The sequence below is a fragment of the Schistocerca serialis genome, chromosome 5, assembly GCF_023864345.2.
Source record: "Schistocerca serialis cubense isolate TAMUIC-IGC-003099 chromosome 5, iqSchSeri2.2, whole genome shotgun sequence".
NCBI classification, from domain to species: domain Eukaryota; kingdom Metazoa; phylum Arthropoda; class Insecta; order Orthoptera; family Acrididae; genus Schistocerca; species Schistocerca serialis.
In genome coordinates, this window is record NC_064642.1 from 292,840,961 (window position 1) to 292,913,049 (window position 72,089).

Consider the following 72,089-nt stretch of genomic DNA (forward strand, 5'->3'; position numbering starts at 1 on the left):
AGCGGCAAGGCGAAGAAATGTACACTGCTGTTACATACACTAACCCCCAGGGCAGGTAACTGGGGCGCTAGCGGCCACCAGGCAGGAAAAATACCGCTGGTTGGACTTACCAAATTGTAACAAAAAAATGGCTCTGAGCACTATGGGACTTTTGTCCGTTCAAGCAGCATTATATTGCATGTCTATTGAGGTCTCAGTTATACAAGCGAGTTGACTACTGTATTTGATGCTTTTCACGAAGGCTGAGAACTATCCATCTATAAACTTACGCATCTGCAGTCAGGTGACATAGCCTGCGCTCGACTCGCATACAGCCACGTGTTCTGTATATGATTTAAGGCACGGTCTACTCGCGATCGTTAACTGTAAACCTCTCCTGCATCAGATAACTTCCACCTCATGTGTAATGAAACGTGCCGGCCGCGGTGGCCGTGCGGTTCTGGCGCTGCAGTCCGGAACCGCGGGACTGCTACGGTCGCAGGTTCGAATCCTGCCTCAGGCATGGGTGTGTGTGATGTCCTTAGGTTAGTTAGGTTTAAGTAGTTCTAAGTTCTAGGGAACTTATGACCTAAGATGTTGAGTCCCATAGTGCTCAGAGCCATTTTGTAATGAAACGTGTCACTTTCCTGCAAACTAACCACGATTCATGTGATGACCTCCACCGCCACCCCCCCCCCCCCTGTCACAACGTGGGTGTTTACCGAGACTTGATCTTCATAAATAAGTTAGCGATAGGTGATTGTGAGGTACTGCAACCCCCTGTGTACACATTTGCCTGCAAGATGTGCTATTTATAGAGTTAGTGGTAGAATGACTTCTAATTTTCGCATGTCTGGGCTGCTGCTATGCGTTTATCTGTTTCCTGGTAAGAGGCTTTCCTCATTAGTAACGGTCATTATATATAGGGTTGATGCACGTGTAGTATGATTTCTGAACCGTGATCGGATATAAACAGTGGTCGCTATACATCACTGGAAAGCTATATTGTGTTCATGTCATACAGAGCAAATGTTTTAAGAAAATAGTTTTTTTTTTCCGTTTTACAGTTCGATAACATAGTTTGTCCAAGAGAAACTGGGAAGAAGGATGTATGTCACGCGCTTGAAATATATTTCTTACATCGGAATATTAACAGGGCTTCATTCCATATGAGTGATAGGCTAGAAACTTAAGCGACCTAGCATTATAGCCCATGTTAAGTGAGGAACGTTGTAGCCTTAGGACTGCGTGAGTTTATTTTCTCTCTCTTAACAGTACCGTCCAGCTACTGATTCTAGACTCTTAAATAGTAATTTAAGATTGTTAGCTTGGTTTATTTACGTAAAAATGCCTCGAACGTCTTCCGTCTGAAGCTCCATCGTCTAAAAAAAATCACCCTTTTCTAGTTCTTCTTCTTACCGGTCTGCTATTAGATCACAACACTTTCAAATCTGTTACTGTACATCGATAATGAGTGCTAACCTCCTCGAAATGGACACATCTTGAGAAATCATGTACACTTGGATGGGCGAGGACTCAGCGAGCTCCATACATTCACGAGACGTGAAGTGTAGTGGACTACTTCTGGTCTTTGCAGATGAAATAGGTACTAGTGCCGCAAGGCGGGTTGGTCGATGACAGCATAAGGCTGTGCGAATGCTCTGTGACTCCCATCAGCATAGACATGGATCGTAAATTAAGCAATATGCTGTAGGTGTTAGAAATCTGTAGAGCGCTGTCTAATATACTTTGATGATGTATGTGTTCGAGAATTAACATTGAATGAACGTACTGCACAGTCATCTATCCAGATTTGCAAAGTGGAGATGGGATGGTTTAGCTATGATACTGAAATGGGGAAACATTGTCTCATTGATCGGAGTAGAAATTACTTCAGAATTGGTAAAATTGTTCATATAATCAATTGTAATGCTTATTATTTCAATAGATCGGCGGTGTCATCTCCGTGGTTACAAGGTACTGATTGACTGACAACGTTTGTCCGAGTTCGAAAAACAGTTCTGTTTAGGGGCGACACCTTCTGGGGGATGCTAGCACCGAAACAGTGATCGCGTACATGACTGAAATATGAGGAATCAGTCGAAACGGAACGCATAGCAATCAGATTCGACCGCTAGTTTGGAAACCCACGCGAACGCGGCAAAGCTATTCCAGTTTCGTTGTCCTATAAGTGAATTTTATTTAAAGTCAACAAGTGTGTGTTATAATAAGAGCAGTATCAAAATTATTTATACCATGCGAAGTCTAAAGGTGTCCCAATTGACCTATCCCACCTCCAAAAATCAAACTTCCCAAGAAGGGGGGCTTGGCAGGGAGGCGTGGCACTGTCCCCCGAACTTTGGTAGTGGTACTCGCGTCATCAGCTGACGTCAATCGCGTCACCGTGCGAGGTCTAGTTTTTCTGCGAGAGGCCCTGTTAATATCAGTTTAGAACCTGACACAGAGCTCCAAGTCGTGGTGGGGAAAAAAATAAAAAAAATGGCTCTGAGCACTATGGGACTTAACAGCTATGGTCATCAGTCCCCTAGAACTTAGAACTATTTAAACCTAACTAACCTAAGGACGTCACACAATACCCAGCCATCACGAGGCAGAGAAAATCCCTGACCCCGCCGGGAATCTAACCCGGGAACCCGGGCGTGGGAAGCGAGAACGCTACCGCACGACCACGAGATGCGGGCGAAAAAAATAAATAAAATGTTTGAAGTATACAAAGCATGTTGGAGAAGAAAAATTAATGCTTCAAACAACGAGACAATGTCACATGGCTCGTCTCTTGCAACTTACAGTATAGTCCTCGGGATAATATCATTGTCCTACGGTACAGGTGATGAAACTTTTAACTAAGGTGTGCAGTTGATCAAAACGTGTATATTTAATACGGTCGTCATTCGTGCTCGATGCCTGCACAAATGTAGTATTTCTATTCTTTTTGGTGTGTGGTAGGAGAGAGGTGCGATGAAAATCTTATTGAGTTGTCTATCGGATGAAGTTAGTGGAGCATTTATAGTTGGTAATATTCCTCTGTTGGATGGTACAGAATAACGAAGATAGATGTGGCTGGACGCGGATCTGTAGTACTTGTACGTAGTTTGGGGGCGCACCACAGTACGGTACAAAAATAATAGTCCTTCCAGCAGATCCGTTTTCTATCGAATGGTCAAAACACAGTCCTGTCCCAGTAGCGCAGCTTACTATGTTTCTACATGGGTTGCAGAAGGTGGTAGATATATTTTCCTCCGACCCCTACTCAGTTAAATTGGAACGAACAGATTCGTAAAGCTGGAGAAATGCCAGCAGTTGCATGGGAGATAACTAAAACGTGGTTGGAATTTTGTTGTAGCAGATCGGCTCGAAAGATGTGAATCGTTTCGAGATATGAGAGTGCTTGAAATATGATTCATTAGTGGCTGTAATAAATGACTTCTCCATAAGATCCTACGCAGGTATGTGTTTGAATGCGAAGACTAGATTCAAAATCGGATACTGCAGTTCTAGCGGATAGCGTAGCACTAGAGACCCGAAAAGCTAGTGTCCATTTCTTACGACATCTTTCACTGTTAGTGCTCCTACTCAATCGAGCATCACCTATAGCCCAGTCGATACATCACGGAACCTTTGATATGGCATAGAGAGAGAATGCTTTGCAAATACTGGATAAATATCTAACCAAATAATAATCGAACACCGAACGATGACTCTCGATCGTCCCTGCTCGAGTGTACTACATGACGTAAAAAAGTGTGTGAACGCGAGGCGTTGTGGCGCTGTGACAGCCGTGCTTCGTAGCGATTAGGGCCTGTATACTTTTAGATGAGCAGGATGCATTTGGAGGGAATGCGGGACTGTCTCGGCGAGGCATGTGTCAAATGGCCCTGAGCACTATGGGACTTAACATCTATGGTCATCAGTCCCCTAGAACTTAGAACTACTTAAACCGAACTAACCTAAGGACATCACACAACACCCAGTCATCACGAGACAGAGAAAATCCCTGATCCCGCCAGGAATCGAACCCGGGAATCCGGGTGCGGGAAGCGAGAACGCTACCGCACGACCACGAGCGGCGGACAGGCAGGTGTCGCGAGACTGTTGGCGTAGTAGCTCGATCTCGTAGTTTGTGATTATATATGGATGAGAAGGCAGTCTTTTAGGACGAGGATTTCCCCTGGTTTCGGTTAGGGGGATTTTTTTTGTAGGCCTGTATTGTGAACTCTGACGTCAAACAGGGATAGATGGTATATGCTTGGAGCTAATAGATTTTCTTAAACTCATATCTGTCCGACAGTAGGATATAGTGAGTTGCAAGTTTTTGCCCCTAGCTTTTTGGTGTAGGCTAGCGTTTGAGTGTTTCTTTCGCTGGTTACGAGTGGTATAATTTTTTCCCCCAAAGACGATTACATGAGTTGTCAGTTTTTGCCGAGTAGTGCAGTTCTTGTGTAGTGCTATGCAAATAGTTGTGTAATTAAACCAGGGTAGGGTGAGTTGTATAGTTAGTTTTTGCGATTTCAAGCCATCCTTATGCAACGCTATGCCTATAGTTGTGTAATTAGGGCCGATCTTTGTGATTAATTATGTAATTAGGATGGATATTTGTGTCAGTTTCCCGAGCAAAATAAATAATGTACACCAACCTGACCTTCCTCTTCTGCATCTGGAGAGATTCCATGCGTTAGAGGGGTTGGACTTAGGCTTTCCATCCAGTAGAATCAGGGTTTGAGTGGTTGATAAATTGGAATTTTTATTTGCAGCGGGTGCTTGTGCATTGAATTATTTTCGGGTGACTAAGCGTTGTGAGCGTGCTTGGATTTCGGTGATGAACGAGTAATCTTCACGTCTGCATGGTATACTGGGTAGTTTGTGGGAGGAGACCAGACAGCGAGGTCATCGGTCTCATCAGATGGGGCCGAATGCGGGATTGAACCGTCGTCCTTCCGAATGCGAGTCCAGTGTGCTAGCTACTGCGCGAATTCGTAATTTACAAGTTGTTTGCATCTCTGCATATCAGTGTAATGTACTATTATTATTTAGGAGTAGTTTCGAGGTCTGTAAACCGTGTACTGCGACTCTAAGCACGTTACGGTGAGTGTTTTACATCAGCGTAATAAATAAATTAAGTGAAATCCGAAGCTAAATAAACTGTTAAAAAAAATAAAAATAGTGTATTACCTCCTCTCTCCAGCAGCCCAGAACAGGCTGATTTCTTTTTTCACACAAATTTTATTCCCTCCAGACCGCAATCAGAGTGAGTGTTTTGCATCAGCGTAGTAAATAAACTAGGTGAGATACGTCTCTCGACGTTTGTAGAAAATATGGTTGGGTAGCCTTGAAAAGTAGTAGTTGAAAGCGTAGCGAACCCCTTTTCGTACCTATATGAGTGTTTTGCATGAGCTTAGTAATTAAATTAGGTGAAATCCGTAGCTAAATAAATAGTCCAAAAAATAAATGAAGTATACTCCTTCCTCTCTCTAGCAGCCCAGAACATGTTGATTCGTTTTCATACCTATTTTCCCTCCCTCCAGACCGCCAGCAGATTCAAATGGTTCAAATGGCTCTGATCACTATGGGACTTAACATCCGAGGTCATCAGTCCCCTAGAACGTAGAACTACTTAAACCTAACAAACCTAAGGACATCACACACATCCATGCCCGAGGCAGGATTCGAACCTGCGATCGTAGCGGTCGCGCGGTTCCAGACTGAAGCGCTCAGCCACTCCGGCCGGCCCGCCAGCAGAAAGAGTGTTTTGTATCAGGGTAATGAAATAGGTGACATACGCCCCTCGATGTATGTAGGGAATGTGGTTGGATGACCATGACAAGTAGTTTAAACTAGGCAGTTAAGAGCGTACTGAACCACTTTTCTTACCTATGTAAAGCTTTGTGGGACTTCGGCCGCACATAGGGCTGGCCCAGGCGGAACTGAGAGAAAGTTGGAATGTTTGTGATTGGCTGACGTCAGAGGGTGTGAATGTACCCTAGTCTGTTGCCGATCGATTTGTCAGCTCGCGGCACACACATACTGCCTGACGACAACGTGACATGTCTCGAAGGGCAGCCTCTTGTGGCGGTAACACGAAACTACTGATGTAAATAATACATTATAGTCGAATTGAATGTAAGCTCTTAGAGCAAAATTAGCGTCCATTTTCCAAGAAGGTGGTGACCACATTTGATGGTGTCACTGCGTATAGTTGTCTAATTACAGACTTATGTCCAGTGCATGTAATACAGCTATCGATATCTCACCCTGTTGTGCTGGTAACACGAAACTAATTCTGTGCGTAGATAATAACTTTAGAGAAATTTACATGGATTTAAAGAAATTTATAAAAATTACATTTAAATTGAGTGTAAGCTATTAGACCAAAAAAAGAAAAAATTCAAAATTCGAGGAGGATGGCGAACACACTTGATGACTGTACTGTTTGCAATTGTTAAAATAATGATTTATGTCCAGTTCCTAGGAAGAGGTGACATGTTGGTAGAGGTAGCCCAGTTGACCTACCTCCCCACCAAAATTCAAACTTCTGGCCTGTTCCTAGGACTATGCGACATAGGTTAGTGGAGGTAGCCCTTTCTTTCCCGCATTTTTCTTAGGTTAGTATAGGTAGCTCAACTGACATATCTCCCTGCCAAAATTGAAACTTCTCGCGAGTTCGTAGGATAGGGAGACTTAGGTTAGTGGAGGTAGCATAAATTACCTATCTTCCAGCTATTTTTGGATAACGGTAATCACGTCATCAGCTGATGTGACGTGACGCCGGCCCTTGGGTTGACGGCCGCCATCTTGGGTTTGGGGTGACACCGCCTTCGGGTGACGGCGGCCCTTGGGGTGATCTACTTTGTGGTGACGCCCCTGTTGCCCTACTACTCCGAAGTCACTGGAGATGTAACAATGGTGGAAGTTTCTCTACCTGAATTGAAATTCACTCATCTTAAGGCCTGCTGGATTTGGTTTACGACGAGGTCGTGCACCCTCGTGACCACAGCCCTTCCATCGGGCAGTCCATGCGCGCCGCCAGTGGTCCTGATGTGTTCTCGCACTGTACGGTCCTGGCTCGTCCTGAGTCCCCAACCGAACTGCCACACTCACGCGACACAGAAGAACCACGACGTCGCCGCAAAGATAGCGAAACAGTTTCCACATATCGATAATCGATAACAGCCGCTGCTGCCACTAGCGGACAAGCAAGGCTTGCGAAACGAGTGACACCAGTGAAGACGAGCCAACTAAAGGATACGGTTTGGCCTCCACAGAATGCGGAAACCTACAAACAGCACTAACGTGAGCCGCAGCACGGCTAAGTCAAGTAACACTTTTCACCAAAGAATAACTCATCTGCACTTAAATCGTAAAAAAATTGTTGTAGTACCGCAGGTCTAAGTTCAGGACTAAATATGTCCACATTCAAGTAAGAAAGCTAAAGGCTTGAACCAATTTATTACCAGATCTATACAGCTGATTACTTTCAAATGATCCTTAACTGTCCATGTACGTGACAATGGATTTAAACAAGGTGGTCCATAGATCGTGACCGGGCCAAATATCTCACGTAATAAGCGTAAAACGAAAAAACTACAAATAACGAAACTTGTCCAGCTTGAGGGGGGAAACCAGATGGCGCTATGGTTGGCCCGCTAGATGGCGCTGGCATAGGTCAAAGGGACATCAACTGCGTTTTTAAAATAGGAACCATCATTTTTTATTACATATTCGTGTAGTGCGTAAAGAAATATGAATGTTTTAGTTGGACCACTTTTTTCGCTTTGTGATAGATGGCGCTGTAATAGTCACAAACATATGGCTCACAATTTTAGACGAACAGTTGGTAACAGGTAGGTTTTTAAAATTAAAATACAGAACGTTGGTACGTTTGAACATTTTATTTCAACTGTTCCACTGTAATACATATACCTTTGTGAACTTATCATTTCTGAGAACGCATGCTGTTACAGTGTGATTACCTGTAAATACCACATTAATGCAATAAATGCTCAAAATGATGTCCGTCAACCTCGATGCATTTGGCAATACATGTAACGCCATTCCTCTCAACAGCGAGTAGTTCGCCTTCGGTAATGTTCGCACATGCTTTGACAATGAGCGGACGCATGTTGTCAGGCGCTGTCGGTGGATCATGATAGCAACTTTCCCCACAGAAAGAAATCCGGGGACGTCAGATCCGGTGAACGTGCGGTGAACGTGCTTCGACAACCAATCCACCTGTCGTGAAATATGCTATTCAGTACCACTTCAACCGCAAGCGAGCTATGTGCCGGACATCCATCATGTTGGCAGTACATCACCATTCTGTCATGCAGTGAAACATCTTATAGTATCATCGGTAGAACATGACGTAGGAAATCAGCATACATTGCACCATTTCGATTGTCATCGGTAAAATGGGGGCCAATTATCCTTCCTCCCATAATGCCGCACCATACACTAACCCGCCAAGGTCTCTGATGTTCCACTTGTCGCAGCCATCGTGGATTTTCCGTTGCCCTATAGTACGTATTTTGCCGGTTTACGTTACCGCAATTAGTGAATGACGCTTCGTTGATACATAGAACGCGGGCAAAAAATCTGTCATCGTCCCGTAATTTCTTTTGTGCTCAGTAGTAGAACTGTACACTACGTTCAAAGTCGTCGCCATGCAATTCCTGGTGCATAGAAATATGGTACGGGTGCAATCGATGTTGCTGTAGCATTCTCAGCACTGAGGTTTTTGAGATTCCCGATTCTCGCGCAATTTGTCTGCAACTGATGTCAGTTAGACTGTCAGCGAGAGCGCATCGCTAGTTCTTGCTACTACTAAGGTGAGTACACCGTTCGGTTTTTACATATTTTTACGAGCTTCAAACAAGAGCGATTGATTTTCAGTTACCTGTGTAGTTACTAGTTTCTTTTTGTAATTTCTTGCGTGTTCGAGTGTTTACTAGGCACAACCTGTTATTTCAATAACAGTGTAGTGTACAGTACCGCCGTTGCTACCGACCGTTGTATCGACTCTCGTAACGTGCAGGCTTTTCTTTGTTTCGGTGGAACAGCTCAGCGTCTATCAGACCGTCAGCGAGAGAGCACCGCTAGTTCCTGCTACTACTTAGGCGAGTACAGCGTTCGCTTGTTACATATTTTTACGAGCAGAAGGAGTGCATTAATGGATAGTAACTGTGATAGTTACGTCCCACGTGTCCTCCGATCGGTACACTACTGTGACCTTCCCGGCTACGGCCTTCACTCAGGTTGACCCCTCCCCGTGGACGAGTGGGAGATCATTCCAAAGTCTGGCAGGCAGCGAAAAATTTTCCCTGGGGCCGATCGTAGGGCCTCCCCAGTTCGTTTGACGAACAAGTTTCAAGCGTTATCTGTGGCTGACGATGTCTCTGAGCCAGGAGCAGTCGTCCACCCCTTTCCATAGGAAGCTTCTCGGCCCGCAAGGTCTGGGCATTCACAGAGGGTGGGTTTGCTGGTAGTTGGGAGCTCCAACGTTAGGCGCGTAATGGGGCCCCTTAGGTACATGGCTGCCAAGGAGGGGAAGGAAGCTAGTGTGCACTCTGTGTGCACTCTGGGGGGAGTCGTTCCGGATGTGGAAAGGGTGCTTATGGATGCTATGAAGAGTACAGAGTGCAGCCAACTACAGGTGGTGGCTCATGTCAGTATTAATGACGTGTGTCGCTTTGGATCGTAGCAGATTCTGTCTGGTTTCGGGCGGCTAGCGGAAATGGTAAATACTGCTAGTCTTGCTTCCGAGATTAAGGCGGAGCTAACCATCTGCAGCATCGTCGATAGAACTGACTGTGGTCCTTTGGTGCAGAGCCCAGTGGAGGGTCTGAATCAGAGGCTCAGGCGGTTCTGTGACCGTGTAGGCTGCAGATTCCTTGAATTGCGCCATCGGGTGGTGGGTTTCCGGATTTCTCTTGTCAGGAGTCCATTACACACAGGAGGCGGCTACACGGGTAGCGGGGGCTGTGTGGAAGGGACTGGGCGGTTTTTTACGTTAGAGGGGCTCAGGGAACCACAGAAGGGACGTCTCTCAGAAAGTGGGCAGGTAAAACACAATAAGGTAGTTGCAGAAACGATTGGTATTGTAGTTGTAAATTGTCGTAGCTGTGTTGGGAAAGAACCAGAGCTCCAAGCCCTAATAGAAAGCACTGAAGCTTAAATATTTGTAGGTACAGAGAGCTGGCTAAAGCCGGAAATAAGTTCAGCCGAAATTTTTTCAAACGATCTAATAGTGTTCAGAAAGGATAGATTAAATACAGTTGGTGGTGGAGTATTTATTGCTGTCAGAGGTAGTTTGCCTTGTAGCGAAATTGAAGTAGATAGTTTAAGTAAAATAGTATGAGTAGAGGTTATACCTGACAATCGGACTAAACTATTAATTGGATCATTTTACCGACCCCCTACGCAGAAGACACAGTTGCTGAACAGTTCAAAGGAAACTTTAGTCTCATGTTAAATAAGTACCCCGCTCATACAATTATAGTCGGTGGTGACTTCAATCTACCCTCCATATGCTGGAAAAATTATAGCTTTAAAGCCGGCGGCAGGCATAAAACAGCATCCGATATTGTACTGAATGCTTTCTCAGAGAATTATTTTGATCAATTAGTTCATGAGCCCACTCAAAGCGTAAATGGTTGCGAAAGCATACTTGACCTTTTAGCAGCAAACAATCATGGACAGATAGGGAGTGTTGTGACGAATACTGGGATTAGCCACCACAAGGCAGTTGCTGCTGGGCTGAATACCGTAACACCTACAACCATAAAAAAGAAACGCAAATTATATCTAATTAAAAAAGCTGAAATAAATGCTCTTAACGCCTTTTTAAGAGACAGTCTTCAGTCCCTCCGATCTGATCATGTAAGTGTAGAAAAGTTGTGGAATGTTTTCAAATAGATAGTATCAACAGTAATTGAGAGATATGTTGTTGTGGTCTTCAGTCCTGAGACTGGTTTCATGCAGCTCTCCATGCTGTTCTATCCCGTGCAAGCTCTTCATCGCCCAGTACTTACTGCAACTTACATCCTTCTGAAACTGCTTAGTGTATTAATCTCTTGGTCTCCCTCTGCGACTTTTGCCTTCCACGCTGCCCTCCAATGCTAAATTTGTGATCTCTTTATGGCTCAGAACATGTCCTACCAACCGGTCCCTTCTTCTTGTCAAGTCCTCTTCTCCCCAATTCTATTCAATACTTCCTAATTAGTTGAGTGATCTACCCATCCAATCCTCAGCATTCTTCTGTAGCACCACATTTCAAAGGCTTCTATTCTCATCTTGTCCAAACTATTTATCGTCCATGTTTCACTTCCATACATGGCTACACTCCATACAAATACTTTCAACAACGACTTCCTGACACTTAAATCTATACTCGATGTTAACAAATTTCTCTTCTTCAGAAACGCTTTCCTTGCCATTGCCAGTCTACATTTTATATCCTCTTTACTTCGACCATCATCAGTTACTTTGCTCCCCAAATAGTGAAACTCGTTTACTACTTTAAGTTTCTCATTTCCTAACCTAATCCCCTGAGCATCACCCGACGTAATTCGGCTACATTTTCACTAACCTCATTTTGTTTCTGTTGATGTTCATCTTATATCCCCCTTTCGAGACACTGTCCGTTCCGTTCAACTGCTCTTCCAAGTCCTTTGCTGTCTCTGATAGAATTGCAATGTCATCGGCGAACCTCAAAGTTTTTATTTTTCCCTCCATGGATTTTAATACCTACTCCGAATTTTTCTTTTGTTTCCATTACTGCTTGATCAATATACGGATTGAATAACATCGGGGAGAGGCTATAACCCTGTCTCACTCCCTTTCCAACCACTGCTTCCCTTACATGCCCCTCGACTCTTAGAACTGCCATCTGGTTTCTGTACAAATTGTAAACAACCATTCGCTCCATGTATTTTACCCCTGCCACCTTTAGAATTTGAAGGGGGTATTCCAGTCAACGTTGTCAAAAGCTTTCTCTAAGTCTACAAATGCTAGAAACATAGGTTTGCCTTTCCTTAATCTTTCTTCTAAGATAAGTCGTAAGGTCAGTATTGCCTCAAGTGTTATAACATTTCTACGGAATCCAAACTGATCTTCCCCGAGTTCGGCTTCTACCAGTTTTCCATTCGTATGTAAAGAATTCCCGTTCGTATTTTGAAGCTGTGACTTATTAAACTGATAGTTCGGTAATTTTCACATCTGTCAACGCCTGCTTTCTTTGGGCTTGGAATTATTATTTTCTTCTTGAAGTCTGAGGGTATTTCGCCTGTCTCATACATCTTGCTCACCAGATGGTAGAGTTTTGTCGAGACTGGCTCTCCCAAGGCCGTCAGTACTTCTAATGTAATGTTGTCTACTCTAGGGGCCTTGTTTCGACTCAGGTCTTTCAGTGCTCTGTCAAACTCTTCACGCAGTATCGTATCTCCCATTTCATCTTCATCTACATCCTCTTCCATTTCCATAATATTGTCCTCAAGTACATCGCCCTTGTATAGACCCTCTATACACTCCTTCCACTTTTCTGCTTTCCCTTCTTTGCTTAGAATTGGGTTTCCATCTGAGCTCTTGATATTCATACAAGTGGCTCTTTTTTCTCCAAAGGTCTCTTTAATTTTCCTGTAGGCAGTATGTATCTTACCCCTAGTGTAATAAGTCTCTACATCCTTACATTTGTCCTCTAGTCATGCCTGCTTAGTCATTTTGCACTTCCCGTCGTTCTCATTTTTGAGACGTTTGTATTCCTTTTTGCCTTCTTCATTTACTTCATTTACTGCATTTTTATATTTTCTCCTTTCATCAATTAAATTCAATATTTCATCCGTTACCCAAGGGTTTCTACTAGTCCTCATATTTTTACCTACTTGATCCTCTCTTGCCTTCACTACTTCATCCTTCAGAGCTACCCATTCTTCTTCTACTGTATTTCTTTCCCCCCTTCGTGTCAATTGTTCCCTTATGCTCTCCATGAATTTCTGTAGAACCTCTGGTTTAGTCAGTTTATCCAGGTCCCATCTCCTTAAATTCCCACTTTTTTACAGTTTCTTCAGTTTTAATCTACAGTTCATAACCAACAGATTGTGGTCAGAGTCCACATCTGCCCCTGGAAATGTCTTACAATTTAAAACCTGGTCCCTAAATCTCTGTCTTATCATTATATAACCTATCTGATACCTTCTAATATCTCCAGGGTTCTTCCATGAATACAACCTTCTTTTATGATTGTTGAACCAAGTGTTAGCTACGATTAAGTTATGCTCTGTGCAAAATTCTACCAGACCGCTTCCCCTTTCATTTCTTACCCCCAATCCATATGCACCTACTATGTTTCCTTCTCTCTCTTTTCCTGCTCTCGTGTTCCAGTCACCCATGACTATTAAATTTTCGTCTCTATTCACTACCTGAATAATTTCTATCGTCTCATCATACATTTCATCAATTTCTCCATCATCTACAGAGCTAGTTGGCATATAATCTTGTACTACATTAGTAGGCATGGGCTTCGTGTCTATCTTGGCCACAGTAATGCGTTCACTATGCTGTTTGTAGAAGCTTACCCGCACTCCTATGTTTTTACTCATTATTAAACCTACTCCTGCATTACACCTATTTGATTTTGTATTTATAACCCTTTATTCACCTGACCAAAAGTCTTGTTCCTCCTGCCACCGAACTTCACTAATTCCCACTATATATAACTTTAACCTACCTGCCCGATTAATGGATCTGACTTTCCACAATCCGATCCGTAGAACGCCATTTTTCTTTCTCCTGATAACGACGCCCTCCTGAGTAGTCCCCGCCCGGAGATCCGAATGGGGGACTATTTTACCTCCGGAATATTATACCTAAGAGGACGCCATCATCATTTAACCATACTGTACAACTGCATGCCGTCGGGAAAAATTACGACTGTAGTTTCCCTTGCTTCAGCCGTTCGCAGTAGCAGCACAGCAAGACCGTTTTGGTTAGTGTTAGAAGGCCAGATCCGTCAATAATCCACACTGCAACTACTGAAAATGCTGCTGCCCCTCTTCAGGAACCACACTTTTTTCTGGCCTCTCAACAGATACCCCTCCGTTGTGGTTGCACCTACGGTACGGCCATCTGTATCGCTGAGGCACGCAAGCCTCTCGACCAACGGCAAGGTCCATGGTTCATTTGTGGTTGAGAGATATTTACCACAGAAATTAATAAGTGATGGTACTGATCCCCATGGTACACAAAACGGGTCAGATCGTTGTTGCAGAAGCAACGAAAAAAACATGCCACATTTAAAACAACACAAAATCCCCAAGATTATCGAAGTTTTAGAGAAGTTCGAAACATGGCGCGTACTTCAATGCCAGATGCTTTTAATAATTTCCACAACGAAATTCTGTCTCGGCATCTGGCAGAAAACCCAACGAGATTCTGGTCATACATAAAGCACACCAGTGGCAAGACACAATCAATACCTACACTGCGCGATAACGACGGTGAAGTCACTGGCGACAGTGCCACTAAAGCAGAGTTACTAATCACGGTTTTCCGAAACTTCTTCACCAAGGAATACGAAGTAAATATTCCTGAATTCCAATCAAGAACAACTGCCAAGATGAGAAACATGGAAGTAGATATCCTCGGTGCAGCAAACTAGCTTAAATCACTTAATAAAGGCATGGCCTCCAGATGGTCAGATTCCTCTCAGAGTATGCTGATAAAATAGCTCCATATTTAGCAATTATATACAACCACTCGCTCACTGGAAGATACGTACCTAAAGTCTGGAAAATTGTGCAAGTCACACCAATACCCAAAAAGGGAAGTAGTAGTAATCCACTGAATTACAGGCCTATATCACTAACGTCGATTTGCAGTAATGTTGTAGAACATATACTGTATTCGAACATTATGAAGTGTCTCGAAGAAAACGATTTATAGACATACAATCGGCATGAATTCAGAAAATATCGTTCTTGTGAAACACAACTACTTCATTATACTCATGAAGCAATCAGTGCTATCGACAGCGGATGTCAAATTTATTCCATATTTTTAGATTTCCAGAAGGTTTTCGACGACGTTCCTCACAAGTGTCTTCTAATCAAACTGCGTGCCTACGGAGTATCGCCTCAGATGTGCGACTGGATTCGTGATTTTCTGTCAGATAGGTTACAGTTCGTAGTAACATTCGGAAAGTCATCGAGTAAAACAGAAGCAATATCCGGCGTTCCCCAAGGAAGTGTTATAGGCCCTCTATTGTTCCTGATCTATATTAACGACATAGGAGACAATCTGAGTAGCCGTCTTAGATTGTTTGCAGATGATGCTGTCATTTACCGTCTTGTGAAGTCATCAGGTGATAAAACGACTTGCAAAGTGCTTTAGGTAAAATATCTGTATTGTGCGAAAAGTGGCAATTGACCACGAATAAAGAAAAGTGCGAAGTTATTCACATGAGTACTAAAAGAAATCAGCTAAATTTCGATTACACGGTAAGTCACACAAATCTGAGGGCTGTAAATTCAACTAAATACTCAGGGATTACAACTACAAATAACCTAAACTGGAACGATCACATATATAATATTGCGGGTAGAGCAAACCAAAGACTGCAGTTCATTGGCAGAACACTTAGAAGGTGCAACAGGTATATCAAAGAGACTGCTTACACTACGCTTGTCCGTCCTATTCTGGAGTACTGCTGTGCGGTGTGGGATCCGCATCAGGTGGGACTGACGGATGACATCGAAAAAGTACAAAGAAGGGCAGCTCGTCTTGTATTATCGCGAAATAGGGGAGATAGTGACATAGACATGATACGTGAATTGGAGTAGCAATCATTAAAACAAAGGCGTTTTTCGTTGCGACGGGAACTTCTGATGAAAATCCAATCACCAGTTTTCTCCTCCGATTGCGAAAACATTCTGTTGGCACCCACCTACATAGGGAGAAATGATCATCACGATAAAATAATATAAATCAAGGCTCGCATGGAAAAATTTAAGTGCTCGTTTTTCCAGCGTGCAGTTCGAGAGTGGAAAGGTAGCGAGACTACATTAAGGTGGTTCACTGAACCCTCTGCCAGGCACATTATTGTGAATAGCAGAGTAATCATGTAGATGTATATGTAGATGTCGATGTGCGAATTAGCCGCGACAGCAGCTACAACACCTACTTGGGCATCACCATTTTTTGCAGGTCGTGGTTGACGTTTCACATGTGGGTAAGAACTTCCTGTTTCCTTAAGTAACGTAACCATCCGGCGAACGGTCCGGACACTTGGATGATGTCATCCAGGATACCGAGCAGCATACAGAGCACACGCCAGGTAGCATTTTGATCACAATAGCCATACATCAACACGATATCTACCTTTTCCGCAATTGGTAAACGGTCCATTTTAACACGGGTAATGTATCACGAAGCAAATACCGTCCGCACTGGCGGAATGTTACGTGATACCACGTACTTATACGTTTGTGACTATTACATAGCCATCTATCACAAAGCGAAAAAAATGGTCCAACTAAAACATTCATATTTCTTTACGAACTACACGAATATGTAATAAAAAATGGGGGTTCCTAGTTAAAAGAAACGCAGTTGATATCCGTTTGACCCATAGCAGCGCCATCTAGCGGGCCTACCATAATGCCATCAGGTTTAACGCTTCAAGCTTGACAAGTTTCGATCTTTGTAGTTTTTTCATTTGACGCTTGTTTAGTGAGATATTTGGCCCGGTCACGATCAATGTACTACCTTGTATATATATGTAAAGAGGTGGATCCCTCTCTTCCAAAATATTTTTGTTTCTCTTATTTCACGATTACGCGCTCGAAGCTGGAAACGCTGTTTGTTGCGTCTGTGCTAATCGGCGACTGGAACAAGGGGAACGAGGGCGGGGTGGGGAGGGCGACTGTAATTCAGTATCAGATACAGAGACTAGGTCCCACAGTACCACAGGTGGGCGGTGCGTCTCCTATGAATCAACTGCAACGGAAACTAATGGTAAGTCTTTTCCAGTCACCACACGTTCGGCTGGCACACTAGGGTCGATCTGATTCTGATTAGCAGCGACTTGTGGCATGCTAGGATGGGAATGCGTTACAACTCAGAGATTTAAGGCAAGTTCGTAGATATAATACGAAGTTCCTCATGTGATTCTGAAGAGGCGGTCTCGGTCTCGGTTATCAGGTCGGAGACAGTGCTGGATGCTTTGGAATTTTGAGCAGAAAGCGACATGCTATCATCCGGTCTAAATTGAGAGAGGGGAGAAGCGAAGAGGTATCCACTGACTCCTCACCATCTTGCGTCCGTCTACGCTTCTTTTGAATTGGTGTTGGCGGCGGGACGAAAGCTACACTTGCGATGCCTGTACGCATAGTTAACGGCGGGAATGCGCTAGGACAATAACGCAATGGTTCTCGTCTCCACTCAGCGCCTTAGTTAAACACATAGGTCGTCACTTGGGGAACCACTAAAATTAGCCTTCTACGTTGTTCATAAGTGGATTTTAAGACAGTGACACGATGCGAGAAACTTGTCTTACTATATATAAAACAGGTCCCTTCTTGTCCTATCTAAATTACACGTACCTGGTACCCATAGACATGCAAATGAGAGGGGATATTCCGTTTCCCCGACAGAACGAACAGCGCTATAAACTTGTGGGCCAGCGTCTCGCCGTATGTTCCGTATTTCTCCAAACAGAAGCAGGACAGTCTTGAGGAAACAGTCATCAACTTCGGGCGGATGGATAAACACCCTAATATTCGTATATTCTACCTCCGTGTCCGCCAGAACAACCATAATATTAGAGCCATCGCTATGAGTGAAAGAGACTTGTTGCCCGTGCCGCAAAGGAATCTGACAGCCAGAAACGGTTATAGAAACTTGCCATAATACTCATACTATTCAGAATTGAAGCAAGCTTTGCGCACCTGCTCTGAAGTGGCCATGACCGTATCTGCAAGCCAATCATAATTTTCTGAAAAACTTGGGCGCAAATGACGCATGGACCTGTAAAATCTAAAACTGATGGTAGCTGTACGTGGGACCTTCCTGGGAACCATGAACGATATCATCGCGCAAAAGAGAGCTGCTTCCAAACGGAATCGCTAACACGAGACGCCGAGACACACACAACGATGTGAAGCACACAACTACCCGCATGACACTGAGGATAAACAAGGAAAGTGCTGCAATGGAAGCTGGAGCAGGCGGGAATAGGGCTAGACCACGGCCACAGCAGACAAAACTCACTGTAAATGGTGGCAAGACTTCCATCGAGTAGCAACATGCAGTGTTGCCAGGTCTGAATCAGAATATTTATCTGTATGGCTAGGTTGTTTATCCCAATTCGCGATGGGCATAGACTTAGACTCTGCAGCGGTCGGTTGCCGGCGACGTTTAATTTGAAAGGGCGTACATTATCCGAGGGATGTGTTTGTATGAACAAGGAGGTCCGGTTTAATGGTGAAACATGACAATCCTAAGCTTACGTTTCCAGAGAAAGCGTTTTGAGGCATATGGTGTCTCAAGGTGGAATTAGAATTGGCCCCGTATCGAAATAAGGCAATATGTAAATATCTACCAAAGAGGAATCCTAAGGAAGCTTCAAGTTTTATTGGCATGGCTAACTATACAGGAAATTCATTGCCATTTCTGTGCAGGAATCATTTCCTGTGAATGAACTGCGAGAAAAGGACTGAAATAAAACGGATGGACTCTCAGAAAGATTCCATGTATGGAGGAGGTCATGGTAGTCTTTGCGTATGCTCCTTCTTCATCGCGTGTCCTGATAAGCAATTTACTGTCCAGACAAGTTCTTCGTCGGTGATGAGAAGATGAGGATGGCAGGTGACCTGTTGAGATCTTGAGATTTATTACCACTTAAGGGAAAGTTTTGTGTGCATGCACTGGAGGTATTAGCTACTTTATTTGTCCCTGACAAGTTACATTTTTACTTGGATTGAAACTGATGATCTTGCTGATGGATTTTGCCACCTACCCCTGCCCCCAAAATACTGTTAATACAACAAGATGGGCTACTCAGATAACAGTATTGAAGTTGGTAGTATGTAAGAGGCATGGAACACGTGACTGCTACTGAAGTAAGAGGTTGTTTCAGGATGATACTGAGGAAGATGGAATCTACAGAATAATAGAACGGCTCCCGAATAATATTTTAGTTAATTCGATTTTTGAGTCAATACCAGCACTGTTTAAACGTCTCAGTACGTATCATGAACAGAATGGAATCCCAAGGGAGATATGAGACAAATTGGCAAGAGAGGAAGAGACAAAGCCATATTTGTGGAAGAACAGGTCCTTTACTGGAAATTCAGTATTGACCGGTGCCACTTGCAGGTCTGCCTTGGCTAATCCAGAAGTTCTTTGTTTTCCATCACCATTGATCTACTGGCTGCCACTTGGGCGGGCAAAATGCTCATCCAGATATTCTTGAGAAGGTTATTTGTAAGAGTATGGATTAAGGCCAGAGGCATATTCTTATAGAACATGCTGTATTAGTAAACCCCTTGCAGTATACCAAAGAGGATATGTTGGCTTCACAGTGAAGGAACAGTTAGAAAGGTTTGTGGGGCCGTTTCCTCTCTCACGTTTGGGAAATATATGTTCATTGGTTACCATGATGCACTTTAGCAATCTCTTGACTTTTTCCCGCCCACACACTCCTCGTGAAGCACCTATATATATTTGAAGCACTTATTTGTTACCTTTGAACCATCCCCAAATTTAGCTTCTGGACAATGTCATCGCTTTCACATGCAGAGGGTGTCACACGTGTTTTTTTTTTTTTTTTTTTTAGAGGGCATTGACCGAAACATTGGGAATTTTGGGAATTTGTGGTATGTTCTTATGGGACCAATCTTCTGAGGTCATCAGTCCCTAGATTCTAGATTTACACACTACTTTATCTAACTTTAACTTACTTGAAGGGCAACACACACTCCCATCACTGAGGGAAGACTCGTGCGTGCCTACGATGGCGGAAGCTACGCGAACCGTGCCACGCAAGGCTCCTTGGACCGAGTGGCTACAGCATGCGGCAATGGCCGAAGAAGACAATTGGAAACTGGCAGCCGAGTGGGCGTACAACAAACAAATAGTGGTGCCGATTGCAGGAAGTGTTGACTGAGTTGTCCTGGTACCTGACAAGTCCGTTCTTGGAGTGCATGAGCACCGACTGCCCTTCATCATTGTGTGTACCGAATATGGGACTCACCAAGTGAAACTTTACTCAGCTACCCAGACAGTGAATTACCGTTACTCTCATGTATATCACCTCATGGGTGCAGTTATGAACACGTTGATTTGATTTTTTTTTAGGATTTTGGAAAGTTAAAGCTAGAACTCAGGTAGGCTATGGGTTACTCTTTGACGTGTGTTTGAAGTCTGATTTAATTCTGTTGTGAATTGTATTACATATATTGACTGTTCACACATTTTGCCCTTTTCACCTGAGAATTTAATTAAAAGGGGATCACTCATGTTTTATATGTTTCTTTTATTTGTATTTTATGGTATGCTTGGTTTCATTCAAATCAGTATGGACCTTTTTCTATTTGACAATTTTGCCTCAAATGTGCATCCTCGCATCACGCCACTTTCTAGACTTAAGAGTGGTACGTCTACCATGGATAGATTCCGCTTGGCTGGTTAATAACCAAAGCCTAGGTGTCAGCCAGCCTCAATGTGATTTTTAGTTGGGTTCCCACAGCCGACTACGTGAGTACAGAATTGGTCCCACGTCCTGCTTCTGGTACTGGCTTCACAAACGTATGTAAACTTTTACGCACTTTCACATGGCCTAAACATTAAATGTAGACTGATGGGGTTCATGAATTACATCTGGGAGTGGGAACGGGTCGCAACAGGAAGGACATCCTTCCATCTTTCACCAATAACAATGCCAAATCCGAAATGACAAGCCGATCTCATAAAGATTTTCCAGCCAATCTCTGCTTACAAATCATTGTATCTTAGACAAAAGCACAAGCTGACCTGTACATAATCGCCAAGTGTTCCTACTGTACAGCACCACGGTATGTTCTGTTCACAATTATAGTATACAGACAACATATCATCAGCAAAAAATTTCCTACCTGCTGTGTAATAACATTTTAAGGAAACTTTGCAAACGGGCTATGATGCGGGTACCTCACTGCAGTGATGCACTCGATTCCATCATCGTCGGTCACAGTTACGCAAATGTAGGACTGTAGCAATAGAGGTCTTCTAATTGTTTCTTTGACCGTAACCTAGCAGCGAGGGCTATGGCATCAAGGTGGAGTCTGTAACTTTCGCCTCCTGCCTGCTATTTCAGAGCTGCCCGCCAGCCGCGAGTGCCTTAGAATCCTTGTCCTGTAAGTGATGAACGTATATGGCCGCATATTTAGGCCCTTCGGTGTGCCATGCTGTACGCACAAGTCCAAGGAGACAACTAGACAGACTCATTAAAAAATCGCGAGTTCACACAGTAATTGAAGGAGAAAGCTCTTCAATCTACCATGTAAAACAACAAGAAGAAAACAGGTAATGATCTATTATAGAGAAAACGCGAGCTGAAGGCCGCAGCATTCTAGAGTATCAAACAGACATTTTAACAAAGCATTTAGATTTTATGGTGTTTTATGCAGAACTGCTCCACAAACTGATGTAGAAAATCAAATAATTGAATAACAAAACAGGGATCCCATTAGTGCAATCATGTGCGAAGACGTTTTAAATATAATCGAAAGCGCATCTTCCAAAAAGTCGCCTGTTCCTGATGGTTTTACTTAAAATAGTGACACATAAATGGTGATAAATTTTCAGAGGCTTTTTAACGAAACATTGAATGGAGTGCGTATCCCCGAAGAAATAAAATAGGCCGTTACCGTTCTAATTTCTGAACACAAAAATGTCGAATTAAAACACATAACGAAAATGAGGCCAGTTGCCTTAATGAACTCTGATTACAAAGTAATTGCGAGGGTAGGGCAAGACATTTAAACCAGTGCTGGATAAAGTAATTGGTCGCCAACAAACATTTCTCCCTGGCCGAAACATTTTTGAAACGGTCTGTGCGTACAAGGCTATAGTGGGACTTTTGTCGACTACTTCTGCAAAAGCGGGTCTTGCAATCATTGATTTTTCGAAAGCCTTTGACAGAGTCAACCACGAATATTTATTGAATATAATGACACAAATGGGTTTTAATGGAAACTTTATTGTTATTTTAATAAATCTACTGCAGGCAATAAGAACAAGACTTAATTAACGGTCATTATGCGAGACCTATCGAGGCTCAACATGGCGTCCTGCAAGGAAGTCCACTGTCAATGGTTCTATACAGCGCAGCTATAGAAGATTTATTGTGTGCACTGAACAGCGATCTAATGGGCATAACAGCATCAGCTGAAAGCCGAATGACCAAACCTATGCCGATGATGTCGGAGCTATTGTCGAAGTTACGCCATTGGTTCGGCTCTACTGCAGCGCTCGTTCTTAAATTTCAATGGCCTCCAACACGTGGGCTTTCGACACAGTGGGTGAAATCAGTGGAACAAGTCACTGCGTTGGATGTGGCCTTTAACAGAGACCAACTAAAAACAACGACTTTTCAACTGTAGGGAGGTGTTAGAAAATAATCAATTCTGAACCACATCAGAGATTTAAACTTGATACAAAATACTAGAGTGCTGTCCTCTCCAAAGCTATACATTACCAACACCTATGGAAGTATCGAAAAGCTTGAAGAAAACTCTTTGGAAATACACATGGCAAGGCAAGATTTTTCAGAGTGGCTGTGGGAACGCTCATCCTAAAACATGAAGAGAGAGGTCTAGGGTTGACCAATATACGTTGCAAGAAAACTGCACTATTTGTTAAACGAACCCTTCAGCTGATCAAAATAGTATAAAGACCAAACTATTCAACACTCTCAAACCGGAACGTTTAAAACCACCCATAAATGTATGTAGGATAAATTATAAATTAAAGCATATCCGGCAATTTTACTTAGAGCTCAGTTACCTGGATGGCATCATCGAGTACAAACACAAAAGATCTTGCAGATATATAATGGATGGTCTTTCAAGTAACGAAAAGAAAAATTAAATGGAGCACATGAACCGAACCAAAATCAGAAAAGCATATGGAGCAATATACGTAACAAAGTCTTGTTAAATGAGGTACACGGAGCGTGATACAAGTCTATAAATAACGTCGTTTGTACGAGTGACAATCTTTGTTGTATAGGTTTAAGTATCACAAACGTGCATCAGAAATGAAATGCAGCTGACTATATCGTGTCATCTGCAAAGGCAATCAGACGGTCTGCAGTAATGAAAGGAAGGAAATAGCCTTCATAAAAAGAACTGGTTGTGAAGACATAACGATTAATGTCATACTTTTGCCGCACAATGTATCGTCTCCTCAACAGAAGTATGACGTTATCTTATGGCTACTTGTAAATTTCGTTCTTTATCTCGTTTACAAAAAGGCGTGTGGGACATCCTGGAGTGTAATCAGTATTTACAAACACAGTACTACAGAATACGCAGTAAACATAATCACCAAAACCATTTTGGGAACAGGCTACATACGGTTTTCTAAACGCAGACAATCAGATAACGGATTTTAGGAAACGATGGATGGATGTTGAAGTAGAGGATAGCTGCGGCGGGTGACGCCTGTGGGACTTCGTGGACCCCGAGGCCGCTACAGTTGCCGGAAAGGAACAGGAGAACCCTGAAAAAGCATGCAGCGCATAAACAAGCTAGATAACTTTGTGAGACATCAGAAGGAGGCACCTCCTTTTGATGTACCTCCAAACAGTTAGAATATATTTATTTTCTACTTTATTTAATTTTTCCGTTGATTATTAACATTTTGTTACATTAACAAGTATTTCACTGAAGTTCCACATGGTCTTTCTTAGTTAATGTATCCACCGTCCGCGATAGGAAAATCTCAGACTGTGAGTTATAGCGTTTTTATTTAAATTAAAGTCTTTCCTCAAAATTTACAAAACATTATTCGTGACGTAGGACTGATCCTCCAAGCCTACCAATAACTAAATCAGAGATTCTTCCAAACATAAACTGTCTGTAGTAATCATATAACTTCACCAAACCAAGCCCCGGGCGTCTCGTCAAGAGCGGCACGGAGACCACGTTGCCGTTACCTGTCCGAGGACGAGTAGAGGCCCTGCGAGAATGGCTCCTGTACGCTGGCGGCGGTGGACGATGACGCGGCGGCTACGATGTCACCAGTGGGCTCGCTCGGCTGAACTGCCTCTCCAGCTTTTTTTTTCCTTTATTGAGTTTCGATTCTCCCTGAAGGGGACGGGCCGGCAGCAGCTTATTACGCCGCTCTTCAGCCTACAGAATTTGTTTTAAAAAGATGAAGATAATAAAAAATAACAGTTGGCGATAAAATCGGTGACTTAAAGTTAAATGGCAGAAAATTCTGTAACTTAAAACATAAAACACAGGGTTGATTATGCTAATAAAATACACATGAAGCAGAAAAATAATAGACAGACAATTAAAAAACACGGCGACAGTGTGGTTTCTGTTCGCAAGGGATATAAAATGCACACCCAGCGACAGCATGATTTCTGTTCGCAACACTGTGGAAAGACGCACAACATTGAACACTCACTTAAACACTGCACTAAAAAGTTGTCACAAATATGACATACCACAGCAGAGAGCAGGTGGGGGGAAACTGGACAGATGACGGGAAAAAAGGGGGGGGCAATGAGAGGAAAAATGAAGGGAGGAGGGGGGAAAGGAGCCAATGGAAGATATCCAGAAGAGGGGTGGGGGGTGCTGAGCAGACGTGCCAGGGAGTGGGCAAGGCAGAGGAGGGGAATACAAAAGGACTCGGGGAGGAGGGGGTTGAGAAAGGAGATAGCGAGAGGCTAGGCGGGGAGAAAACACAGGATGGAAGGGGGGAGGAAGAGGGAGCCCAGGGAAAGGACAGAGGAAAGGAGGGGGGGGGGGTCAGGATCAGAGTTGATAGGAGGGATAAATGGAGGGAGAGTGGGCATCATCCGGGAGGGGGAGTTGATGGAAACTACCTTGGGAAAGGAGATGTAGGGTGTAGAGATGGAGGGTAGGGGGCCTCTCCAGCCTCCTGCGCCAGCCTAAATACTACTTGGCGCATGGATATGGCCGGCTCAATTTTCAGTCACGTGTCTAGTGGAAGGAAAGAGGTCCGCGGCTGTAGCGACCTCTTGCGGCGCCGTAGACGCCTCCTGGTGGTCTCTGGGAAGCGTCTGTATTTCTGGGACGACCGGCCAGGCTGACCCCTACTCGGTCCGGGGCCCGCTGTGCCGGTCTGCTTCGCGGGAAGCAAGAGTTGCAGGCACTTAGTCTCGACACAATATTAGTAGTACTTTTTGTTTACTGTTATTTATTTTCCTGCAAAGGACTTCTCAGCAGCGCTAATCTGAAAGTACAATGAAGGGAAACCGCGTTTCTTATAGAAGCGAAGAAATTTTTGTTTTGTAAGAGAAACGTTCATTGCAGAAGCATAAGCTCACTGCGGTTAGAATCATACTTGTTTTTATTATGAAGGGAGACATATCCATATTCCACCAAAGAATTTATTTATTTCTTTGGAAAGGGAAATACTGTTTCGTTTTGGAGGAGACATCTTATTTAATTATCTTATCAATTGAAAAGACACTTTCCTTCACTTCAAAGGAGAACATTTTCGTCTATTTCGGTGAAGGTAAGTACTACAGATTACGTTTACCACACTGCTGTCGATCACAGCACGAGAAGCTAGTCAAAGAAGATATTTTTGGAGAGAAAGGACGGGACAGAAAGGGAGATGTGAGGCTCTGAAAAAAAGAAAAGGAGTTAGGCGACCGCTCGTGATAAGCAGGAAATCCGGGTTCCATTCCTGGTCTGGCTCAAATTTTCAGTATTTTCACTGTCGTCATTTCATTCCACTGCTGATGGCTGATGGTTGGCCATGTTCACAACTGCGAATACATTTAATGTATTTCAGAACGACTGTAGTCGCCACGGTACCTGTTCCTATGGACATGCAGGTATGTCCAAAAGAAGTTTGCAGCGTACTTTAGAATAACAGATGCATTGCAATATCTTATTTATCCGCTGACACCGCACTAGCGACTTTCAAGTAAAATGTCTCATCTGTTCGGGAATATACATAATGGATGTACGAGTAAAGATGCTAGATGAATGGTTGACGACATATAGAAGTTTCGGTCTGGCCATGGATCGTGGACGGATAGCCAAAAGGACGCCGGCACGGTAGCTCAGCGTGTTCGGCCAGAAGGTTATCTACCCCCTGTAATAAAAAACTGAATAAACGGATTAACGATGAACTTGAATGGGTGTCACTGGACGTCCGCCACGAACAAATGCTACGAACAATAACGAACAAAATAAGACAAAAAAAGGTAAGGTGACCTCTCGCAGTAAGTGGGATATCTGGGTCCGGTACAAATTTTCGTTGTCTCCATTCCATTCTACAGCTGATGGTTGTTCTTATTCATAATTGTGAATAGATTTAATGTAAAGCTATTGAAGTATTTGGTGCAGTACAGCGAGTACACTGAAGCGCCAAAGAAACTGGTATAGGCATGCGTATTCGAATACAGATATATGTAAACAGGCAGAATACAGCGCTGCGGTCAGAGATGCCTATATCAGACAACAAGCGTCTGGAGCAGTTGATAGATCGGTTACTGCTGTTACAATGGCAGGTTATCAAGATTTAAGTGAGTTTGAACGTGGTGCTGTAGTCACGCACGAGCGACTGTTGAAGACTGGAGATATGTTTCCTGGTTGGACGAGTTCCGTTTCACATTACAACGAGCGGATTAACGTGTACAGGTATGGAGACATCCTCATGAATCCATGGACCCTGCTATTCATGCAGGTAGAGGCTCAGTAATGGTGTGCGCGTGTGCTGCTGCAGTGATATCTGAACCGTGATACATCTATATATGATTCTGACATGTGACACGTACGTAAGCATCCTGTCTGATGATGTCCAGTGTGCATTCCGACATACTTGGGCAATTCGAAAGGACAATGCGACACCCTACACGTCCTGAATTGTTACGGATTGCCTCCAGGAACACTCTTCTGAATTTAAACAATTACGCTTGCCACCAAACTCTCCAGACATGAAAATCATTGAGCATATCTCGCATGGCTTGCAACGTGCTGTTCAGAAGAGGTCTCCACCCCCTCGTCTTCTCGCGGATTCATGGACAGCCCTGCAGGACTCGTGTTGTCAGTTCCCTCCAGCACTACTTCAAACGTTAATCGAATCCATGTCACGTCGTGATGCGGCACTTCAGCATGCTCACGGGCCCCTTCACGATTTTCGGAAGGCGTACTAGTTTCTTTGGCATCTCAGTGTATAATGTCAGTAAGTAACATCTGTTACACTTTTCTTGTGTAAAATATCATGTATTATCGGCCTTCCTATTATTATGGCCCTTGTTGAGGTGAACCATTAATCAATAACTATTAAAAAATAATAGGCAACAGTAGTTTGTTTCTTATATATAGTCTCCAGTAGGTTAAAATACAGAAATTATAAAATAACAATATTAGCCAGTTAATAACGGCATTTACAGTTTCGTATGGTGAAACATGATGCATTAATCTCGTCTTGCTAACACAGTGTTTCTAAAATCAAAACGCTTCAGATGATGATAGTTTGCCCGCAGCTCGTGGTCGTGCGGTAGTGTTCTCGCTTCCCACGCCCGGGTTCCCGGGTTCGATAACCGGCGGGCTGAGGGATTTTCTCTGCCTCGTGATGACTGGGTGTTTTGTGATATCCTTAGGTTAGTTAGTTTAAGTAGTTCTAAGTTCTAGGGGACTGATGACCATAGCTGTTAAGTCCCATAGTGCTCAGAGCCATTTGAACCAACCATTTGATGATGACAGTTTGTTAATTGTACTCAAGCACTGTACAATTTTTTCACATGCAACGCTACTGCTACTGTAGTATAGGGAAGGCCGGACCTAATCTCTGTATATGTTGGGCCTCATCATCGGACTCTGGCAGGTGATGCATCGGTCTTAGATAAGCTAAGACGAGTTAGGAGTGAACTTGTAAAGAAGTCTGAGGAAACGGTTGCATCGTTTAGCACTTTAAATCGTGTGTTAAATAATATTGATAAATTTACGGTTCACAATGTAGTTCGATGCTAGCTGCATTCTGGTTGGTCTATACAGCACTATTAATTAGCGTTATTGGCAAAAGATTGTAAAAATTTCATACTTGATCATAAGGTTAGTACTGTAGTGTAAGAAAAGGACCATTCATGTGCCTCAACTTCTAGACGACAGCTAATCATCAACCTATACAGAGGAAATTCATTTGGTACATAGAGCATACAACGAGAACAAAAATTGTGACTCTGGGGTATATAGGATGAACAACGAGATCACAGGTGGTGGAGTGGGTTAGTGATCGAACCGGTGGAGCAAGTCGGAAGAGAAGGAGCTCAGAGTTCGAACTACCATTGTAACTTCTTTTGGGGGATCAGAGATCGAACAACCAGAAAAAGATGGCTGAGCTGGGAATCAGAGACAGAACTACAAGAATATCAATGATGTTTCTGGGCCCTCTAGAATGTTTTACCATTGTAACCTCTCTGAGGGTCAGAGATCAGGCTAACAATACAACATAGCACAGGTAGGGTGACATTTCGAACAAGAAAAAATGTAGCGGTTCTGCGGTACATAGAATGTGAGAAACGTTTACAGTGTGTTGAGCTATATCCACTTTTGTGCATGATGTTCACTGTAAAATGAACATGTTTCACATCAGGAAAAGTATTTGTTACCTGAAGATGACAGTTAAGACTGTTGAAACCGGTTGCCTTAAATTAAAAAAAAATTGTCTGAGCTTAGCTTTTGAATGGCTTTAGGGATAGAAGAAATTAAAAGAACAAATATGGCAGAGTAGTCGTCAGATATAGAACTAGCTGATCAAGTTGGCGGTTCTAGGGTACATACTGATTAGCCATTTCATTTTCAAGGCAGTAAAATGAGCTTAACACACACTATATTTGCTTTCCAAACGTCTGCTTGTGTCTGTGTATGTGCGGATGGATATGTGTGTGTGTGCGAGTGTATACCTGTCCTTTTTTCCCCCTAAGGTAAGTCTTTCCGCTCCCGGGATTGGAATGACTCCTTACCCTCTCCCTTAAAACCCACATCCTTTCGTCTTTCCCTCTCCTTCCCTCTTTCCTGATGAAGCAACCGTTTGTTGCGAAAGCTTGAATTTTGTGTGTATGTTTGTGTTTGTTTGTGTGTCTATCGACCTGCCAGCACTTTCGTTTGGTAAGTCACAACTTCTTTGCTTTTAGATATATTTTTCCCACGTGGAATGTTTCCCGCTAATATATATATATATATATATATATATATATATATATATATATATATATATATATATATATATGTGTGTGTGTGTGTGTGTGTGTGTGTGTGTGTGTGTGTGTGTGTGTGTGGGTGGGTGGTGGTGGGGGTGGTGGTGGGTGGGTGGGTGGGTGTGTGTGTGTTTTAATGTGTCTCATGTGCACGAATATGCCCTAACTCCCATCCTGCTGCTCTCAGACCTCTTCACTTGCCACAGTCGAAGGAATAGCCGGAGTGCATTCATGGTCCTAAGGATCTCATATTTAGTGGTCACTCTCGTCACTCATGTGGTCGACGCTGTTGATCCTAGCAGTGGGTCCTTTTGGGACTTCGAGAAAGCCCTCCAGCTTTGGCATCATCTGCTGAGTTGGGCTAAACTTCAAAATCTTTAACCTTCTTTGTCAACTGGAAGTTCTCATATATGTTGTTGAGGTAATGCAATAATAGTTTGGACCATGAAAGATCCATTCATACACCTGTCAAAAGGTTTCTAATTTTGTTGACTCAGAGTGTGGCAAATGTAGGATAGCGACTACAGATAGAACCAGAACTCGACGCCGAGTGTCAGCCCAGATCACACCATTACAGAAGAATACCTCTGGCCTGCCCAGTAGTGGCTCAACCAATAATGTTACTATAGGAGCTAATGTCCCATTTCACCTAAGAAGACAACTTTGAAACTTGTTCAAATGCTGATTCAAGACGACACTTGGGTGTCAGCTTGAAAATATTTCATCTGGAATATCTCTCTTCATCCGGATGTGATCCCATGTCTGATTCCGACTTACGACCTGGAAAACCCCAAGGTTACAGGAAGATGACGATATCGAGAATTTAAGCTTATAATATTCACTATGATGTCTTCTAATTAAGTTTTTTGTTCTATTTATTTCGTTTTTGTAAATAGGTGTTAAAGCATAAGAAATCATAGCCAATTCTGACAAAGATTCGTAGTTAATGTTAAACTTGTCGTTCGTGGAATACAGAATATAGCGCTTAAAAGTATGAAACATATGCTTAAAATGGAGGCAAATACTAGAATCCTCAATGTAATAACGGAAAATCAATGGATACACCATAACAGAGATATTCTATAAAAACTGATAGTCATTCAGTGGACCAAATAGACATACAATAATTAAAAGGAGCCTTAAATGCATCAAAAACAGAAATATGACATTAATGCTAAATACATCTAATATGAAGGAACAGTTTTACAATTTTGCTTCCTCTATTTTATAAATATATGTTAGAAGAACTGTTCCATACTTGAAGAACACTGCTTATGTTATTTCTCTGTATATAAAGGCAGTAGGGGAGGCAAAGGGAAATTAAAGAGGAATAAGTTTAGTAAATGTGGGATGTATAATTCACGAGTAAATTAGTAATCAAAGATTACAAACCATTCCTCAAGCAATAATCACATAAGAATAGTCGGGCTTCAAAAAAGGACGTTCGTGTAGGTACAACACATTTAGAATTAAAAAATATTGTAAAGCGTCGGGAATTTGGCTCAGAAACACATTTAGCATTTAATGCTTATGAGAAAGCCTTTGATAAGGTAAAAATACTCCTCAGGCGGAAAATTCTGTCAAATAAAACGTTTTCCTAAACACATTTTTAATGCCAAGAAGATATGTAAATACAGAAATACTTGTAATTTGAGGTTCGAAAATGACAGATGTAATTTTATAAATCAAGGTTTCAACAGAGGTGCAGTCCATCACCCAAGTTAATTAATATGTATACGGACGACCTACTTACGACGTAGAAGATGGAATATAGTTAAGTATTAAAATAGGTTCTAGCGTGCCATTAAATACTGTTATACTGCTATATGCTCATAACCAGATAATAATACAGCAAACAGAAGTCAATTTACAAAGAGTGGTATACACATTTAGCAAAAACGTGACATATTATATCTTAACTATACCTGTAGATACGGCAAAGGAACGAATCCAATTAGATCAAAAAATAATAAATAAGAAAATATTACAAGTATCCCACTTGCTTTATCTAGGACGTGATATTAGTCTTAAGTATGATAAAAACGTGGAGAAGAAGGGTAACAGATATCAAGATATCTATGGAACAACTGGGGAAACTTTGTGAAAAAAAAGAAGAAAAGATTCTATAAAGTTATGACTGTAGCTAGTCTTGTACATGACTCCGAATCATAGACAGTAACAAAAAGAAGAGATGAAGTTCATGAGAGGTGTAAGACGCTGTATTATAATGGATAAAATGAGGAGTGAAACTATAAGAACAGATTGTAAAACTGCTTCAGTTAATGACGAAATAGAAGATAATAGAATGAAATGCAAAGACCATGTTGATAAAATGACGAAAAGAAAGGCTACCAAAAAATATAAATAGTTATCGTGTGAATGAAAAGAGGAAACTAGGTAGACGTCGTAAGGAATGGATAGATGGATGGCAGAGACTAGAACAGGTGACTACAACATCTAATCCTTGGAAGGATATAATGAATATTCACTGAAAACAATAAAACTACCTCCAGACATGCTACGAAATATCTCAGGACAGCCTTCAAATGTCACGTGTGAGACGAGCTCACAGTAAGTACTACCCTGCATATAAAGTCATTATTAGAAAAAGTAATTAATATTTATGTTAAATTTGGCTATAAAATCAATAACAAGTGATCAAACTCCGGACATAGACGTCTGACATACAGTTGGATGGGACTTGATGAAAGCTAGAAATGAACTTTTTTAAATTATTGACACAGAGACTTTGATATTCAGAAAGTATGAGAATAGCTGAAATACTGATGTCATGTGAATGCTATCACAGTTCGTCAGCCGATACTGCCATAGAGAAAACTCTCTTTCTGTGCTGCTATGGGAGCGACGTTCCTAGAACGTGCCAAAACAAAATTGTTCTTCTAGGATATTGTCCTCCGCAGGTTCTCACTGCATGAGATAAGAGTTAGTACCACAACTATCTCTGCTGTAGGCGTTAATAAAAGATACACTGTCCCTTAGACCTATCCGAAGCTTGAAATTACTTTTTTAAATCAAATTCTAAATTAGCCCCTGAAACCGCCATAAATATAGTAATGATGTTTGTGACATTACAGACATATTCTGAGGATAAATACAGTCATACAAAGCTACAGGGATATGCTGAAAGTTCATGACGCACATTTATGTGAATTTTTAAACGAAGAGGTACATGAATATACTAATAGGTGAGAGAAATTAGGTATTTCACAAGATAACTTCAAATTTCGAAGCTGCTCTTACAAAACTGCAGTCAATTGTGATGGTTCAGGAAACGCTTTTGTCAGGTGTAAGATATTACGATGGTCTGTCAGGTGTCTACAATTAGAGAATCAAAACGTGTTTTCGAAGGAAATTGAAATTTATTTGCCGCTCTGGGTATACGAATCCCTCTTTGTTTTGAATTTGTCATAATTAATAATACAATAATGTGCAGCATATTGTTTAATTTCATTCTTCACTGAACGCGGTACCTGCATGGCGAAATAATCTGCTGCATCTGGTTTAATTTAGTTCCTAGCCCCCCTGAAAGTCACGCGGTCCGGGGCTATGTGCCAACTCGTCCTCGCTCACGTTGATTCAATACATCAAGGTTTCATCCTTTCAGACTGGTACGCTTTGCTTGTCTGCCGGGCCTCATACGAGCTGACATGGTCTGATTGTGACCTATATTGGCTTTATTACCAGTTGCGTATTGCACACCTCTGTCGGCGAATAGAAGTTTGCTGTAACCTAGAACACCAAGGATACGGCACCTCATTGTTTAAATTCCTAGAACCTTTGTGCGTTCTGTTTCCGTCAATACAGTAGTGGTTTGTGAATATTTCACAGAAAATGTCTTACCACCGGTATTCATCACACAACACAGAGAGAAATATTTTGAATTTCGTACTAGCGTATGATAGCAGTTAACAACAATAAAATAGCTACAGAATGTTTGGAACAGGAAAAGAGTGAAACTCCTTTTGCCACAATGCAGCACTCATAACTGTTAAGACGATGTCAAGTTATGGCGTCCTTTCGACATTAACTGCTTTGCAATTTAGCTTAAAATAGAAAGTATGTTGTATATCACGAGGACCTTGTCAAAGGGGGTCTTGTAAACGGAAAAGTTACTTTCTACCGACGACACGAATGGAGCGTTTTAAAAAAGAAATTTAAGAAAGGCAAACTTATTCCATGCTGGAAACTTTTCTACCCGCTGTGTTGTGCAGTATCCGACACATTACAGAGTGCAGTGTTTGTGCTTAATGGTTTCAGACAGGCGCATCCCTTAAAGACATACAAGATAAATATTTCTGTTCGATGCTTATGTAGCGAAGGGTGAAAGGCGAAGAGCGGAAAAGTAGAAATAACGTCTTTATGAAACGGCGACAGCAATGTTTCGTGGGAACCGCAGTAGGTGAATGATACGCTCATGGTTACGTCAAGTCATTGAATTTGTAAGAAAATGAGACTGACTGGTTAAATCGTGGTTTCTTCACCGGCTAATATCCCACCTAAGGGTCTAGGACTTCCGTGATCGCCTGCATCTTGTGAGGACGAAGATCTATGTCCCGTTCCGTCATGAGAGCTGTCGCCACATTTCGCTGTGTTGGTAAGTGGCCCTACTGGATACAAGTTACTGTCTCATGAAATAGTTGCTGCACTGAGGAGATCATATCCAGACCAGCATCAAACCTACGTAACATTTTAGAAAACACAACTCGTATGAAACTCATCTTTCCCTTTCCTGCCATGATACGCTACGTATTATGGATGAAAGGCAACATGCGGATTCCATATTCCTAAATTTTCGAAATTTCCGAAAAGCATTTGGCGTTGTTTGCAACTACAGGCTGTTAACGAATGTACGACCATACGGAATAGGTACCTAGAGATATTATTGTATTATGTAATAAGTAATTGAACCCACTACGTTGTTCTCCACGGACACAGAGTGTTCATAAAAGACAAGGATATTGTTAGGGGTACCCAGGGAAGAGTTAGCATTGTAGGATAGGGTGGGCAGTAACTTAAGGTCCTTTGCTGACGGTACTATGAGAAGGTTCGTCTTTGAGTGACTGTTGGACGATACAAGATGACTCGGACAAAGTTTGCAACGGTACTTTCGAGTTCTCGTCAATACGGTACCAGAACGTTTAAGTTCTACCACCGTAAAGACGGAAGATCCGCGATTCGGAATGTCAGAACTGTGCAGTAAGTAGCGGCTGGAACACCACCACAATATGACGCACCACTAACACTCCAAACCATCGACTCTCGGAGAGAGATTTTAACCGCGTTCAACCCAATGGTAAAGTATCGAACTATTTTTCTCCTAATCATACAGTTTGGAGGAAAAGCAGTGAGAATAATTACTTTTGGAAACCTTTTATCAGACAAAGCCTGCTAGACCAATAAACTGTTTCCCTTAATAAAACGGCCGCCAGCCCAAATAGGGAACAGTGTCTACACAAAAAGATGAAGTCAATTTTCGACACTGAATAAAAAACTACTTTCACTTACTACGGTCACTTGGCAGTAAGTACTATTAATCCCACTTTCTGTTACTTATGGAATTTATCACTATACTTCAGTAATTATTTAAAGAAGACACACATATGTTTCAACAAGGATACAAAATATATTAAACGTATAGCTATTATTCATATGACCAAAAATATTATTTAACACGACTAAATTTCATTTCTTTACGACTGTTATTTGTTAACGTTTTACTAACATCAATATTTGTCTGGATTTCTTTTAGATGGAGAAGCAACACGAACAATTATTGTTAAGATTGTTGCAGTTAAACAATTACGTTACTTTACTTTCAGAAATACTATTGAAAACTTATCCTCATGGCCACGCAAAGCGGTGGCCCTTAAACTGATACGCGCAAACTTTAGTATTTAATAATGACTTTCAGAATTTACTACCAAAACAGTACTCTTGCCAGTAATTTACTATTATTCGAGCTTCAATAAACATGAAGATACTCGGGATAAATTCGTTTAGATAAGGACCCTACTGAGGTAAATGACATAGGAAAACCACGATTAAACACAAAGGTACATTTAACACTTATATTCCACTGATTGAAGATGGATAGATCATACAGTGATACACTTCTAAATAAAGTACTTTGCCTGTTACTGATGTCGAAGGTGGCGTGAGGCGGTGCTGCGTAGTAGCATTGCTCAGGCACGGCTCTCGATGTACATAGCTCTGACTTCCTTTTAGTGGCGACGATAAAATTACAAATTTCTGACCTATTAATTTATTGCCGTACTGCGCCAATCATGTAGAACACGTCCGAGGCAAAAAATAGTTAGAAGCGGTTACTTCAAGTACAGCTCCGAGACAAACGCCCTTAGCGTGTATTCTACTGACCCAATACTACCACCATTTGTGACTTCAGTTGTGACAAGTGAGTGCTGATTGGCTGGCTCTGAGCATTATGGGACTTAACTTCTAAGGTCATCAGTCCCCTAGAACTTAGAATGACTTAAGCCTAACTAACCTAAGGACATCACACACATCCATGCCCGAGGCAGGATTCGAACCTGCGACCGTAGCGGTAGAGTGGTTCCAGACTGTAGCGCCTGGAACCGCTCGGCCACCCCGGCCGGCGAGAGCTGATTGGAGGGATGGGTGGAGGTCTGTTATATTTTCAGATTAAATGTGGTTCTATCTAAGCGTCATTGATGACCATGTGTTGGTTAGAAGGAGGCAAGTTGAGGGTCTGTAATCAAACTGCCTGCATGCGAGACAAACTGGACCCGCACTTGGGGTTATGGTCTGGGGTCTGATTTCGTGTGACAGCAGGAGCACTCCCGTGGTTATCCCACGCACCTTGACTGCAAATCTGTACGTCAGTCTGATGTTTGACCTGTTGTGCTGCCACCCATTGACGACATTCGAGGTGGTGTTTTCCAACAGGATAATGCTAGCCCACATATCGCTTTTGTGACCTAACAGGCTCTACAGAGTGTCGACACGTTGCCTTTTCCTGTTATATTAACACATCCGTCTCCAGTATGTACCATATAGGATATCATCGGACAAGAACCTAAGCGTCATCCAGAACCAGCTATAACTGTTCCTAAATTGACCGATGAAGTGCAACAGGCGTGAAACTGCACCCCACAAATAGATATCTGGCACCTGTATAGCACAATTCACGCTCGTTTTCATGCCTGCATTCAACATTCTAGCCGCTACACCTGTTATTAATGTACTGATACTTCACAATTGCAATGACTAATCCCGTGCTTATGTTAACCTGTGATCTTGCAAATTCAATCACTTAAAGATGTTATTTAGACAAATGTGCCCTCGAAATTTCATTACTCTACAATAACAACATTTTTGATGTAGCGATTTTTTTGGTCAGTGTATACGATTTACAACCCCCTCTACAAGAAAGGAGACAAAACAGGCCCTAATAACTACAGAGGGAATTCGTTACTGCTAGTGGTTTACAAAATTGTATCCAAAGCCGTCTTAAGTTGGATAGAGCTTCAAATAGATCCACAAGTAAGAGAAGATCAAGGACCGTTCAGAAAGGGAAGATTACGCAGTGCACAGATCTGGTGCCTGACAACAATATTGACAACAAGATAGTCTAGTGCACCCCAGTAACATTAGTCGATTTCAAGAAGATCTACGACTCCATAGACACAGAAACTCTCTTAAACACAGCGGAAGCAATGAAGGTGAACAACAAGACCAGAAGGCTAATCCAGGATAATCTAACAAATACAACATTCAAAGGTGAAATTTATGGGAGAGAGCTGGAATGATTCTAAATCAAGACAGGACTGAGACATCGAGATGGCCTGTCCCTATACTATTTAACTCAGTTTTGGATAAAATTATTAGGACATGAGACAAAGCAGACAGTGGGGTAAACTTGGGGAGAGACAGGTACAGAACCCTCAACATATCTTGCCATTCATGATAATATAGGCATCGTAAAAAATAACAGAAAAGAAGCCATAGAAGCTCTTGAGACCCTACATAAAATCTCAGCCAAAACAGGACTACAAATATCTTATTAAAAACACTTTACATGGGCACAAAATCCACAGACAGACACTTACTGGTAACGAAATATAGAAATATTACACAAGCAGAACATTTCAAATACCTTGGAGAGTTCATACAGGAAACAGGACTGAACTCGACATTCATTGAAGAAAGGATCACAAAACAACAACAAAATACAGACGCTATAGTACTGCAGTCTTACATGAGACCTTGTAGACCAAAGAAACAACAGTAATCAAGGGAAGAACAAAAACAAGGAGATGGGAAAACAAGAAAGGAAAATACAGATTATGGGCCGATTCAGAAATAGAGGCCTGGATAAGAAGACCGAAAAAAGAGCTATACGGACAGACAAAGACGATTACAAACAATATCACGAAAAAAAAGGGCAAAGTTCTTGGGACACAAACGCAGGAAGAACGAAGACAGACTATGCAAGAAGATGACATTTAACACAGTAATAACCAAGGGCAAAAGAATTAATGGAAGACCTAAGGAAACTGAACAACTTGACACAAGACATGACAGACAGGAAAAAATTCAGAGAAAAGCCAGTAAAGAGAAATTTCAGCAATCTTTCGAAGAGACAAAAACAGGAAAAGAGAGAGTCAGAAGAAGCATAGCAAATATACGAGACATTTTTGGGAAGGAAAAAAAGAGAAAAAATTCCGTGAAAAGTGATTCCGTTTTCTGCTTAAGACAGTATTACTACTCAGGGCACATATTGGTTGAAAGCACCGATGATGGCTGTTAATCAGTTGAACTCGATTTGCAAAAGCAAATAAATAAAACTTGATTTTGCAACTGGTTGCTGCATAATTGGTAATTTTATGGTTTACGGTCGCTGCACGACGTGGGAACCACATGGAGCCCAAAATTCACATACACAAAATAACTTACACTGAAGTGCGAAATAAACTGCTACGCATGCCCAATATCATGTAGGGCCACCACGAGCACTTGAAACGGACTTGACTAACGTCTGAAGTAGTGCTGGAGGAAACTAACACCATGAATCCTGCACAGCTCTCCACAAATCCGAGAGTACAAGGGGGTGGAGATCTCTTCTGAACAGCACGTTGCAAGCAATCACAGATATGCCCAATAATGTTTCATGTCTGGGGAATTTGATGGCCAATGGAAGTGTTTAAACTGATAAGATTGTTCCTGGGGCCACTCTGTAGCAATTCCGGGCGTGTCGAGTGTCGCATTGTCCTAATGGAATTGCCCAAGTTCGTCTGAATGTACAATGGACATGAATGGATGCGGGTGATCCGACAGGATGTTTAAGCACGTATCAGCTTTCAGTGTCGTATCTAGACGTATCAGGGGTCCCACGCTGCACACGTCTCACACCATTACACAACCTCCACCAGATTGGACAGTTCCCTGCTGACATGCAGAGTTCCGGCCGCTGTGGCCGAGCGGTTCTAGGCACTTCGGTCCGGAACCGCGCTTCTGATACTATCGCAGGTTCGAATCCTGCCTCGGGCATGGATGTTAGTGATGTCCTTAGGTTAGTTAGGTTCGGGTAGTTCTAAGTCTACGGGAGTGATGACCTCAGATGTTCAGCCCCATAGTACTCAGAGACATTTGAACCATTTGACATGCAGAGTCCATGGATTCATGAGGTTGTCTCCATACCCGTACATATCCATCCGCTCGATACAGTTTGAAACGTGACTCGTCCGACCAGGAAACATATTTCCAGTCATGAACAGGACAATGTTGGCGTTGATGGGCCCAGGCAAGGCGTAAAGCTTTGTGTCGTGCAGTCATCAAGGGCACACTAGTGGGCCTTCGGCTTCAGAAGCCCATATCGATGATGTTTCCTTCAGTGGTTTGCACGCTGACACATGATGATGACCCAGCATTGGAATCTCCAGTAATTTTCGGAAGGGTTGCACTTCTGTCACGTTGAACGATTCACTTGAGTCATGGTTGCTCCCGTTCTTGCAGGATCTTTTTCCGGCCACAGAGATGTCGGAGATTTGATACTTCACCGGATTTCTGATATTCATGGTACACTCATGAAATGGTCGTACGCGAAAATCCCCACTTCATTGTTGCCGCGGAGATGCTGTGTTCCCGTACGCCGACTATAAAGGCAGGCTCAAACACACTTAAATCTTGATAACCTGCCATCGCAACAGCAACCACCGATCTAACAACTGCGCCGAAAACTGGTTGTCCTATATAGGTGTTAACGCGCCGCACCGTATTCTGCCTGTTTGCATATCTCTGTATTTGAGTACGCATACCCAGTCCAGTTTCTTTGGCGGTTGAGTGTAAAACACTTACAACAAGTGCAAATACAGCTTACAACTACCACTGTTTAGCAATGAAATAATTGAGAAATATAGCAGCGTTTCTCACAAATCAGAAGGTACCCCAAGGTTTAAACTAACGACATAGAATAAGCTATGAGCCTCTTGCAAAACAAGATCATATAATGGTATTCAATTAGCAGTCTGGCAATAAATTAGGCAGGTAGAGCTCCACCACGTTGCAGTTGAATGAATACATTATAACAGGCTAGTAAAATGCGCGATGGAGCCAAATATTCTGCAATTCCTAGCTGTAAAGAGATCACTCCGTAATATGCAAAGCCTATGTAGAAAGGAGACAAAAATTAATGAGAACGTTTAGTTAACACTGAACAAGCGATATGCTTTACATCTGTATCTGTGTTATATCCCTAGGCTACACGTTGAACATGTTCTACCTTAGGAAAAGTGCTAGGGGACGCTACGTTAGTAGTGTGCGGCAAATGGGAATTTGGAGTAAGGGCGAGACATGATTGGGTAGTCTGTGCATTTGTCTCTAGCCACTGTGTCAAGTTGGCGTAGACCGTTACCGCATGTTTCTGAGACGAGACCCAGCTCCAAATCCCGGCCTTGTTACATTTGTCACCAATGAATTCTTTCGTTACCGAAATGTGGCAGAGATCAAAATTTCTCCTTCCTGAACATAATAATGATTCAAGTGAACAGCTAAAAAAGTTATTAATTACAGCGGGATTAAATTTTCACTCTGCAGCGGAGTATATGCTCAGATGAAACATCCTGTAAGATTAAAAGTGCATGTTAATCTGCCAGGGAATTTCATATCAGCGCACACTCCGCTACAGAGTCAAATTCAGTCTGGAAAATCCCCCAGGCTGTGACGAAGCCCAGCCTCCGAAGAATCCTTTCTTCCAAGAGTGATAGACTGGCAAGGTTCGCGGGAATGCTTCTGTGAAGTTTAGAAGGTAGGAGACGAGGTATGGTCGGAAGGAAAAGCTGTGAGGACAGCTTGGTAGCTGAGTTTTTAGAGCACTTGAGCACAAAAGGTGAAGTCCCGAATTCGAGTCTCGGTCTGGCCCACAGTTTTAATCTGCTAGGAAATCTCAAGAATGAAGTTCTGTAGTAAATGTACGTTACGGGAGATTGGGTTGTACCGCTGATAAGGCACTAAATTTCTGTATATTTCCAATTACCACATTGCTGGATGAGCTGCAGCTAAACACAACATGCGTGCCGACTAGGTAACTGGGCGTACTCATTCAATTCCAGTTCGCACATTCCAGCCCAGCAACCGCGGTTTTTAATCTGTTCACAAAATCATCCTCACCCGATATAGCCTTTTGGCAGGAGCCAACCTGGTCGTACACTGTATGCTCAAAAGTATCCGGACATTCCTAACCCCTTACGCTTTTCGTATGAGGTGGATTGTGCTGCCACATACTGACAGGTACTCCATATGAGCGACCTCAGTGGTCATTACACATCGTGAGAGAGCAATATGGGGCGCTCAGCGGAACTCACGGACTTCGAACGTGGACAGGTCATTGGGTGTCACTTGTGTCATACGTCTGTATGCGAGATATACACACTCCTAAACATCCCTGGGTCCACTGTTTCCAATGTAATAGTGAAGTTGAAACGTGAAGGGACACGTACAGCATAAAAGCGTACAGGCCGCCTCTTGTCTGTTGACTGACAGAGACCGCCGACAGGTGAAGAGGGTCGTAAAGTGTAATAGGCAGAAATCTATCCAAACCGTCTCACAGGAATTCCAAACTGCATCAGTATCCACTGCAAATATTACGACAATTAGGCGGGAAGCGAGAAAACAAGGACTTCATGGTCCAGCAGCTGCTTATAAGCCACACATTTCGCCGGTAAATGCCAAAGGAAGTCTCTCTCGGTGTAATGAGCGTGAACGTTGGACGATTGAATTGTGGAAAAACGTTGTGTGGAGTGAAGAATCACGATACACAATGCGGCGATCCGATGGCAGGATGTGGGTATGGCGAATGCCCGGTGAACGTCATCTGGCAGCGCCAAAATCAAAATTCAGAGGCGGTGGTATTATGGTGTGGTCATGGTTTTGATGGCGTGGGCTTGCACCCCTTGTTGTTTTGCGTGGCACTATCACAGCAGAGGCCTACATTGATGTTTCAAGCACCTTCTTGCTTCCCATTTTTGAAGAACTATTCGAGGATGGCAATTGCGTCTTTCAACACGATTGAGCACCTGTTCATGATGCACGGAATGTGGCAGAGTGGTTACACGACAATAACATCCCTGTAATGGACTGGCCTGCACAGAGTCCTGACCTGAATACTATTCTATAGAACACCTTTGGGATGTTTTGGAAACCCGACTTGGTGCCAGGCGTCACTGACCGACTTCGATATCTCTCCTCAGTGAAGCACACAGTGAAGAATTGCCTGCCATTCCGCAAGAAATCTTCCAGCACGTGATTTAACGTATGCCTGCGGGGGTGAGAGCTTTCATCATAGCTAAGCGTGCGCCATATTGAATTCCACCATTACGGATGGAGAGCGCCACGAATTCGTAAGTCATTTTCACCCAGGTGTCCGGATACTTTTGGTCACATAGTGTAGCAGACTCGCGTAGTGTCCTCTCACGGCCGATGGTTCCCTCCTCTGCAGGCTGCTCTCAAAATGGCGTCGTGTCTACTTATACGCTGACGGGAGCCGCATAGTCCGAAAACTCGCTTCAAACCCTGGAGATAATAGCCCTGCTAGATTTAGTGAGGATTGCAAAGGGTCATACTTGCCCAATGGTGCAATTTCCAGTCTCAGGTCGACACATTTTTCAAATACTGCTTGTGCGCTCTTTTTCATGCTTAACACCAATCCTACCTGGTTTCAGAATAAAATAAAATATCTAGTAGAAGAGAAGGCATATTTATGAATTTTTCAAGGGTGTAGTAACATTTATCATCAGTCTTCTGACTAGTTTGATGCGGCCCGCCACGAAATCGTCTCCTGTGATAACCTCTTCATCTCAGAGTAGTACTTGCAACCTACGTCCTCAGTTATTTGATGGAAGTATAAAAATTGTCTTCCTCTACAGCTTTTGCCCTCTACAGCTCCCTCTATTAATATGGAAGTTATTCCCTGATGTCTTAACAGATGTCCTATCACCATGTCCATTCTCCTTATGAGTGTTTTCCACACATTCCTTTCCTCTCCGGTTCTGCGCAGAACATCCTCATTCCTTACCTATTCAGTCCACCTAATTTTCAACATTCGTCTGTTGCACGATATCTCAGATGCTTCGATTCTCCACCATACAGTGCTATACTCCAGACGTACTTTAGCAGAAATCTCGTCATCAAATTAAGGCCGATATTTGATTTTTGTATACTTCTCGTAGCCAGGAATGCCCTTTTTGTCATTGAAGTTTCTCTCTGTTCTCATTTCTACTACTTCTCGTTATCTTCGCCTTTCTTCGAATTACTCTCAACCCATACTCCATACTCATTAGACTGTTCATTCCGTTCAGCAGATCTTGTAAATCTTCTTCACTTTCACTAAAGATAGCAATGTCATCAGCGAATCGTATCATTGATATCCTTTCACCTTGTATTTTAATTCCACTCCTGAACCTTTCTTTTATTTCCATCATTGCTTCCTCAATGTACAGATTGGACAGGGGCGAAATGCTACATCCTTGTCTTACACCCTTTTTAATAAGAACACTTCGTTCTTGGTCGTCCACACTTATTATTCCCTCCTGGCTGCTATACGTATTGTATCTGACCCGTCTCTCCCTATACCTTACCCCTAATTTTTACGAATTTCGAACAACTTTGCACCATTTTACAATGTCGAACGTTTTGTATGGGTCGACAAATTATATGAACGTGTCTTGATTTTTCTTTAGTCTTGCTTCCATTATTAACAGCAACGTCAGAACTGCATCGCTCGTGCCCTTACCTTTCCTGAGGCTAAACTGATTTTCATCTAACGCATCCTCAATTTTCTTTTCCATTCTTCTGTATATAATTCTTGTAAGCAACTTGAATGTATGAGCTGTTAAACTGATTGTGGGATAATTCTCGAAATTGTCAGATCTTGCCATCTTCGGAAGTGTGAAGATATTGCTTTCACGAAAGTCACATAGTATGTGGTCAGTCTCATACATTCTACACACCAACGTGAATAGTTGTCTCGTTGCCACTTCGCCCAATGATTTCAGAAATTCTGATGGAATGTTATCTATGCCTTCTGTCTTATCTGATCTTAATTCCTCCGAATCTATTTGAAATTCTGATTCTAATGCTGGGTCCACTATCTCTTCTAAATTGACTCCTGTTTCTTCTTCTTTCACATCAGACAAATCTACCCCCTCGTAGTGGCTTTCAATGCATTCTTTCCACCTATTTGTTGTCTCCTCTGCATTTAACAATGGAATTCTCGTCGCACTCTTAATGTTATCAGCCTTGCGTTTAATGTCACTGAAAGCTAATCTGACTTTCATGTATGCTGAGTCTGTCCTTGAAACAATCATTTCTTTGTCGATGTCTTGACGCTTTTCCTGCAGCCATTTCGTCTTAGCTACCCTGCACTTCCTATTTATTTCATTGCTCAGCCACTTGTATTTCCTGAGTTTCCCGAAACATTTTTGTTCTTCCTTCTTTCATCAATCAACTTAAGTATTTCTTCTGTTACACATGGTTTCTCCGCAGCTACCTTCTTTGCACCTATGTTTTGCTTCCCAACTTCTGTGATGGCCCTTTCTAGAGACGTCCATTCCTCTTCAGCTGTACTGCCTATTGAGCTATTCCTTATTGCTGTATCTGTAACCTTAGAGAACTTTAACCGTATCACGTCATTTCTTAGTATTTCCGTATCCCACTTCTTTGCATATTGATTCTATCTGACTAATGTCCTAAATTACAGCCTACTCTTCATCACTACTAAATTGTGATCTGAGTCTATATCTGCTCCTGGGTTCGCCTTACAATCCAATATCTGGTTTCGGAATCTGTGTCTGACCATGATGTAAATTAACTGAAATCTTCCCGGATCACCCGGTCTTTTCCAAGTATACCTGCTCCTCTTGTGATTCTTGAATATAGCATTCGCTATTACTAGCTGATTACTTGCTACAGAACTCAATTAGTGTTTCTCCTCTCCCTTTCCTTGTCCCAAGCCCATATTCTCATGTAACCTTTTCTACTACTCCTTACCCTACAACTGCATTCCATTAGATTTTCATCCCCCTTTTACGTACTGTATTACCCTTTCAATATCCTCATACACTATCTCTTCACCTTCAGCATGCAACGTCAGCATGTATACCTGAACTATCGTTGTCGGTGTTGGTTTGCTGTCGATTCCGATAACAACAACTCTGTCATTGAACTGTTCACTATAACACACTTTGTGCCCAACCTTCCTATTCATAGCGAATCCTTCTCCAGCAATAAGTTTTTCTGCTGCTGTTGATGTTACCCTAGATCATCTGACCAGAAATCCTTGTCATCTTTTGACTTCTCTTCACTGACCCCGACTATATCGAGATTGAGCCCTTGCATTTCCCTTTTCATATTTTCTAGTTTCCCTGCCACGTTCAAGCTTCTGAAATTCCACGCCCCTACTCATATAACGTTTTCCTTTCGTTCATTTTCAATCTTTTTCTCATGGCAACCTCCCCCTTGTCAGTCCCCTACCAGAGGTCCGAATGGGGGACACTTCCTGAGTCTTTTGCTAATGGGGAGATCATCATGACACTTCTTCAATTAAAGGCCACATATCCTGTGGATATACGTTACGTGCCTTTAATTGAGTGGTTTCCATTGCCTTTTGCATCCTCATACCGTTGATCATTCCTGATTCTTCCGACTTTAGGGACAGTTCCACACCCTAGGACAAGAGAGTCCCCTGAACCTATCTCCGCTCCTCCGCCCGCTTCCGCCGTTGGCATAATGACGGTGACTTCTTATGCCGGAAGTCTTCGACCGCAAATGCTAATTATTAATAAAAGTTTAAACAGCGGCGGGATTCGAACCTGGGACAGAAAACTTCTTATTATGAATCTAATATGCTACCCCTACACCGCGTGTATCGAATTAAATAAAGAAAGCAGGCAACTAACAACATTATCCGGAACTGTCGACTACAAAATTTTCTTCACGTAACTCCACTTTTGTGTATGGCTCTCCTTTTACCTCAATAATATAGACAGTGAGTTAAAAAGTATTTTCGTGCACATATTTGCACGTTTGTAGTGGAGAATCACTTCTCGACAATGAGGCAGTGTCACTCGGTTAAAATAGGTCCATCGTTATTGCAATTACCTCGAAAATTATTATCTGCAAGAAAAGGTTATTAGGGTTTCCTGTAGAATGCATGGGGAGATATTCGGAATTGTTATCATAACACTTTTTCCCAAAATGGAAAGCAAATAATTTTACAAAATTAAAATTTCTCCGAGTAACACTGATCATATCGCGAAACGCTTTACAACTTTGAAATTTTGTGCAAAGAATAGAACTAAAACATGTCTATGAAGAACTCTAAAGAAAGAGATACATTTCTCGAAAGTCGGGCGCCATCTTCACAGGGTTCACAATATTCGGCAACGATGCCCGATGCCAAATCCGTCCACGTAGTTTTGATGCAGGAATATATCGTAACCGCTGCTGTTCAGTCGGTTATCTGGAGATGCGCAGGGAGCTCGGAGTAAAGGTACCCGTTATTACCGAGAAGATCTCACACACAGATATTCCCATGTCAAAACGATGCATGTCCTATACTATCGGCTTCTGGTATCTTTGGATCCATTCATTTCGTGAGCCCAGAAACTGAAAGTTGAGGAAGATAAACACATGCCACCCGAGGTAAAATATTTGCTTTGCAAACCATCTCCCAGTCGCCAGCAACCCTTCTGATAGCAATAATGAAACATGCGACGAATCCGCCTATGATTTAAAACGAAAAATGTAAAATATCGAATAAAATATTTGAGTAGGCCGTTTTCGACTCCGAATTCGTTATCAGCGACTTCACAATACTTTATACCCTAAGTTTTACTCCAATCCGCTAAGTTTAGAGTTTTTGTCCACAAATTGCGTAGGCCATTTTGAATTTTATAATTCCAGGATTTTATATCAATTTTTCTGTTATGTCCATGTACTGCAGCGAGTTGGTCCACTGTGCGCACCTGCGAGAGGCTGTGGTCCAACAACGGCCCATGCTGCGTGGCCGTCTTCCAACCGGAAAACGTGCTAGTTTGGCTGCCAAAGGCGTACTGCACTCTTCAAGTAAACGTCCCCTAGTCCAGACAGACCACCGCCGCGGTTTGCGGTCATGCGCAGAGCGGAATGATACTGAAGCAGAGCGGCGAAGCACGACGCTGCCAAATATTGTTTGTGTGAAATTTTATGAAGACACAATGCATTACGCGGTAGCGAGACTGTAAAGTTGACCCAGTGGCCACATATGAAGCGTCGTGCTGCGTCATGTAGATCCGTTGTCGCAAGTGCGGTACAGCAAGTGTCGCGACACAGCACCTTATTGAAACCATGATTCTTTTGACGTATGAAACGGAGGTATTTTTCCCAAAATGGCGTTAAACGATGAGAAGTTTATTGTATGCATAAGTGAAACTCCACAGTTACACTACTGGCCATTAAAATTGCAACACCACGAAGATGACGTGCAACAGACGCGAAATTTAACCGACAGGAAGAAGATGCTGTGATATACAAATGATTAGCTTTCTGGAGCATTCACACACGGTTGGTGCCGGTGGCGACATATACAACGTAATGACAAGAGGGAAGTTTCCAGAATGAGATTTTCACTCTGCAGCGTAGCGTGCGCTGATATGAAACTTCCTGACAGATTAAAACTATGTGCCGGACCGAGACTCGATCTTCAATTTTTTGGTCCTGTCCTCCTCAGTTGCGCGTAATACTACGGTATGTTGATGATTTTCACTTATGGACCGTCTGACAGCAACTGAATAAAACACAATTTTAGTGCCATACGCGTTTCGCCTTTATTTTCTGCAAGGCATCATCAGTGGCCTGTAATATGTACATATGTTAGCTATTTTATTTACATTTTTGTCACTGTGCCTATAGGTTATATGCACTGAATGCTTTTTTTAATGCAATGTTTTGGTTTCTGTTGCCGACTGTCAAATGTTTTTGCCAAAGATCGAATATTACTGCCAAACTTATGAGTGTAACTGTCGAAGTATCTGTGGTCTGTTCGTGTATGCATTTGTGTGTGCGCTTGTGTATATGTGTGTGTGTGTGTGTGTGTGTGTGTTTTTTGGTGTCATATTATTTAATTTTATTTTATTGTATTTAATTATTTATTTTTGTTTATGTCCTGTGTGTGTGTGTGTGTGTGTGTGTGTGTGTTTTGGTGTGATATATATATATATATATTTTTTTTTGTGCTGTGTATGTGTGTCTGTCAGTACTTTGGTGTTATGCATTTTTTTTTTTTTTTTTTTTTTTTGGAGGGGGGGGGGCTGTGTGAGTGTGTGTGTGTGTGTGTATTTTGGTGTTATATACTTTTTTTATGTTATCATTTCCTTTATTAAGTGTAGTAAGGAGCCTGTGCTGATGTGTGTTTGTTCATTTATCACATGTTTGTTTTCTGCTATGGCTTTCTGGATGTGGAAGTTTTCTTGCATTTGTATAAGATGTTTGTCATGGTTGCTTATTCTCATTATTTTCATTTCTTGTTCCATGTTTGTAGGATGATGGTTGTAGTGTTTTAAATGCTCTGCAAATGTGGAATGGTTTGTTTCATACTTCCAACATCTGATATGTTCTTTGTATCTTGTTTCAAAATTCCTGCATGTCATGCCTATGTATACTGCATCACAACTTTGACATTCAAGTTTATATATTCCTGATTGTTGGAATTTGTCCCTCTTGGTAGCTGACTGGCTTAGGTGTGATTGAAGGGTTTGCCCAGGCTTATATGCTATTTTGAAGCCCTGTCTCTTTAGGATGTTTGCAACTCTGTGTGTTAGTTTATGTGTGTAGGTCATGGTGTACCATCTGGTTCTTTTCTGTGTGGTGTTGTCATTGTGTGTGTTTGTTGAGTGTGTTTGTAAGTTTTCAGCTTGTGAGTTCTTTTGTATTGTGGAAATGTTGTGTTTGTTTTTTATTTGTGTTTTTATTTTTTGATTGAGCCTGTGTACCACATGTGTGTCATACCCATTGTTCCTAGCTATTTGTATGATCGTGTTCATTTCTTGTTCATAGTTTCTCTTACTGAGTGGGATTCTGTTTAATCTATGTAACAATTTCTGGCTTTGAGGGTGGTTGGATGTGGAATGTATTATTGTGTCCGTGGCTGTTGGTTTTCTAAAGATGTTAAATGTATGTTTTCCATTTTCTTTTTTAATTGTAATGTCAAGAAAATTTATTTGATTTTCTTTTTCAAGTGTGAATTTTATGTTCTTATGAGCTTTGTTTATTTCTGAATGGAGTTCATCTATTTTTTCACTTGGCTCGTCTACCAAACAAATAATGTCATCCACGTATCTGTACCAATATATGATTTTGAAACTTTCATTTGTGGTTATCTTATCAAATATCTGATTTTCAAGGTGACTGATGAAAATGTTTGCTAGTGTTCCTGATATTGGGGATCCCATGGGCAGTCCATCAGTTTGTAGATAATATTCTTCCTCAACAGAGTGCTAGACCTGCAGGTTTCGCAGGAGAGCTTCTGTAAGTTTGGTAGGTAAAATACGAGATACTGGCAGAAGAAAATTTGTGAGTACGGGCCGTGAGTCGTGCTTGGATATCTCAGTTGCTAGAGCACTTGCCCGCGAAAGGCAAAGGTCCCAAGTTCGAGTCTCGGTCCGGCACACAGTTTTAATCTGCCAGGAAGTTTCATATCGGTTCACATTCCGCTGCAGAGTGAAAAGCTCATTCTGGAAACATCCCCCCAGGCTGTGGCTAAGTCATGTCTCCACAATATCCTTCATTTCAGGAGTGCTGGTTCTGCAGTGTTTGCAGGAGAGCTTCTGGAATGATTGGAAGGTAGGAGACGAGATACTGGCAGAAGTAAAGCAGTGAAGACGGTGCGTGAGTCGTGCTTGGGTAGCTCAGTTGGTAGAGCACTTGCCTGTGGAATGCAAAGGCCCCGAGTTCGCGTCTCGGTCCGGCACACAGATTTAATCTGCCAGGAAGTTTCATGAGGAAAGTTTGCAACCGATTTCTCATACACAAACAGCAGTTGACCGGCGTTGCCTGGTGAAACGTTGTTGTGAAGCCTCGTGTAAGGAGGAGAAATGCGTACCATCACGTTTCCTACTTTGATAAAGGTCGGATTGTAGCCTATTGCGATTGCGGTTTATCGTATCGCGACTTTGTTGCTCGCGTCGGTCGAGATCCAATGACTGTTAGCAGAATATGGAATCGGTGGGTTCAGGGAGGTAATACGGAACGGGGTGCTGGATCCCAACGACCACGTATCACTAGCAGTCGAAATGACAGGCATCTTATCCGCACGGCTGTAACGGATAGTGCAGCCACGTCTCGATCCCTGGGTCAACACATGGGGATGTTTACAAGACATCAACCATCTGCACGAACAGAACGACGACGTTTGCAGCAGCATTGACAATCAGTTCGGTGACCATGGCTGCGGTTACCCTTGACGCTGCATCACAGACAGGAACACCTGCGATGAAGTACTCAACGACAAACATGGGTGCACGAATGAAAAAACGTCATTTTTTCGGATGTATCAAGTCTCTGTTTACCGCATCATGATAGTCGCATCCGTGTTTGGCGACATCGCGGTGAACGCACATTGGAAGCGTCATCATCTTCGTCATCTTGGCGTATCACCCGGCGTGATGGTATGGAGTGCCATTGGTTACACGTCTCGGTCACCTCTTGTAGGCATTGACGGCACTTTGAACAGTGGACGTTACATTTCAGATGTGTGGCTCTACCCTTCATTCGATCCCTTCGAAACCCTACATTTCAGCAGGATAATGCGCGAACGCTTGTTGCTGGTCCTGTACGGGCCTTTCTGGATGCAGAAAATATTCGACTGCTGCCCTGGCCAGCACATTCTCCAGGTCTCTCACAAACTGAAAACGCCTGGTAAATGGTGGCTGAGCAACTGGCTTGTCACAATACGCCAGTTACTACTCTTGATGAACTGTGGAATCGTGCTGAAGCTGCATGGGCAGCTGTACCTGTACACGCCATCCAAGGTTTGTTTGACTCAATGCTCAGGAGTTATCAAGTCCGTTATTACGGCCAGAGGTGGTTCTTCTGGGTACTGATTTCTTAGGATCTATGCACCCAAACTGCGTGAAAATGTAATCACATGTCAGTTCTAGTATAATATATTCGTCGAATGAACACCCGTTTATTATTTGCATTTCTTCTTGGTGTAGCAATTTTAATGGCCAGTAGTGTATATTACCATAAAATGAAAATTATGTGAATTGTACCAGAGAACGTAACATCTGGGAAGAAATTGAGAAGGAAATGGGCATAAACGGCATAAACGTTGTGGTGTCACCGCCAGACACCACACTTGCTAGGTGGTAGCTTAAATCGGCCGCGGTCCATTTAGTACATGTCGGACCCGCGTGTCGCCACTGTGTAATCGCAGACCTAGCGCCACCACCAAGGCAGGTCTCGTGATACGAGAGAGCACTCGCCCAGTTGTACGAGAACCTAGCTACCGACCAGATGTACGAAGCCTTTCTCTCTCATTAGCCGAGAGACAGAATAGCCGTCAGCTAAGTTAATGGCTACGAACTAGCAAGGCGCCATTAGCCATACAGTGATTGTACTTAAAGTCTTCTGTGTATCATCAAGATCGATGTACCACAAGGAATGAGTAAAGTTAAGTATTAAACCTGCTCCGTACTTTTCTTCCTAACATTAATTACGTATCCTGTTCCAGTACTTCACGCCCGTCTGCGTTAGTCTAGCTTGCCTTTTCAGCCATCTCAACTTCACGGTGTCGGCCCAGCTACTGACACAACATTGGCGACGAGGGAAAAGAGTTCTTTCTGATTGCTTACATTTAATTGTGTCATGGCTTCGCCACATTCTCCAGATGTACTGTCCGAATTTTATCGCTTGCAGAATCAGCAGACGCAGGCGTTACTGGATGCCCTTGGACAGCTCGTCCAGGGTCAACGTACCATTCAAACCGATGCGGCCGCCGCCGCTTCTTCGCTACCGCTGCCACTAAACGCTGTTGCACCTCCCTTTCGACCATACGTGGCAGCCGATGAGACCTGGCACGAGTGGTCTCGCCAGTTCAACTTTCATCTAGCAGCCTACAGAATTCAAGGTAAAGAGCGGCAGCCGTTTTTGCTTTCTTGTGTCGGTGTGTCCACATACCGTGTGATAGTGAAATTGTTTCCCCGACGCGACGTTGCAACTCTGTCCTACGAGGAAATTTTGTCTGCATTAGATGCCTATTTCAAAGAAACAGTTAATGTGGTTGCAAAACGGTATACGTTCTTTCGTACAAAACGTACGGCCGGTCAAACTAATAGGGAGTGGGTAGCAACATTGCAAGGACTTACTAGGGACTGTGCCTTTGAATGTGACTGTGGTCTTTCTTATTCAGATACAATGGTGCGTGATGCAATTGCACAGAACGTTTCTGATGTTCGCATACGGGAGCAAATTTTGAAACTAGTTAATCCCTCCCTTCAACAAGTGATAGACATATTGGATAGACAGGACACACTTGACTGTGCTCAGGAATCTTTTGAAACTTCGCCAGCCGTGTGTAACATTAACCGGCCCGCTGGACGCGCTGCGTGGCCCGGTAACCGGGCCTCGCGCACGTCCGCACAGCTGCCGCCGCGCGCTAAGCCACGTGTGCCGCGCCAGCCCACAAATGTAGTGAAATCGTGCCCGCGGTGTGCTACTAGACATTTGCGTGAACATTGCCCGTTACGCCAAGCTATTTGCTTTTTCTGCAATAAGAAAGGACATGTTCAAAAAGTTTGCCAGAAAAAGCTCAGATCAGACAATCACAATCATTCCAGGCCCTTTGCTTCGCGCCGGAATCGAACCAAGGACACTCAGGCTCGTGGACCTTCGCCTATGGACATTCATGTAGTTAATTCCGCATCGTCCAGTGACACTTTCTCTAACAGTGACTGTGATCGTCCCACAACATCTGTGCGTCGACGTCGCCGGAAATCACGTCAATTAGCAAGTGATTCTGTACCAGTGTCTGTTCCAATTGCACAAAACAGTCGCTCTTGTCGTCAGCAGAACAATAAACTTTTTGTGGACTTAGACTTTGAAGGCGAAGTGATACCATTCCAGCTCGATACCGGAGCTGCAGTTTCATTGCTCAATCATGACACGTACAAACAACTGGGCAAACCTCCGTTGCGTTCCGCAAATGTTAAGCTAACTACATATTCCGGACAGACAATTCCTGTGTTAGGACAGTGCAGCCTTCTTGCAACATACAAGGGACAAACAAAACTTGTGTCATTTTACGTTCTTCGTTCTTCTTCTGCAGTGAACTTGTGTGGTCTAGATTTGTTTCAGTTGTTTAACATGTCTATTGTAAATCAGGTGCTATCAGTGAATCAAACTGTGCCTTCAGACAGTGTTTCTAGTGTATGTGAAGAATTTGCAGACATTTTTGCACCGGGCTTAGGTTGCGCTAAAAACTATGAAGCACATTTAGAACTGAAGGTAAACGCACAACCGAAATTTTTCAGAGCGCGCAATGTTCCCCACGCATTGCGTGATGAGGTCGCCAGAACGTTAAACGATCTCGAATCACAGGGTGTAATTGAACGTGTGCAAGCTTCTCTCTGGGCCTCACCCTTAGTAATTTTGCCAAAACCTTCCGGAAAATTGAGACTTTGCGTGGACTTCAAGGCCACAGTGAATCCACAGCTAGTGACTGCTACTTTTCCTTTGCCCCGCCCGGAAGATCTTTTTGCTAAACTGTGCCCGGGACAATATTTTTCAAAGTTGGACCTAGCCGATGCGTACTTGCAAATACCGGTGGACGACGAATCCCAGCGCGTATTGGTGGTTAACACGCATCTTGGATTGTACCGCTTCAAAAGACTGCCATTCGGGTGTGCATCCGCCCCTGCCTTGTTTCAGCAATATTTACAAACTATTTGTGCGTCGGTCCCTACTGCAGCAAACTATCTGGACGATATAGTGATCTCCGGACAGACAGAAGAAGATCATCTAGCGAACTTACGAACATTATTTCAGGTCTTGCGGCAAAATGGTCTTCGCTTGAGGAAGGACAAATGCGTGTTTTTTGCTCGTGACTTACCATACCTGGGACATGTCATTAATGCCCAAGGCATACATCCGAGTCCCGAGCACCTCCGTGCCATACAAGAATTGCCTTCCCCTCAAAATGTGAAACAGCTACAGAGTGTGTTGGGTAAAATTAATTATTACAACAAATATGTGCGCAATGCCTCTTCCATTTCAGCTCCGCTTCATCGCTTACGCCGTAAAGGTGTTCCGTTCGTCTGGACGACGGAATGTGAACGCGCCTTTCGCCAGTTGAAATCGGCGTTGCTTTCTAATACTTGCCTTACGCCATTCGATCCCCAGAAACCCCTTTTGTTGATGGTAGATGCATCGGATTTCGGGATCGGTGCTGTGCTTGCGCACAAAGTTGGCTCCCATGATCGCCCTATTGCCTTTGCGTCCAAATTGCTCTCGTCTGCGCAAAGAAATTATTCACAGATTGAGAAAGAAGCTTTGGCTCTCGTGTTTGGTGTTACTAAGTTCCATGATTTCTTGTATGGTCGTCACTTTACCATCATCACAGACCACAAACCTTTGACATCGCTTTTTCATCCGACCAAGCCTGTACCTCCACGTACAGCGCAGAAATTCATTCGCTGGTCTATTTTCCTCTCGCAGTACCGCTACGATATATTGTATCGGTCCACTGCTAAGCACGGAAACGCCGATGCGTTGTCCCGTTTGCCTGTTGCTGAGGATAAAGCATTCGATTCTTCCGAACTTGCTTGCATGTTCATTGATTCGGAAACCGATGAAGTGGTCGAATCGTTTCCGATTGATTTTCGTCGTGTCGCTACAGCCACAGCTGCTGACCCAGTCCTTGCTACTGTTTTACGTTTTGTTGCTACGCAATGGCCTTTGTCAAAGTCTCGGATCGAGGATCCGTTGGTTCGCCGATTTGCGGGGGAGGAATGTGGTGTCACCGCCAGACACCACACTTGCTAGGTGGTAGCTTAAATCGGCCGCGGTCCATTTAGTACATGTCGGACCCGCGTGTCGCCACTGTGTAATCGCAGACCTAGCGCCACCACCAAGGCAGGTCTCGTGATACGAGAGAGCACTCGCCCAGTTGTACGAGAACCTAGCTACCGACCAAATGTACGAAGCCTTTCTCTCTCATTAGCCGAGAGACAGAATAGCCGTCAGCTAAGTTAATGGCTACGAACTAGCAAGGCGCCATTAGCCATACAGTGATTGTACTTAAAGTCTTCTGTGTATCGTCAAGATCGATGTACCACAAGGAATGAGTAAAGTTAAGTATTAAACCTGCTCCGTACTTTTCTTCCTAATATTAATTACGTATCCTGTTCCAGTACTTCACGCCCGTCTGCGTTAGTCTAGCTTGCCTTTTCAGCCATCTCAACTTACGGTGTCGGCCCAGCTACCGACACAACAAACGTAATGTACGAATAACTGCAAATTGACTTCTTTTAATTTTGTGGAACAGACAATAGGTTGTTATTATTTATGCCTATGTTCTTATTACTACATATTTTACTTCATATTTTATCTTCGACGACATCCCCAGTTATCAAGTCGTTTTGCAAACCAAACTACCTGTCAGAGAGTTGAGATAATCTTTGAATCTATGCCGTATCTGGATAACATGATCTTAAAATCTACATCCTAATCGTGGAATGTCTCGGAAATTTAGTGCTTCGGTCCCTTCAGTGTCAAACAACATTGTATCGTGTCTACGAAAACTGTGCAAGACGAAAGTGGTAAGAATCACGTTCTCTGCATGTTCCCGACTGAGACGGATCTGGCGGTAGCAAATCCTAAATTTTTGGCACAGTATTCCGTAAGAGTTTTCTGAAATTCTTTGGGCACTGATATTTCTATAAAGATATACTTTCTTCCATTCGTCATCTAACTGCAACAAGAAGATACGATATCCTCAGCAGGTTTTTAACGGAAAAGCTTCTCCAACTATCACGTGCGAGGTCGAACTCTCGTGCCTAATAAATCTTGTGGGCCTGATATACAGGGTGATTATTATTAAAGTTAAAGCTCCAAACCGGTGTAGAAATAACACCGCTCCTCAGAATGACGTCAAATTGCAACGGTAAGGCATGGGGAAAACGTATGGCAGAAGAAAAATAAATAGTTAAAAAATGTAGCAATAGATGGCGCTGGAAGCATCATAATTTCATAGTGGTCGACTACAAATGACAAATTACTAATACAACAATGCCTAAGGTGTACGTTTGACGATAAACATGGGTGTACAGGTGTGATACTGTTACTTACGTAACCCCGTCCACCACGGCAAGGTCATATCACATCGGATGGGAAAAATCGGTTTTTAATCGTCCTGATGCCAAAAACTTCATAAAAAGCACCAATCAAAATCAAACTGGATTGTTAATGTGCGTGTGACTGGCGTAAAACATGTCCAACAACCTGTCCACCGTTTTCTGCAACAAGTTGAAATCGAGAAACAGCGTGTTTCTCAACTGTGTTTCCGGGGTCATGTTCACGATGTGTTGCCCAGTGCGTGCCTTACTGCAGCGAAGTTTGCAATCGGAACACTGAGAACAACATCTTTCCGATAGACCTACAACCAAAAGTCACACGGATTAAGAACAGGTGATTGTGACGGCCAAGCTGTAGGCAAATGGCGGCTGATAATTCAAGCATTTCTAAAATGGCGTTTCAGGAGTTGCTCAACTGGATTTGCAATCTCCGGAGATGCGCCATCTTGCATAAAAAAGGTCCCACCCACACATCCCCGCTGTTGGAGTGCCGAAATGTCGTGGTTGCGCAATAGACACTTATAGCGCTTACCAGTGACGGTAAAGGTAACAAGATCGGGAGCACCTCTCTCTTCGAAAAAAAAAAAAAGAAAAAAATCGGTCCTTGATAAATGATGGCGTAAACCAGCACTATACAGCGACGTTTTCAGGATGAAATGGTACTGGTTGATTTGCGTTTGGATTTTTTGTTGCTCATATTCGACAATTCTGTGTATTGACATATCCTGTCATAAGGAAGCAGGCTTCGTCTGTCCACAAAATCTTTCACGGTCAATCATTGTCCACTTCCATGAGTGCAAGCAAATCCAAAGCAAAGGTCTCTCTTGTTGGCAGTTCAACAGGAAGCAACTCGAGCACATGGGTAATTTTGAATGGATAGCACAGAAGGATGTTTCGTAGGATTTTATGTACCATGCTCACGGATATGTCCAATGTTCGGGCAATTTTCCATGCACTACGCGTTTGCACACCACGACTCATCTCCTCCTGCGTTGCTGTGGTCACTCCTTCCACAGACGTCGGATCAATTCCTTTCCTTCCTCTACCAGGTTGCACACCAATGGAACCCGTCTTTCCGAATTTCCGAATCATTTTCTCCAGACTCACGGCAGTAATCGGACTAACGCCTTTTTTAAAAACCTTTCAGTGGCCTGAACTTCTGCTGAGCGACGTGTGCACAGCCATCATCCTTGTAATAACGCTTTACAAGCAGAGCGTGATCCTGCATTGAGACAGTAATGGCGAACGACGCAGACGCGAAAGGAGGAAAAGCCGTGTTACCCGACGTGTTTATATCAACTTTTATGGGTCGTGCGCATGACAGGTTTTTTCATTTACGTAGTCATACACATACAGCGCCATCTATTGATGAATTTTTGCACTTGTTTTTCTTCTGGCATCGTTTTCCCCCTTCTCCGGTAATATTCAGTTGCAATTTGATGTAATTCTACCCAGTGGTGTTATTTCTACAACGGCTGAAAGTTTAATTATAATAACTCTGTATGTTCAAAGTATTTGTTAAGAATTCTTTTGCTAAATCTAACCGTGATAAAATCCACGCATCACTGTTATTGCCAATGTCATCAACGTTCACATATATATATTTAGTCTTCTTCCTTACACAACAAAGCAATTGCCATCACATCCACTTAACTTTCGTCCAATTTGCTCGGAGGTCGCGAAGGACTCAATGTCTACATATTGTCCCACAGTTGCGGTATACTAATTGGAATCGTGTTGTGCCGCTCCGCTCTGACGCAGTGCAATTCCGTTCAGTGTGGTCTGGTATATAGAGACACGGGCGCGCAGCGAGCATGCCCCCTAGAGACGAACGCTTTAAAGAAATATATTTAATTATCACAACACTGCTTGAGTTATAAAAGGCTGTGGCGTTAACTTTCAGTTTTCGGCACATCTTGTCCCCCGTCCAGCTCATCCGGCGCTCGCTGTAGTGCTTGGATATGGAGCGCGATCGGCGACATTTGTGGCGCTGCTGGCGCCGCTCTGAAGCTGTATGGAGCAGCGTGAAGCTAGAGTAGGGAGTTTGGGCTTCTCAGCAAACAATCCGAGTACATGGGCTGACCAGTGGGTAAGGTGGACTGAGCAGTTGGGTAACGGACTGCAACCTGCGGCGCACAGCTGACTTCATTCCTGTGGCATAAGGGACGGCCGCCTGGAGTCATCTTGTGGACAGCAGAGGCTTTTCCTGATAGCGTGTGTGCCGTTACCAGCGGCGTCCATGCAGTCCGGCGTTTGACCATGGAACAGCTGGACTGCTGCCACGTGGTGAAGAACCAAGAACAGGATGTCTTCTCAAAGCCGGTATAACAGTGTCAGCGTGGGTCATGGTCACTGTGCGGACACAAACAACCCAGTGGAGCAGATGAGTCTTTACCGGGAAAGAGGACGGCGATTCCTGTAGAGACCGCAAACAGGGGCTTCCGCATCACAAGAGGAGCAAAATCTGGGTGGGTTGGTGGCAGACAGTGGCATTTCGGTCCCTCTAGTGATGCAACAGGATGTACAATGAACTGTACAGGCTGCGCATCATTGAATGTATCGGACGATTTAACTGTTTACAAGACTTTCTAAGAGTGCATATTTTCACTTAAGTATCACTTTAGGTATTTAGTCTGCGTAATTATGGAGCACTAAATTAACTATAAGGTCACCGTTTCGCTGGCCTTTTCAGCATAACGACGCACTACGAAGGAATCATTGAAATAGAAAGTAAATTGGTGGATGTGAGACAAATATATGATCACAATGTTAGAAAAACTGGGTGATTTATTCAATCGAAGGACCTTCACAAACAAGTAGATAATGCGTTGGTCCACCTCTGAACGTTATGCAAGCACTTGTTCGGCTTGGCACTGATTAGTAAAGCTGTTGGGTGCCCTCGTAAAGGACGTTGAGCATTGGTAAAAATTGCTGTTTTGAAGAGCACGCCGCAGCGCATAGTGTGAAGCAGCCGCCCTCCGTTTCCGGCGGTGGCGCCGCTGTGGTAATCGCAGCCTTCGTATCTCCCTCTGGTGGGAAAGGGGAATGGTTGCCTGTTCATGTGAATTTAAGGGGCGTATGAGCTCGCCAGTCGGTCTGTATGGGTCAGTCTCTCGTCCCCAGCTTGCTAGTCTGTCTCTCGTCCGCATCTGTTAGGTAGTTGGTGTCCGTCTGTCGTTCGGATCAACCTTTAAAAATGGCTCTGAGTACTATGGGACTTAGCTGCTGTGGTCATCAGTCCCCTAGAACCTAGAACTACTTAAACCTAAGTAACCTAAGGACATCGCACATCCATAATCGAGGCAGGATTCGAACCTGCGACTGTAGCGGTCGCGCGGTTCCAGACTGTAGCGTCTAGAACCGCTCGGTCACTCCGGCCGGCTCAATCTTTAAAGCCGGCAAAATGAGAGTCTTTCCACTCCGCCAGTAAGAGAAATCAGCGAGTGGTCGCCCGATCGGGCCTTAGTTCCTGCATCTGAGTCTGCGCGTTAGGCCGCCACTTTGCTCGTGTTTGGTTAGGCAATGGTCATTGGCGGTTGGATCTATCGGTTGGTCGGTCGCGCACTGAGACACAAGATGACTTGTCCGTCTTGAGCGTCGGCGAATGTGAGGTCGTTACGTGAGTCCAGTGGGGCGCGGCGTATAGCGAGGGGTAGTAGCTTCGCGGTCGACACGAGAACAACAGGAGTCAACCCACGACATCAGTCTGCCCGGTGCTAGCTGCGACGCCGTGAGACGGGAGATCGGCGTGCCTTCCTGCGTCCGTTGAAGCTGCTGGACGGTTCGGGAGAGCGATTTGCGGGTGCTGCGCCAGGTCTTCTCGAGAAATCGCAGTTTATTAGAAGTTAAGTGATTGGTGATATGTTGTTTGATTTACTCTTGTTTAATTCTATTTGTTTTCTTGGCGAGATCACCAGCCGTTTTGCTTTGCGGTCGTCCCACCATTCTTCTCTGTTTCCCCACCCGCGGGAAGGTGGTTGTTTATAAATTGGGTGGTCCGTTTTTCGCTTGTGGAGTAGGGGCGGGTTAGATCAACCTGCCGTTCGGATTGTTCGGTATTCTCCCTATCAATCTACCGTACGTTAGTAGCTGCCTTTGTCATGTTTGTCGGATTTGGTGTGTTAACGAATTTATTGCTTGGAGTGTAACGGCCTAATACCTGAAATATGTTCAGATCTTTGGAAACTTTGATATTATTGCCTATGATCTTGAGAGGTGGTATCTGTGTACTGTAGAGCATCTTAACTATTGTTTGGCCAACCTTGTATAATTTTATATAAGGTTGCATTTCATGGGCTTTTATTTAAATGTTCATTTCCGTATAAAAAAATTGCCACCCTGTCATCGTAAGACTTTTCTTAGAAGTTAAAATCAAGTTGCAACTTCGGTGGCAAGGTTAATATTTTAATTGTTAGTGTTCTGTACCATTTACATCCCTCCAACGGGGGGTGCATAGTTTGTGTGCTTGTGTAAATTGTTAAAACTCTTAGTTTAAAGTCATCTGGTGTGTTGCAGATTTGCACCTGTGTAGTGTTTCTGAGGCTGTTGTGAGTGGTCGTAACTATGGCCGTGTCAAAAAGGAGCGGAAAGGTTGTCTGCCTGAAAGCTCACACAGTCAAAACTTGTTTCTTTCTGTCTCTGAATAAATTGTAACTTTGATATTTAGAGGGTGCTTTCTGATTATAATTTTAAATCTGTTCCTTTTAAAAAATGATTTTAGGCACTATTAAAGTGAATAAAATTCCGATTTGTTAAAAGGAATTTGGTTATGATTTCATCAGTTACTCCCTGGCAACTACTTCCATGCTTACATAGTGTTATTGAATGTGTTAATGTTCTTGATAAATTGCTAGTAAATAAAATAAATTCTTAAGAATATTCTTTGAAAATAAATCGCGATTCAGACGTGGTGACAAATTCCGTTCAATTGGCGCATCAGATCATCAAAATCCCAAACTGGTTGGGTGAGAGGGGGGGCGGGGGGGGGGGGGGGGAAGCGGATTGTATGCGCATAATGCTCCAAACTTTGTCGGTTGTGGAGAGGTCAGACTACCTTCCTGGCCAAGGTAGGGTTTGGCGAGCGCGAAGAGAAGCAGTAGAAACTCTCCCCGTGTACGGACGTTATCTTTCGGAAATGAAATAAACTGTCGTGTGGCTATGGCCGCTCGTTGGGTAGACCGGCAGCGTAGCAGTTGAAGACGACACAACACCCAGTATCTGAGCGGAGAAAATATCTGGCCCAGCTGGGAATCGATCCCGGGCCCCTTTGCATGTCATTCCGTCACGCTGAGCATTTTTTTTCTTCAATCTCATTTTGTTCATTGGCGTTCGTTGCATTTGTTCGGGGCGGATGTTCCATGACATCTGTTCAAGTTCATCGTTGATCCATTTAATCAGTTTTTTTTTTTATAGAGGGCAGCTAACCCTCTTACCGAACACGCTGAGCTACCGTGCCGGCGTCCACTCAGCTATCGAGGCGGACATCATTCCGAAATGTAAGGCCAGGATGATACTAAAATGTAGACTTTCACGGCCGGAAATGTCATGTCCATTATAATTATCCGGGCTGTTATGCCGTTGTCGGTTGATGAATTCTGTGTCAACTCCCAAAGTTTCGTCCCCGTCTGCGGAGGATATCTTCAAGGGGGCCTGTAGCTCGATGGAAGGTCCGACACACCCCACTCCTCCGCAGACGGGGACGAAACGTTGGGAATTGACACAGAATTCATCAACCGATCACGGCATAACAGCCCGGATAATTATAATGGACAAGCCCAGCATGGCTTGACAGCATTGGCTATAAAACGGAGCGTAGACCATCGTCGACGTATCGTTGTGCTGTAAGGATGCCGCGGATGACGATCAAATGGTTCTGCGGGGAACGAAATGCTATCCAAAATCATCACTCCCGGTTATCGGGCCGTATGGCAGGTGACATTAACGTTGGTATCCCACCGCTGCCGGAGGCGTCTCCAGACACGTCTTCGTTGGTCATTCTGGCTCAATTCCAAGTGGGATTCTCACTGAAGACGATTCTACTCCAGTCAATGAGATTCCAGGTCAAATGTAGCAGACACCGCTGCAGAGAGGATAGTTGGTGTACAGAGGTGAATGGTAGTCGGCGCAGTGTCTCTCTTGAGCTTTGCCCCCATTTCATAAGCCCCCTATTAATGGTTCTTGTGGTCACTGAAGCATCAGTTGCACATCAGACCGATGACAATTATGAATCCGGGACTATGAGTGTCTCCTTGACTACTGTTCGGTCCTCACGTTTTGTCTTATCTCTAGGCCGACCGCTTCCTTCTTGATGTTGTGTTCGGTCATGGCTCACCCATTCCTGCCGACATGAATAGTGGCATCTCTCCTACTCAGATGTCGAGCAAAGAGCCTATTACTCCAATCGGCTTGTTTGAAACCCAGCTAAATACTTTTCTCAAATGCTTAGATCTGCGTATACTGATCACGCACCTGTATGCGAGGCTGAGTACACGAAGTGACTTTATGCCCTAGTATTGACATGTCCCTTGTTTACCATCCTAACAAACTGCGCGATGATATTGTTCTGAAGCGTCACATACTCATCCATCACAGTGTACAGTTATGCACTTTCCATCGATACCCGTATGAATACCGGTTTGTTGCCAAGTTCCATAAATCCTTCGGTGTGCGTCGCTTTTCTTTCAGGAGTATATTGCACACGCGAGGTCAGCGAGTACAGTGAAGCATATTATGGTTCTTGTGTGGTGGAATACTGATCATTCTTTAAAAGCGAGAGCTATATTGATTTCGTTATTTATAGTGAATAAGCGTGACTGACTTTGTATGTGCCGTTGTACAGAAGGTGGTTATTATATCACTCTGAGCGTGACTGTCTATGCAATTTTACCGAAATTTTCTTGAAACTTCCTGGTAGATTCAAACTGTGTGTCGGACCGAGACTCGAACTCGGGACCTTTGCCTTTCGCGGGCAAGTGCTCTACCAACTGAGCTACCCAAGCACGACTCATACCCAGTCCTCACACCTTTACTTCAGCCAGTACCTCGTATAGTCTGTCTGTAAACTCAAGAGCGAGCAGCGCTTTTGGAGGGGGAAGTGGCCTTTCCCGGAAGAACGCTGCCACCGGCCTACAGGGCCACCCAAATCTGTTGCCTGTTATCTGTCTAGCGGTGTAGATCGGCATGCAGTGATAAACGTCGTTTCTGTTCGTGGGATCTTAGTTGCCAGTGTCAGTCAGATACCTCTGTATACTTACTGATATACTTCGATATCCGGAAGTGATAGATAATAGTCTAGCATTGCAAGAAAATGTGCAGAACACTAAGAAGAGGAGGTATTTGCGGAGTAATGAGCGTTCGATCGTCTCTAATGTTATTACAGCCTGTATTAAAGAGGCGACCCAAAAAGAAATGGTGGCTGATATTACCAGTCCCAATCAAAGGGCTGCAATTTATGCAAACGTCAGCCTCGTCCAATAGGACGCATAAGGAAGGAACGCAAAAATAAGCCGCATGGTTTATTGGAATCGCCACGAAGGAAAACTAATAATTTTGGGAGGAAGCCCATCATTATAGACAGTTTCAAAATCACGTAAAACTTTTAATGCTTAAGGAACACTAAATCTCTATCTCTGTCACTATGCACTTGATTGTAAGACATATTGCTTAAAACATGTGCGCAATAGCTATTTTAAACACTGGTGAAACTTCCTTCGTAAGATGTACACCGATTCTGGACTTCCAAGCAAAAAGCTTGACATATGAGGTGCGTTCGCATATTAATTTTTATTTTTTTGGCAATAACTTTATTTCTCTGCCTCGTGATGAGTGGGTGTTGTGTGATGTCCTTAGGTTAGTTAGGTTTAAGTAGTTCTAAGTTCTAGGGAACTGATGACCATAGATGTTAAGTCCCATAGTGCTCAGCCATTTGAACCGTTTTTTAAGAACTTTATTTGTTAATCTGCAGCAATGTAATCCTCTTCAAAATGTTCCCCAATACATACTATACAATATGCCAGTGCTTTTTGTAATTCCCGAAACACTTCAGGAATCGTTCCTCCGGGATAGTTTATAGGTCTCTTAACTGTGCGTTTTTAATCTCATCTGTGGTGTCACCGCCAGACACCACACTTGCTAGGTGGTAGCCTTTAAATCGGCCGCGGTCCATTAGTATACGTCGGACCAGCGTGTCGCCACTGTCGGTGATTGCAGACCGAGAGCCACCACACGGCAGGTCTAGAGAGACGTCCTAGCACTCGCCCCAGTTGTACAGCAGACTTCGCTAGCGATGATACACTGACAACTACGCTCTCATTTGCCGAGACGATAGTTAGCATAGCCTTCAGCTACGTCATTTGCTACGACCTAGCAAGGCGCCATTACCAGTTTATACTGAGATAATTATGTATCATAAAGAGCTATGTTCTCCAATTATGGATTAAAGTTAAGTACTACATCAACTAAGTACTTTATTTGCTACTATTAATTCTCTTAATTGTTCCAGACTTCACGCCAATCTGCGTGAGCTTAAAAGCGTGCATTTAGGCCTCCTCTAGCAAAACGGTGTTGGCTCTTCTGCCAACACTTCATCATCCATGCTTGTGACACTGCTGTCATTAAAGGCCTGCTTTGAAATGTTTATACCACTTGTCTGCCCTTGGTTTACTCATAACAGGCTCACCAAAAGCAATATTTAACATTTCTAAAAATTTCATACACTTTATTCCATTCTTATAAAAAAATTTAATACAGATTCATTAATTTATTTTTACACAAAACAAATAAACGTTGATGCTACCAAAACACATGTAACCTTTCTGACAGCTGACAACAGAGTAAATACTCAATATGGGTAACATTGTACACATAATTTTGAGGCATGTTTATGAAGACAGTGACAAAAATGTAGTGCAAATCGGACTAATACAATACACAAAATTATAAATTTCTGCTTACTTTTTAAACACTCTTCGCTTTGAGGAGGATCACTGTTAAAGTAACCCGATAACATGATGCAAGTTTTCTTGCTTTCCATAAATGTCTTTAAAGCCTGGATGTTTCGTTTGAAGAGGACACTGCTGTGGCTAAGCCATGTCTCCGCAATATCCTTTCTTTCAGGCCTGCTAGTTCTGCAAGGTTCGTAGGGGAGCTTCTGTAGTTTGGAAGTTAGGAGACGAGGTACTGGCAGAAGTAAAGCTGTGAGGACGGCGTGTGAGTCGTGCTTGGGTAGCTCAGTTGGGAAAGCACTCGCCCGCGAAAGGCAAAGGTCCAGAGTTCGAGTCTCGGTCCGGCACACAGTTTTAATCTGCCAGGAAATTTGATATCTGCGCACACTGCGCTGCAGAGTGAAAATCTCATTCTGGAAAATTTTCTTCTTACTTTATCATGTCAAAGTGATCTTTTCTATGTGTCACATCGTATAGTAAACTGAACTGAGAAATTTGCAAGGAATTCCTGTAGAAGGTTGATAGTAGCTTTGCTTTACTGACTAGTTGCTAATGAGAGTGCTCACGTATCTATACTTAGTTCAGTGCTAATGTGACTAGCCTTACGTAAGTGAGAGAGTTTTCTTCGAGTGTGTTGCCCCCAGTTAGTTACTGAAGCTAGTTTTCTTGCGTTTTTCTACCTATTCAGGGACGATACATTGTAAAATATTATTGTTGCTGATACTATTCTATTTACTGGAGCGAAGTCTTTATATTTTGATATCGCTGTACATACGAATTTGATGTTAGCATTCAATTGTTGACACATGTCTTCAGAAGCGTTTTAAACTGTAGATAAAGTTCTGTTTCTTATCTCTCTTATCAAGAAGAATAGTGTATAGCTGATAAATGCTTTTCAAAATTGAGTCTCACACGCGTAATCCCCACAGCCCGAATGCCACACCACCCAAATCCCACGCTACGCTACTAACACTCAACCATGTTATCATACTGTAAAACAACCTCTCTTACGTGTGACGAGATTATGTCTAATACGTTGATGTGTTTTACACCACGTCATAATATGTATAGTGCATATCTTGAATAAAAATTCATATCATGACGAACCTGTTAAACTGGATTATTACATCTGAAGATGACAATAATCTGCCAAAGTCCGTAACGTGAATGTTAATTAGGCACTCTTCACGTAGTAAGTCCTTACACAAATATATATACGACGATAAAACCGTTTGACAACATGGCAGTCCTTACGCCACGCGTAATTACCCATTTTCTACAACGAAAGTAGGGATAGAAGAAAGATCAGCATGCCATCGGCGTCGAAGAGGAGCTCGTAAGGGGGAAGCATACGGTAGGAAATCGGCAGTGTCCTCTTCAAACGAAACATCCAGGCTTTAAAGACATTTATGGAAAGCAAGAAAACTTGCATCATGTTATCGGGTTACTTTAACAGTGATCCTCCCCAAAGCGAATCCTGTAAATTACCCCTAAGTCACATGGGTTGGTGGTTTTATATTACAAAATTCACTGCATTTATGCATTTCTGGTACAATATGATTCGCCTGGCTGTAGTGCTCAGAAAATCGTACTCCACAACTCATTTCAAGGGCGTTTCTGGTACAATGTGATACCGCTGGATGTAGTGGTCAGGAAATCGTTTCCCACTATTTATTTCAGACTGTGGCGTTTACGAGGGCCACCAACAAAACGGAATGTAACGAAACTAGGCGAGACTGAGGGATACGGCAATTTCAAGCTTGCGCTAGACAAAAGTTTTGGCGTTGACGTGCTTGGCGGAAGGTGGCGTCAACCGCTAACATTGGCATTCGATCGATTGTCGAGCGTTCGCTTACGTTATAGCGCTCGATTTCAAGCTTTTTTATCTTATTCTTCGTTTTATTATTTGTTTTTGTTAAACGTTGCAAGTGCTGCAATGAATGTTTTCCCGCAAAAGTGGTTAGATATCTGAAAGGGAAAAGTGAATTAGGTTTGGTTTTAAGGTTCCTCAATTAATAAGAGATAAAGCTTTGACTGGTAATCTCGCAGATAGCAGCCTCATAATCCGTCTTATCTGTTCTGGGTTGATAACCCCTTCAGCGACGTTTCAAAATACTCACAGATCTCAAACTTGTTTCGGATAACGAGATAGATTTTCTAACGCGACTTCACCTAAGGAGTGGGAACAGAGGAAAGTAGAACTAGCTAAATGGAATGTCAGAACGATTGCTTACAAAGAAGAAGAAATAGCAAAGATATTCTCTCAACATCAGACAGATGTTGCAGCTAGCTCAGAAATAAAGACGAGGCTCAAAGATAGTAAATATGCTCGAAAATATGTATCGTTGTATAGTGAAGTACAAAGAAAGTAAGCAAGGGTGTACCAAAAGACATAAAAAGAAAATGTGAGAAATACCTTAAAATTATGAACATGTAAACGAAATAACTGTGACACCAACGGTAAAACCAAAAGAGGAGACCTAGCACTAACAGCACTTTAAGTATTTGAGAAAGGTAAGATTCACGTATTAGTTACCTTTTATGACACCTTTCAAGAAAATTATGGATCAGTATAACCAAAAGCACCAGACCTGTTTCGTGAGATTTATGCAAGGGTAGAAATAATTCAAAACATAATGTTGTTGTAAGTTATGGCGAATCACCGTTGAGGAAGGCTATGGGTCTAATTGGAAGTGTTTTCTGCACAGTTTAAACCGCCATAAAGAAAAGGGTCGACACCCACCATATTGATCTCTTCTAATCAGTGTCCGGATGCAGTTTATCAGATTGTGTATGCATGCGCGAATTTTTTTAGGCAGTCCACAATAAATATGATACGTCACAAACGAGAGACTACCCGATTTTTTTAAAAATTGCTATTTAAATTGAAGTGGGGTATGTTCATTGGAAATTCACACCCTATTTGGCAAGAGTAAATAATTATCTTAGAATCTGGGATTGAAATTCTGGCGAACTTTAGGGAAGTCATCATCATCATCATCATTTAAGACTGATAATGCCGTTCAGCGTTCACTCTGGAGCATAAAATTTCTCCACGATCCCCTATTCAGTGCTAACATTGGTGCCCCTTCTGACGTTAAGCCTCTTACTTTAAAATCATTCTTAACGGAATCCAGGTACCTTCTCCTTGGTCTACCCCGACTCCTCCTACCCTCTACTGCTGAACCCATGAAACTCTTGGGTAACATTGCTTCTCCCATGCGTGTAACATGACCCCACCAACTAAGCCTGTTCGCCCTGATTGCTACATCTATAGAGTTCGTTCCCAGTTTTTCTTTGATTTCCTCATTGTGGACACCTCCTGCCACTGTTCCCATCCACTAGTACCTGCAATCATCCTAGCTACTTTCATATCCGTAACCACCCAGCTTTCGCTCCCATACAACAAAGTTGGTCGAAAGATCGAACGGTGCAGAGATAACTTAGTCCTGGTATTAACTTCCTTCTTGCAGAAGTGTTACGCCATAAAAAATTAGTATTCGCGCGATTAAGTAAAATTAAACCAAAGTTAGTATAATACTGTGGGTAAGTAAATGCTACACTTCAGTATATGGCTGGTACCAGTGTTTCGTTCCAAGGATGAGACAATGAAATGAATATTTTATATACAACGTATGCTTTTGTTCCCCAAATGGCTTCCTATTAAAGTCATGAAGGTTGTTAAAGAATGTTATCACGAAACGTCTACCTAAATTTCTGTTTGCCGTGCGGTTCAAGGCGCTGCAGTCTGGAACCGCAAGACCGCTACGGTCGCAGGTTCGAATCCTGCCTCGGGCATGGATGTTTGTGATGTCCTTAGGTTAGTTAGTTTTAACTAGTTCTAAGTTCTAGGGGACTAATGACCTCAGCAGTTGAGTCCCATAGTGCTCAGAGCCATTTGAACCATTTTTAAATTTCTGTTTCCGTCTTTAACTTCCCATATGCCTACCTTTGTTTCAGAAGTGGAAATTTTCGGAGTAACCAAGAGAAGAGATGGAGTACACTGGCGGTTCAGAGGGTAGGTAGGACCCGTCGCGACTGATCTCAAGTGGGATGGCTACAGCGTAGGACGCGTGGATTAGCCCCCTTCTGAGCGCACCTCCGGGTCAGAGATAACTCTTTTTGGTGAGTGCGTCAGTGTGTGTGCGCGCGCGAGGGCTCGCGAGCAGTCGGGACGGTGACCGCCTCCCGGCGCACCCTCCCGGCCCTCCTCTACCCTCCGCCCCGGCGATCGATAGCGCTAGCCGGCGGGGGCGGCGGGTGTGGGGGCGGAGCGTCCCGTCCCGTCGCGTCCCTCCGCCGTGGCGCGGCGCGGCGCGCGGACAGACGCAGTGGGATGCTGGCCGCTCCGGCGCTGCCGCCGCCGCTGCCTCTGGCGCTGGCGGCACTCGCCAGTGCACCGTCCTCAGTGCCGCCAGACGGCCTGCGCCTGCCGCGCCGCGGGTAGGCAGCCCGGCGCGCGCGCCTCGCGCCTCGCTCCACAGTGCAGGCAGCGTGCGTCGGACTCGGCCGCCGTCACCCGGACGTGGCGAAGCCAGCAGGTAAGCCTGACACCAGCCGCCGTTGACTGCCCCACTCGTGCTCTGGCAGTCCCTGCGGCCAGCCAAAAGGCAATCTTTATTCTGATATAGAAATTAGGCGGGTGGTTAAAGGAGGTCTCTCGGAAGTAAGCATTAGTAGTCAACGTAAATAAAAATTAAAGACAATTCAATCAGAAAATTTCGTTAAATGGGGGAAAATTCAACCGAAGTTTCTTAAAATATTTTTTATTAATACATACACAACTTCTTTCATACTTCGGAAAAACTTTACTGTGTGTCTTGGAGAATACTTCTTGTAACACAGTACGGTGACCGCACTTCCTGTTGCTGCCGTTCAGTGATCTGACCCAACGCACAATAAAACTATACACAAATGATATAAAGTTAAAAACGGCAATTGTTCAGCTAAGGAGAACATCGCCAGTAAAAACACATTACTGGACTTAACAATCAAGCACATGACACTGAACGCTTATTCAACAGAACTTAGGAATACAAGAGCGTTCTGAACTGTGTACAACTAAACTCTGTTTCCAACTGGCCGAAGTTGAACCCACACACCGAGATAAGTTCTATGTGGCATACAATAAATATTATAGTAAGCTTTATTAACCTACAAAAATGGCATAATGCAATGCGTGGACAGCAGACAGGGAAACTCAGATTAACGTGTCCTTATTCTGTGTAGAGGGTTGATAAGAATGTCACATCTAGATTTCTTGTTACAAAGAAATAAACGATAGCCCAGTAATTTCGGGTTGTGGCAAAAATAATTCAGTAACAAAACATACAGTTTTTGCGGCAACTTTCTTTTACATATTATGTTAAAAAACAAATTTCCTACCTTCCTCCTTTCCATGTGCACTTGTCAATAACTGACCAAATGTATTAACAATTAATGAAAAACTTATCACCTTGGGAAAATCTCTGCTTCCATTTCTTAATTGATTAATGAGTTGATCAAAGTTTGAATCGTGTTATGTACCTTTGTAAGTGTGCTACTGAAAACAACGAAATTCAGCTGTACTTCTGGGAACAAACCGCCGTTGACTGTTTTTGTCAGAACATTTAAATAGATTGCGGAATAATTGAAGATTCCGCCAGTGAAATTGCCTAAGTAACTTTCACTAGCCGTTCAGAATATCCTATCAGATATGTGCCACTTGCTGTTACAACAACATGTGGTATATCCTTCTTTCGATGGGTGAAGAGCCCCGCAACCGATCATGCTGCCTTACCTTGTTAGACCAAAGTACCATGACCCATTCACACCTACTTCTCAGTTAATTTTTATTACTCCTAAGTGCTTCATCATCAGAGGGATGCATTTATCTTGTTTGCCACACTGTAACGTGTTTCAGTATTTCTTTTTGTGTAAGAATGTTCGGGAGAGATATGAGAGAAAGATAAGGTTTTTGATGTCCGGTCCACTTCAACTTCATTAATTATGAAACACAGCTCAGCGAGAATGTAAAGAGTCTATGACGTGTCATACCAGGATTCACTTTAACCGATTTATGAGGAACATCGAAAACCTACATCAGATCGGCTGGCCACCAACTAAAACTGGCTTCAGCTGAATGAGCCTAGCTGAAGCAACGTAAAAGTAGCAGACAACATACGTTGTTGCACATTTCATCGAATATTTTGGGTAGGTCTGAAATCTTCGTATAAGCGTCTGGCAATTTTATCATAAACTGTGATAAATCATTCAAGTGAGCCAAACAAATATGAAATGGTCAGCTCTGCCCTTCTTTTGACAAATTCCCTCCTAACCTAATACGGTTCTTACGCAGAGCGGGCGGAGGGAGTATGAGCAGTCACTTTGATCGACAAGTATGGTTTGTCAGTGTCTCCGGAAAGATGATCAAAAGAAAGCAACACAAGAGAGGAACCTAAATGTTTGGTTCAAAAATCACGAAAGGCAGCGCAGATTCCAAACGAATAATGTTTCTGTAAGAACTGCTAAACATGTTTTAGCTCCTCTTTATTTATTCGCGTAGATTAGGTTCTTTCTTCATGTTACATGGGTTCCAGATGAGAGAGAAAAATCATTGTCATATTACGAAGGAAGCATATGTGAGAAGAGTGATTTACAATTCTTTGCACTGTCCAGAGGAGTAAACAGCTTCCTTCGGCACGTGTGTTCTCACCAATTAGTTTTCTTTCGCGTTCTATGAAGTAAAACATTCATAAAAACTCCTTCGAACGAATACCTAAAATTCTTTGACAGACATCTGTTCTCTAATGAAATAAAGGAATAATAATGGACGATTTTTTTTCTGCA